At 40.1% G+C, this 72,089-nt stretch overlaps 3 protein-coding genes across 5 annotated transcripts; 2 read left to right on the top strand and 1 right to left on the bottom strand.

Annotated features, from left to right (window-relative positions):
• Window positions 1–15,593: 15,593 nt before the first annotated feature.
• On the top strand, window positions 15,594–25,101 carry LOC118798864 (nuclear receptor coactivator 7). Of its 2 annotated transcripts, XM_036558459.1 has the most exons (7): window positions 15,594–15,736; window positions 19,417–19,564; window positions 21,123–21,260; window positions 21,778–21,930; window positions 22,783–22,878; window positions 23,006–23,079; window positions 24,497–25,101. In XM_036558459.1, the coding sequence occupies exons 1-7, from the start codon at window positions 15,711–15,713 to the stop codon at window positions 24,630–24,632; spliced, it is 771 nt and encodes a 256-aa protein (XP_036414352.1). In that variant the 5' UTR covers window positions 15,594–15,710; the 3' UTR covers window positions 24,633–25,101. The 2 variants fall into 2 exon arrangements, with proteins under 2 accessions (XP_036414352.1, XP_036414353.1); XM_036558460.1 differs by lacking the exon at window positions 15,594–15,736 and having other exon boundaries at window positions 19,449–20,935.
• A 7,421-nt stretch (window positions 25,102–32,522) lies between these two features.
• azi2 (5-azacytidine induced 2) lies at window positions 32,523–49,201 on the top strand. Its single transcript, XM_036558799.1, has 8 exons — window positions 32,523–32,914; window positions 36,450–36,669; window positions 38,094–38,210; window positions 39,270–39,369; window positions 40,898–41,040; window positions 42,581–42,642; window positions 44,017–44,147; window positions 48,523–49,201. The coding sequence occupies exons 2-8, from the start codon at window positions 36,457–36,459 to the stop codon at window positions 48,876–48,878; spliced, it is 1,122 nt and encodes a 373-aa protein (XP_036414692.1). The 5' UTR covers window positions 32,523–32,914; window positions 36,450–36,456; the 3' UTR covers window positions 48,879–49,201.
• Window positions 49,202–53,699: 4,498 nt separating this feature from the next.
• cmc1 (C-x(9)-C motif containing 1) lies at window positions 53,700–67,353 on the bottom strand. 2 transcript variants are annotated; one of them, XM_036558354.1, is made up of 4 exons: window positions 67,220–67,353; window positions 63,593–63,685; window positions 55,188–55,278; window positions 53,700–54,074 (listed from the first exon to the last, which is right to left on the bottom strand). In XM_036558354.1, exons 1-4 carry the CDS (start codon window positions 67,236–67,238, stop codon window positions 53,954–53,956), a joined length of 324 nt encoding a protein of 107 aa, XP_036414247.1. In that variant the 5' UTR covers window positions 67,239–67,353; the 3' UTR covers window positions 53,700–53,953. The 2 variants fall into 2 exon arrangements, with proteins under 2 accessions (XP_036414247.1, XP_036414248.1); XM_036558355.1 differs by lacking the exon at window positions 67,220–67,353 and adding an exon at window positions 66,804–66,941.
• Between the last annotated feature and the right edge of the window lie 4,736 nt (window positions 67,354–72,089).

Genomic DNA, 72,089 nt, shown 5'->3' with positions numbered 1-72,089 from the left:
CTGTTCTAGTGCGGTTCTGCGCTCTTCCTCACAGTAACTGAGATCTTCCTCGTCTCCTCTCCTGTAGAGTCTCTGTTCTAGTGCGGTTCTGCGCTCTTCCTCACAGTAACTGAGATCTTCCTCGTCTCCTCTTCTGTAGAGTCTCTGTTCTAGTGTGGTTCTGCGCTCTTCCTCACATTAACTGAGATCTTCCTCGTCTCCTCTTCTGTAGAGTCTCTGTTCTAGTGCGGTTCTGCGCTCTTCCTCACAGTAACTGAGATCTTCCTCGTCTCCTCTTCTGTAGAGTCTCTGTTCTAGTGCGGTTCTGCGCTCTTCCTCACATTAACTGAGATCTTCCTCGTCTCCTCTCCTGTAGAGTCTCTGTTCTAGTGCGGTTCTGCGCTCTTCCTCACATTAACTGAGATCTTCCTCGTCTCCTCTTCTGTAGAGTCTCTGTTCTAGTGCGGTTCTGCGCTCTTCCTCACAGTAACTCAGATCTTCCTCGTCTCCTCTTCTGTCTTCAGTGTGAGAAATGAGGAACAGTCACTCTTCACTCCAAACTCTTGGGAAACTGGGCGAGTTTTCAGATTTACAGATCTGCTGCAGCTCATTGTAAAGCTTTTCAGAGGAATCCGGGCAGAGTTACAGTTTCTAGGCTATGAAGGACCAACTGGGTGAACCAGTCTGCTACAGCGCCACCCTGAGGCAGGGCAGAGCTGCAGCTCTAGTTAGTTAAGAACCCCAGAGACAGAAGCTGATTGTGGGGGAAGCAGATAAACAATCAGCTTCACTGAGTCTGGATTTGAGCGTCTGATTTCTCTAATGGACAGCATAACGTTATTATAATCCTGCGTACCTGGACGTAGTAAATCTGCCTCAAATGTGTTGAAATGACATGTTCCGTTGCTCTAACTCTTCAGAGAGGATGTAGAAGTTTGAGGATGTGGTCAGAAAAGCGGAATCAGACCAAAACCTCAAAAGGCGAAACTGGTGTAATGTACTGAGACGAACAACTGAAAAGGCCTCAGCTAAATGTACAGTAGAGGAGCTAAAATGACATAATAATACACCCTGTTCATTTTTCATACAGTCTAATATGCGTCTGTTAAAAGGACAATATCATTAAAAAACAAACTTTTTTTAGAATAAGAGTTTGATGTGGTCTGTGAACACTGTTAGTTTGCAGTCTGTAAAGTATATAACAGAAAATAAGCTTCGTTTTGATGTCAGTGGCTGTGTGACGTCACAAAAAGAGCACATTTACATATATCTGCATATTCAGACTACAGCAATTTAGCCCTGCATACTGATACTGAAGTTATTCAAAGTGTTTCAGCTCAGCTTTTTAATGAGGCACAATACAGAGCAATCAGAACAGAGCTCATTTACATATATCAGTCTTAAAGGCACAGTAAGAGAAACAGCCTGTTTGATTGAGTGATGAAGAGACATCATGTGAAAATTAATCATTCTTGTTTTATCAACATAATGCAACACATATAATCACAATAATCTAATCATATTATCTGATCAGATTTCTTCAGGTATCAGATTATTAAGTGTAAACACGCTGAACCAGTTACTGACACAGTCTGATTTTCTGCAGTTATCAGATTATTAAGTGTAAACATGCTGAACCAGTTACTGACACAGTCTGATTTTCTGCAGTTATCAGATTATTAAGTGTAAACACACTGGACCGGTTACTGACACAATCTGATTTTCTGCACTTATCAGATTATTAGGTGTAAACATGCTGAACCAGTTATTGACACAATCTGATTTTCTGCAGTTATCGGATTATTAAATGTAAACGAACTGAACCAGTTACTGACACAGTCTGATTTTCTGCAGTTATTGGATTATTAAGTGTAAACACGCTGAACCAGTTACTGACACAATCTGATTTTTTGCAGTTATCAGATTTTTAAGGTGTAAACACACTGAACCAGTTACTATCACAGTCAGATTTTCTGCAGTTATTAGATTATTAAGTGTAAACACACTGAACCCGTTACTGGCACAGTCTGATATTCTGCAGTTATCAGATTATTAAGTGTAAACACACTGAACCAGTTATTGACACAATCTGATTTTCTGCAGTTATCGGATTATTAAGTGTAAACACACTGAACCGGTTACTGACAGAATCTGATTTTCTGCAGTTATCGGATTATTAAGTGTAAACACACTGAACCGGTTACTGACAGAGTCTGATTTTCTGCAGTTATCAGATTATTAAGTGTAAATATAATGATAGTTGAGCCCATGTTCACATTGTAACGCTGGTCTCTTTATAGTTAAAGTGCCGGTCCTGCACAGACGCTGCTGAGGCAGCAAATCTCCTCTGAATATCAGTGGTCAGTTGAACTTTGAGTCCGAGTAGCTTCCAAACTGGCTACTTTCCATCCTCATGTGTCCATCAGTTCAATCATTCATTCATTCCTGTCTGTTTAACCTGCAGTAACTCTCTGAATCCACAGTGTGTTTCCTTTTTAATGCACTCTGCTGGTGACATTTGACAGCATGCAGGCTGTTTTGATGCTCAGTGTGCAGTCAGCGTGTCCTGCAGGTGCAGGTTAAGAAGAAATCTGTGTTTAGCGTCACTGGAAGGAAAATTCCTCTGTTTGAGTTTCTGACTGACTCATCAGCAGCTCCTCAGAAACCCAGCTCACACAAATTCATGTAGGTGAAGCCGCTGTGGTGACCTAAATATGAGTTTTCCAGTGTACGCTTTGGTGCCACACCAGCATATAGTACAAAACACATCTGTTTACATCTGTGCACATCTGCTTTAGTGCCATTAAAAAGTACTAAGAGAGAAATTTACACCAGACCGAAGTAGGCTTCTTATTCGAATTGATCTGTTCCACCTTAAATGCTGCAGCGGTTCCATTCTGGCTCCTCAGAGGAGCATCAGAGCAAGAAAGACCTGAAGAGCCTCACTGTGCATCATGTGTGGACAGAGGTGTGCTCTGTTCAGTGCTGTGTGTCTCTGGCCTAGAGCTCTACTGTATATACAGGACGACAAAATTAGCACATTCAGCTCATCACACGTATCACAAGGAGCCTAACTGACCCACTTACACTGCAGAAAATGACCTTTTGGCAAGTGAGATCATCTTAAATCCAGTCGATATATCTACTATTTCTCTTTTTGAGACTGTCGTAGCAAAATTATGTCACTTCTAGATTTGTTTACTTGTTTTAAATCATTTTATGAAGTAAATTTTTTTCACTATATTAGCTGATAACTGTGCTTGTTTTAACATAAAACGTTTTGGCTGCCTTTAAATTTGAATTTTCAATAGTAAATTAACAGAATGAGGATCTGTTTTGTGTTTTTAAGACACTTTTTAAAGTTAAAACCGAAAATGTTTTTTTCTGTGCAGATTTTGGAAATAAATGCATCAGCTTCGTGATTTATAAACATGTAATAACTGTCTAGCTGGCCAGTCTGAGGGACAGTCTCTTTACTGTGCTGTGATTGTTTGCCGTGTGTGTTCACTCCCGTTTCAGAGTTAAAAATTAGCCCAACGCTGAGGAGGCCAGCTCAGTGCTGTCCATCACGTCTCCTGCAAATCTGGCACAGAGCTGGAGCTGAATGGGCGCCAACTGAAGGTCAGTGACTCTGTGGTTTTACAGCAGCCTCATTAAAGAGCTGTTTTCACAAACGAGCATCATCCAGTAATAAAGCTCTGGAGCTGGGCACGTTTCACCCACCGTGCTGACACACCATGTCCTGCTTGGTGTGTTTGGGTGCTGCATACACAGACTGACAGGTGACAATGTGATTATGTGGGTCACTGAATGAGACTGGAACCAAATGCACATGCTAATTAGAAAAAATCACACATTTTGTCCTTCATAGTTTCAAAAACACAGATTTCTCATTTTGATCTTGAGGCCAAAATCTGCACGTTCCAAAAAAGTTGGGACGGGGGCAACAAAAGGCGGGTAAAGTTGTGTAAAGCTAAAAAAACACCTGGTTGATTGGCAACAGGTCAGTAACATGATTGGGTATAAAGGAACATCTCAGAGAGGCGGAGTCTTTCAGAAGTAAAGATGAGGAGGGGTTCACCACTCTGTGAAAGACTGCACCATCAAATAGTGCAACAATTCAAGAATAACGTTTCTCAACATAAAATAGCAAAGATCTTCTGCTTTTCATCATCTACGGTACAGAATATCATTAAAAGATTCAGAGAATCTGGAGAAATCTCTGTATGTGAGGGACAGGCCAAAAACCAGTATTTGCTGGCCGTGATCTTTGGGCCCTCAGACAGCACTGCATTAAAAACAGACATGATTCTGTAGTGGAAATCACTGCATGGGCTCAGAAACACTTCTGAAAATCACTGTCTGTGAAAACAGTTCATCACTGCATCCACAAATGAGAGTTAAAACTCTAAAACACAAAGAAGAAACAAAATATAAACAGGATCCAGAAATGCTGCCACCTTCTCTGGGCCTGAGCTCATTTAAAATGGACTGAGGCGAAGTGGAAAAGTGTCCTGTGGTCCGACGAATCAGCATTTGAAATTCTTTTTGGAAATCATGGACACTGTGTCCTCTGGGCTAAAGACCACTCAGCTTGTTATCAGTGCACAGTTCAAAAGCCAGTATTCATGATGGTGTAGGGGGCATTAGTGCACATGGCATGGGTGACGTGCACATCTGTGAAGGCCATCCGGATGACGTCTTTTTCAGGGAAGGCCTTGATTATTTCAGCAAGACAATGTCAAACCACATTCTGCATGTATTACAGCAGCATTGCTCCGTATCAAAAGAGTCCGGGCACTAAACTGACCTGCCTGCAGTCCAGACCTGTCACCGCTGAAAACATTTGGTGCATTATTAAATGAAAAACACGACAAAGGAGACCCTGAACTGATGAGCAGCTGAAATCCTGTATCAAACAAGGACAGGAAAACATTTCACTTTCTAAACTACAGCAGTGTCTCCTCAGTTCCCAAACACTTACAGAGTGCAACTTTTTTGGAACGTGTTGTTGACATAAAATTCAAAATGGGCAAATATTTTTCAAAAAACAATAAAATTTCTCAGTTTCAACATTTGATACGTTGTCTTCGTAGTATTTTCCTTTAAAAATATGGTGTATATGATTTGCACATCATTGCATACCATTTTTATTCACATTCTGCACAGCATGCCAACTTTTTTGGAAATGGGGTTGTAATTAACACAAAGTTCTTATTAGTTCATTTTGATTCTGAGGCATTCAGGGGGTCCGAGAGGTTGATTAGGGAAACCCAGACCCCCCAGGGCTCCCTGTACTTCTCATCTTGGCTGTAGGTCTGTTTGCTGGACAGCATTTCTTACTGCAGTGTCTTGATAGTTTGACATTTGTTGTAATAGTGCTTTATAATCTTTATGATCGAATGTACATGTTTGTTGATTATAATCCAGGCTATGACATGTTGAAAGTGAATTGACACGTAACACTGTAACCGTGGGAGATTTCAGAGTTTCAGAGTGAGCTCAAACAGAAACTGTAAGTGCCGCTGAGTGAGTCTCAGAGTGGAAAGATCGCTCTGTTATTGATGATCTGATCTGATTAGCTGTGATCTTTACAGCCTACATGCTCTACATGATCAATCTGCTCTGCTTTTCTCTCTGCAGTGATACGGTTCTATACAACACATTCTCCATTAGTCTGAAGAACCATTTCACAATGGAGAGGAACATTTAACCATGTAAATGGTTCTTTGAGTGTTCATGGTTCTGCACTCTACAAAGCAGACCATTATTATAACAGAGGTGTTTTAATTGATGCCGATTCATCACACAGCGAAGAGTGGTTGATTGAAGTTAATCTGACTAATTAAAGATCAATCAGAGTGTGTAAAAGCAGAGACTGCAGCTCAGTGGAGTCCATTTATACTGACTGGGCTGTTTGAATGACCGTACTCACTGCAGGAGTGAAGATCACTGACCATTAGAGAGGAACTGTAACTCAGATATGAAGTTATTTAAGCTCCAACCTGTTCACTAACTTTACTTAGGCAATAACTTTGCATGAATTTTAAGTAATTTAAGTTTACAGTGTGTGCTGGTTTTGCTGGTGATCAGCGTGTAAACTTCTGCACACCAGCATCCAAGACACTGCGTATGCTGGTCTGTGCTGGTTTTTTTAGCAGCGTTCACAAAGTTCTGACTGAGCTCTGTGAATTCTCTCTCAATGCGCTCACAATCATCAGATTCATCTGCTTGTTTGGGGCTGAAGCACAACCCGTGCTACAAAACGTTGCATGCAGTTACACATTTCCACCAGAGAGGTCTCCAAATCCCCCAAAACTCACACAGTGGAGGTTAAACTTATCAAATAGAAATTTTGCTGTAAAGTCTGTTTACAAATATGTCCTCTGAACACATATTTTCACTTATTTTCACTTATTTTTAGCTATTTTAACATTCTTTAGTCCATGTTTATAGATAACAGTGAGTCGCACCATGTCAGACACCACATAATCAAGTCTATTAAAGATGAGTGGAGAGCGGGACACAACCCACAACACATTTACATTTTTGCGAAATAATTTTACAATATTTAATATGAAATAAACATGTTTTTATTAAACAACATAAACATCTCTGATACAAATGAACACTTGAACTTTGTTTCTATCACCTTCTGTTCAGTACAATTCCACCTAAAATGAGGGAAGTGCAGTGTTCCAGTTTAGGTTCACTGTAACAGACAGAGGGTCAGTTTAACACCTGCTAGAAATGTCTGATCAATCAGAGCAAACAGAGTTAATTCAGTTTAATTCTCTGTTGTAAAAAACAGAGTATTTTCCAGCCAAACTGCATTATATATTATCATACATGTATATATATATATATTATATATATATATATTTTATACATGTTTCTGAATAACTACAGTTTTACCAACCGGTAATGTAAATTTCACTAATCTACTTATTAAAAACCGAAATACTGACATCTGAGAGCCTCTAATAAAGCAGAAAGTCTCTGTTTTCAGATGTTTCTCTGTTTCAGTTTAAAATCTGTGTAAACTGGAACAAAAAGACTGAATGTCCTTTATTAGCCTTTGTGTACTGAAGGTGTCTGAGCGGTACTGGGCTGGAAACGGTGCTGCGCTGTAGAAACAGGATGGAGATTAAAGTGATATCAGAGTTGGATTCAGAGATTTCAGAATTTAGTAAACGGAGCTCAAACAGAAACTGTCAGTGCTGCTGAATGAGTCAATAACAGATCGCTCTGTTATTAATGATCTGATCTGATTAGCTGTGATCTTTACAGCCTACACGCTCTACACGATCAATCTGCTCTGCCTTTCTCTCTGCAGTGATACGGTTCTACATACGTTTTTGAAAAGTGTTCTGAATAGCACCAAAAAAACATTTTTTGGTCTGTGACCAAAAAATGGTCACAGAAGCTTTGGTGCTATATCGAACCACATACAACACATTCTCCATCGGTCTGAAGAACCATGCAGAGAACCATTTAATCATGCAAATCCTTCTTTGAGTGTTCATGGTTCTGCAAAGAATCACTGTCTTTACTAAAGAACCCTTGAAGAACCATTTTTGTTTAAGATTGTGGTCCATATTTCTAATATTTCTCATTTCGAGAGTGCTGTACGCTTTTTATGAGATTATTTAACTTATTTCTATAATTTTTGCTTATTTTAAGTATTTTATGAAGTGAAATGATCTCACTGCACTGGCAGATAATTAGGTTTAATTAAGTTTCCTAACCCCTTATAACAATTCAATTCAGTTTGAATGTAAATTCAACAGGAGTCGAAAATGGAGGATCTGTGCAACTCATTTTGGTACGTGATGTCATATAGTTTTGATATCTGCACTGTTCACTCTCAGAAATAAAGGTACTGAACTGGGTCAGTGCCCCTCTCGTCACTGTGGTGGAACCCTAAAGGCTCCATCTCAGTTCCTTTAGTCAGGGAACATAACTGAACCATAATCCACTGAAATGATATGTTCTAAGCTGTACTGACTCCACACACCCCGTCTCGCCTCCAGGCTTTTATTTTACTGTTCTGTTTTAAAACATTCGGTTATGAAAAGGTACAAATACGAACTTTTCACCTGGAAACACTTATTTAAGGTTCACAATCAGACCTTAAAACCACTGTTGGAGCTTTGAGGGAACATTTACACTGTTTGTACCTTGATGAATGAGAAATGTTCCTGCACAGAACCTTTATTTAACAGTGTACTCATCTAGTAACAGACTATTTCTTGTTTAATGCTAAGTCACTGAGGTTAAACTGCACTTTTAAAAAAGTGGTTCTTTAGTAAAGAAAATGGCTCTATAGGGAACCATGAACATTCAAAGAACCCTTTGCATGATTAAAGAGTTCTTTGCATCATGAAACGGTTCTTCAGATTGATGGAAAATTGCATGAAAAGGGTTCTATATAGTACCCAAAGGGGCTCTCATATTGTTACAAGCTTGACATCGTAACAGTAGAAGAACCCTTTGGGTGCTACAGAACCATTTTCAAAAAGGTTCTATATAGAACCATATACAGCACATTCTGCATCAACCATTTCATCAAGGGTTCTTTGAGCGTTCATGGTTCTATATAGAACCATATTCTTTACTAAAGAACCCTCAAAGAACCTTGTTTTTAAGAGTGCAGTTCAGATCAGCTAATCTGTATCAGTTCTACACGCTGAAGAGTCTTTCACCCAAAAAGCTTCCCAGCAGTCTTAGCGGTTCCGTTGTTTTCTGTTGATTAACTCTTATTTTTCTGATTTATGGATATAATTCTGCGTGTAAATGTTGTTTTAGTGTCAGAGCGGCTCTCGTTGAATGTGAGTCTGTTGTTGGAGTTCAGTGTTCTGGCTTATCCGTTCAGTCTGGAGCCGTGACGCTGACAGACTGACAGACATGCATTAAACCAACAGAGTCTCAGAAACGACTAATTACAGTCTGATCCAAGACTTTATTCACTGTACAACACAGACACAACACAGACCATTAATATAACAGAGGTGTTTTGATTGACACAGTGAAGAGCGTCTAATTAAAGTTAATCTGATCAGAGTGTGTAAAAGCAGAGACTGCAGCTCAGTGGACTCCATTTATGCTGACCGGGCTGTTTGAGTGACCTTACTCCCTGCAGAAGTGTGGATCACTGACCGTTAGAAAGGAACTATAACTCAGATATGAAGTTATTTAAGCTCCAACCTGTTCACTAACTTTACTTAGGCAATAACTTTGCATGAATTTTAAGTAATTTAAGTTTACAGTGTGTGCTGGTTTTGCTGGTGATCAGCGTGTAAACTTCTGCACACCAGCATCCAAAACACTGCGTATGCTGGTCTGTGCTGGTTTTTCTAGCAGTGTTCACAAAGTTCTGACTGAGCTCTGTGAATTCTCTCTCAATGCGCTCACAATCATCAGATTCATCTGCTTGTTTGGGGCTGAAGCACAACCCATGCTACAAAACGGTGCATGCAGTTACACATTTCCACCAGAGAGGTCTCCAAATCCACCAAAACGCTCACAGTGGAGGTTAAACTCAGCAAATAATTAGACATTATGTTGTAAAATCTGTGTGATAATATGTTCTCTGTGCACTTATTTTCACTTGTTTTCAAAATATCATTTGACTGGGTGTTTTTAGCTATGTTAACATACTTTAGTCCATGTTTATAGATCACAGTGAGCCATACAGTGTCAGACACCACATAATCAAGTCTACTAGACATGTAGGGGAGAGGAATTATTTTATTTTTTGCAAAATAATTTAAAAAAAAATTCACTTTGAATAGCCATGTTTTTATTCAAGCAACATAAACATCTCTACTACAAACAAACACTTGAACTTTGTTTCTAGCTCCTACCGTTCAGTGCAATTCCACCCAAAATGAGGGAAGTGCAGTGTTCCAGTTTAGGTTCACTGTAACAGACAGAGGGTCAGTTTAACACCTGATAGAAAAGTCTGATCAATCAGAGCAAACAGAGTTAATTCAGTTTAATTCTCTGTTGTAAAAAACAGAGTATTTTCCAGCCAAACTGCATTATATATTATCATCTATAAGACAGACAGACTGATCAACCAATACACATATAAGATATATATGTATTAACACTGACTGAGTCGGTGTGTCAAACAGTGACAGATTTACTTTAGGACAGTAAATAAAAACATCAGTAAAATATGAACTTTATTTCTGAATAACTACAGTTTTACCAGCTGATAATGTAAATTTCACTAATCTACTTATTAAAAACCGAAATACTGACATCTGAGAGACTCTAATAAAGCAGAAAGTCTCTGTTTTCAGATGTTTCTCTGTTTCAGTTTAAAATCTGTGTAAACTGGAACAAAAAGACTGAATGTCCTTTATTAGCCTTTGTGTACTGAAGGTGTCTGAGCGGTACTGGGCTGGACTGAAGCTGGTCAGCTGCTTCTAAACGGTGCTGCGCTGTAGAAACAGGATGGAGATTAAAGTGATATCAGACTTGGATTCTCTGATTTACACAAACAGCCCAGTAACCGAAAAAATGGTGTTGAAAAAAATGACCTACATGCCCTGAAGACACTCTTTGGCCCAGATCTTTTTAAAACGCTGACCAACTGCTCTGAATTTTGGTGGGAGGCTGCGGCTAGGAGATGTGGTGATGTGGCCAGAAGCTCACACTGTTTGAGCTGTGTTAAATTGTTGGGTTGTTCCCGTGCCCCCCTACTGAACAACTCCACAGAGGTCTGTGATGATCCTGGTAAGCATTTAGCATGATGCTAATGCTAACAAGCTTCTATGACCTGTTAGCTTCCTTAGCCTTATAGCTCTACTGCTAAAATGAAATGAGAGACACCAAACCTGTCCTGGCTGTTGGACGGCATTAGGTGTCAGGAACGATTTGACTGTTTTAGTCTCTTGTCTCTGACCTCAGAGTTGTGCTGTGCATCTACATCACTCAAACTCAGTCTTGTGGAAAAGTAATTTTCCCTGAAGATACTGGTGTAGGTCAGAACTTTCTGTGGGTGATGGCAAGGAAAAAATGTGGGCAGCCATGACACAGTAAGGGGGAGAGACTACAGAGCCACCGCGCTGGAGAAAGTGGTGGTTTTGTGCAGGAGGCCACGCTGTAAGTGGGTCAGTTGCAGATTTGTAAAGCGTCACATATTAAGCCCCTGAGCTCAGCTGGATCAGAGCAGTTACTCTGCCCGTAATGAGACTTTTACACCTCTTTGCTCAGCTCATTGCATCACCGCAGACACACTGTAAGACAGTAAAGGCAGACGCGTTTGTTAAATCACTGTAATACACAACTACGCTTACAGCAGCGTCAGCTGAACGCAGTCTAATGTGCTTATGGTGCGACATGCAGCAACCCCTCCATGACCCAGTCTGCGCGTTTGACCTCAGCGTTCAGTTTACTCTGCAAATACAGAGCTCTGAGTCGCTGTCAGAGGGGAACTCCACTGATTTGTGCATAATTCTGCAGATAATCATCCAACACAGAGTGTGAAATGCTCAGTTCTAGAGAAACGTATCGAGTCACAGTGGTGGTGATAGGAACCAGACGTCTTAAAGAGTTTAAGGGCTGTTTGATTTGGCCCACCAGGACCCTAAACCCTAACCCCTAACCCTGCCCCCTCACCCAATGAGAGAACAACCATGTTTTTACACTATATAAAGCATTAAGTAATTCTTATTTTCCATCTAAAATTGTATATTTGAAGTATTGTAGTAACACAATATAGTGTAATGTTATAAAACGTAAAATATTTGTAACACTTGAGCACCTACAAACGTTATACTTTGGCCCCTCAACACAAAACGTTCTTTACTACATAAAATGATGTCAAAGACATCGTTTTACAATTTAAGATTCCATTCATGGTGGAGGGATACATGCAGTGCATTGTGAAAAGGGGATATCCACCTATTTTTCAAAATCTCTGCAAATTTAAGCGGTTCAGAATGTCGTTCAGAGTGATTTGGTGTGAAACGCTCTGTTCTAGATAAACGAGTCAGAACTGTTCACAGTGGTGGTGATAGGAACCAGACGTCCACCTCTAAAAGCCCCTCACGGAAAGTTCCTACATGAAATGGTTATGAATTCACTGCCTGATGACTGAGACACTGTTTTATGATAGTTTAGAGAACTTAAACTCCATTCATGGTGGAGGGATACATGCAGGGCGCTGTGAGGCAAAATAGTCCCCAAAGAAAACGTATTATTTCAGATTTTCCACTATTTTCCATCATCAACATTCCATATAAACTCAGAAGACTCGTGTAGGTTCACTGGTGGTTCTGGATAGTAAATAAAATGTCTATGTTTGTGAATCAGTCTGTTTACACTGAGTGTGGAGTGTCTAAAGTGCCTAAGCTTGCTTGCATTGTTGCCATTTATTTTGCAGCTGTTTTCAGGCTGAGGGTGACACAGACTCACACACACAGTTCAGACAACAGGGGACAATCTGGATCGTTTAAAGTGTTGCAGTTAGCGCCACCATCATGCTTTATCAGGTAGATTGAATCTGGGGTAAAGTGGGAAATGTGGCATTTTTCTCCGAACCGTGACTGAAATGTGAAGTGTTATGTAGAAATGATGGGAAGTGGACACTCGCAGTGGTTTGAAGGTGGACAGAAATATCTTTGTTCGGTGTCAGAGCGGCATTGTTAGGCCCCGTCTGAAACCACGCATGAGCTTCAGGAAACTGAAACAGAGCAGCCGCTGAAGCCGCAGTGTATTAGCTGTAGTCCTGCTGTGGTAGCTGAACTAAACCAAAGCCCACCACTCTCCCCTCTCGCTCTCCCCTCTCGCTCTCCCCTCTCACGCACTTTCACTGTTCCTCTCCGAGCCTGACTCAGTCTCACCACCACATTCACACACTCACCCAGCTGGTTCTCTCAGTGGCTGTTTACTCCGGCACAGGCTGCTAAATCCCCCTCAATAACAACGGCTATACCCGCCCTGCCGCTGTGGAACAGATCAGGACACTTTATTGTCATCAAATTACATTCAAGTCAAGTTTGGCACTTCACACTTAAAAAGGATGGTTCTTCAGGGGTTCTATAGTAAAGAATATGGTTCTATTTCGAATCAGGAACAGCCAAAGAACCCTTTGCATGCTTAATGGTTCTTTGCATGGTGAAATGGTTCTTCAGAACAAAGAGAATGTGCTGTATATGGTTCTTTTTGAAAAGGGTTGTATACAGCACCAAAAAGCGTTCTGCTATTGTTACGATACAAGCTTGTTACAATGGAAGAACCCTTTTTGGTGCTATATAGAACCATATACAGCACATTCTCCATCTCTCTGAAGAAGCATTTCACCATGCACAGAACTATTCAACCATGCAGAGAGTGTTCATGGTTCTACATAGATCTTTACTATAGAACTGTAAAGAACCTGAAGAACCATCTTTTTAAGACTGTAGCATGTATAACACTGTAGGTGCATTCCAGTTGCCTGCAAAGCGGACTGAACAGGGTATTTAGATTTTTAAGGGTGATTCCAAACCACAGGGAGAGAACAGCACTGTATCACTTCACAGGGAGCTGCAGGAAAGTTTACCCATCAGTCACTGATACAGTCCCCAGCATGCACTGCAACATAATGAACATAATGTAATGTAACCTATTGTAGTGTGTTAATTCAGCATATATATATATATATATATATATATATATATATATATATATATATATATATATATATATGCTGAATTGCTGAATATATATATACATACACACACCGATCAGCCATAACATTATGTCCTTGTTTCTACGCTCATTGTCCATTTTATCAGCTCCACTTACTATATAGGTGCACTTTGTAGTTCTACAGTTACAGACTGTAGTCCATCTGTTTCTCTGATACTTTGTTAGCCCCCTTTTACCCTGTTCTTCAGTGGTCAGGACCCCCATGGACCCTCACAGAGCAGGTACTATTTGGGTGGTGGATCATTCTCAGCACTGCAGTAACACTGACGTGGTGGTGGTTGTCAGTGTGTGTTGTGCTGGCACGAGTGGATCAGACACAGCAGTGCTGCTGGAGTTTTTAAACACCATTTATATATATTTTAAATATATACATATAGGCAGCACAAAGCAATACATCTAAAATTTCAGGTTAAAGCAAAATGTTATTTAACATTGAAATAAAAACACAGGCCTTCTCTGGCCCACTGATCACTGATTTGTTGAGATTTTTTAATTTGGCCCTTTTAGTGGTTGACATTGACACCCCTGACCTCAATGACGTGTTTTTTGGTTTAGATGTGGAGTGAGTGTTGCACCTTTTCTCCTCATTCAGCTAGAACACATCAGCAGCATCGCATTCACAGGAAAAATGAAGTGAGAGCAATAAAACAGGACACTTTTGCAGGTACAGGTGCAGATGCAGCTCCTTATACACTGAATATTCACTGACATGCTCTGAACACATTTTAGCGTAAACAGAACGTCCACTGTGAGCTGTAGTGAGAGGCCGAGTGTGTGTGGAAACAGACACGCACATCTGTTTGATTAGCTATCAGAACAAACACAGCAATTATTCAGCGAACAGATATGATAGTGCGGCTTTAATAACCACAGACACAAGGTAAAGGAGGACTCCACCCTTTTTTCAAAATCCCAGCATAATTAAGCGGTTAAGATGTAATCAGAGCTGTTCAGAGTGGTTTGGTGTGAAACGCTCTGTTCTAGAGAAACGTACCGAGTCAGAACTGTTCACAGTGGTGGTGATAGGAACCAGACGTCCACCTCTAAAAGCTCCCTCACAGAAAGTTCCTACATGAAATGGTTATGAATTCACTGCCTGATGACTGAGACACTGTTTTATGATAGTTTAGAGAACTTAAACTCCATCCATGGTGGAGGGATACATGCAGGGCGCTGTGAGGCAAAATAGTCCCCAAAGAAAACGTATTATTCCAGATTTTCCACTATTTTCCATCATCAACATTCCATATAAACTCAGAAGACTCGTGTAGGTTCACTGGTGGTTCTGGATGGTAAATAAAATGTCTATATTTGTGTTGTAGTCATGGCGACCCCTGGTTCCCATCACCACCACTGTACAGACATCTGAACCATTTTGCGCCAAACCACTCTGAGTCACTCTGTTTACATCTCACTCACTGAATTATGGAGGAAGTTTGTGAAAAATAAACTGAGAAATGATCTGAGATACACATCAGCACTCACATTACAGCAGGTTACCATAGAGCATAACCTTTGACCTCACACTGACCACACATTGATTTAAAGAGTGTGAGTTCAGGGCTGTTTGGTCACAGAGGCAGGATTAAAGTGTCTCTGCTCAGATTTTTCAGTTTGTATTTCATGGTTTCAGTCCTATCAGACTCTCCTCTGTTCGGGGCTGTTTTTCTCGGCTCAGGCCCTGAACAGGTACGTGTCCCTCGCTCTGCTCGCTCTGCACGTTATCGCTTTGGCAGCAGAATAATCTTGGCATGCGAGTCACTTTTTTCATGCCCACACTGCCGGGCAGCTCCGGGTTAATGTATCACCTGCAGGCCGTTTTAACCCAGTTATGAAACGGAGGCGGTGTCTGGCCGGGGCCAGCCGCTGGGCGGACTCACGGCTTATCTGAGTCCGTATAAAAGCAGGCCTGGAGCTGTGGAAGCAGAGTGGACATGCTGCTTCAGCACTGACCTTTCACAACATCCTCATCTGTCTGTGTACCTGAGCTTCTCTTCACCGTCTGACCCCTCCTTCCGGTCACCATGGGTGTTGCCTACAGCGTCGGAGAGTAAGTCATGCAGCTGCAGGAGCCTGTGGAGCTTAGTAAAACATCTTCGATTAAAAATACTTAATAAGTATTAATCTTAGGTTTAATATGTGAGTTACTGCAAAAACCTTGTAGCGTTTTGGGGGCTTTTTAATTTTATTTGCATATTGTGAAAGCTGCAGTGGCTCTTTGCACTGTGCTGAAATTTTGTGATGAATGGAAAAACAGGAACGGTGCAAATTTGCTTGGAATAACGTCTTTTTACATTGACTTCCATTATAAGTTAAGAAGGTTTTTTCCTTCTGCTGTAAAGGAAAGTTTGGGAGATAAGAGGTTTTGTTCCAACTGTGCATCGTATTATATCAGCTCCTTTCACAAACAGTTACACAGCTGTAGAGCACTTAAGTCTTAAGAAACTTTGGCATGTTCACTTAAGTCCTTTCCCACAATGATTTTAAGTGATTTTAGCAGCTCGCTAAAAGGCAAGTAAAGTACAAAGACCAAAACTCACTTAGGATGCTTTATGCAAGTGGACACTGTGCAATGAAATGATAACAGAAAAGACTGATGTATATATATATATATATATATATATGTGTGTGTGTGTGTGTGTGTGTATAAAGTTAATTTTATTTTATTTTATTACACACTGAGCCTTATTATTCAGTAACTACAGGGACTTCAGTGTAAACTGGCTGAGCTGTTCTTAGATTATAGAAGTGAACTTTGCCGGCTGTGTCTGGACATTTAATGGTTTAAGCTGCTCTCAAGTGCAGGTCCGGCGTTCATTTTGTCCAGAGTAAAAATTCAAGCTGCAAAGTGGATTTTGTAGTTTAATAGCTGATCTGTTGGTTTTTGCCTACAAGTGTGAACTTTGAGACAAGAGAAAAGTAGCTGTTCACTCACAGCAGCACAAACCAGCAGACAGTTAGCAGAGTTAGCTAACATTGTCTATTTTCTGTCTTAAAAATAGGGATACAGTAAGCAGAGTTACTTAGCATTAGCTCACTATGTTCAGTGTTGTGATTACAGATACAGTGAGCAGAATTAGCTAACGTTATCCTTCAGTCTTGAAAATACAGTTAACGGAGTCATCATGATAATATTCAGTGTTGTAATTGTAAAGTTAGCAAACCCTGCTAGAAAAACCAGCAATGACCAGCATGGTTGGTCACCGGCAAAGCCAGCATGTATTTTGGATGCTGGTGTGCTGGTCAGCGGTAATGGAAGATGATACGCTGACCACCACCAAAACCAGCACATGTTGTGTTTTGATGCTGGTATGCTGGTCAACCAGCGTGACCATCCTGGGGTGAGGAGCTAAACCAGAACCAGACCAACACAAAATAGGCCAAACCAGCCCAAATCAGCGTAGATCTGCACAGGCCGGCGTATTTGCTGTTCCTGTCAGCAGGAGAGTTAGTTACAGGGCTACTTTCAGTGTTAGAAGTAGGGAGAATATCAGCAGAATTAGGTAGCATTAGCTATTTAGCCTCAAAAGAAGGATCCATTTAACAGAGTTAGCTTAGCTAGCATCAACAATGTTAGTGCTGTAATTATAAAACAGTTATTGGAGTTAGCTAGTGTTAGCTATTAGCTATTTTCAGTGTTGGAATTATGGAGACAGTTAGCAGAATGAGCTAACATAGGCTAATTTTAGTCTAGAAAATATGGACACATTTAACAGAGTTAGCTTAGCTAGCATTAACAATTTATTTAGTGTTGTAGTTATAAAACAGTCAGCAGAGTTAGCTAGAGTTAGATATTTTCAGTGTTGAATTATAAAGATAGTGAACTATTACTATTACTATTGTTGTTATAATGAAAGTTCGCCGAGTTAGCTAGTGTTAGCTGTTTTCAGTCTTATTATAATGGTAGTTAGCAGTGTTAGCTTTGGTTAACGTAAGAACACCGTACTTCGGCACTCTTCAGCAGTTATAAGTCATACATACCCGCATAGCAACCAAGATGCATTTTGATTGGTCACATTTGGGCCAATAATTTTAAAGAAATAGGAAAAAAGCGTCATCTGTGTCCGCAGTTTGTGCCGTCAGTATTCCGTACACCAGCTTCCACAGAGGGAGCGGTTTTCCCTGCAGTTTATTTGAAGTTTTATGAAATCTAATTGCATAAAATTATACATTAACTGATTTTACTGATTATAAAAGTGAATTAATATAAACAGTATGTGCAGTGAATGAGGCTACCATGGAAAGAAGCCTAGTAAAGTGAGTCGGTGCTGTGAAGCTGCGCAGCTGAAAGGAGTCTGCTGAGGTCACTTAGCTGACGGTGTAAACTTAGATTAACTGCTCAGTACTAAACACGCTGTGTTTCATGGTGATGATCCACTGTTTAATACTCGTTTTAGTGTTAAATATGATGTTTAAACATGCTAAAATGCATTTTAACTGGCCATGAAAGTTTCCCCACTCCATTCACGTTTGCAGCATCGGTCACTATTTGCACAGATTTGATGTCCAAACCCAGCTTAGATGGTCTTGCCAACCAATTTGATGGAAAAAAGGATATATGGCAATGTCTCAGATGTATCGTTGACAAATATCAAGAAAGTAGTTTTTATTACACAAACAGGAAAAGTTGCAAGTGTACGGGATACTGAAGTGTACGGGATACTGAAGTGTACAGGATACTGAAGTGTACGGGATACTGAAGTGTACGGGATACTGAAGTGTACGGGATACTGAAGTGTACAGGATACTGAAGTGTACGGGATACTGAAGTGTACGGGATACTGAAGTGTACAGGATACTGAAGTGTACAGGATACTGTGCTCTTACGTTACGTTAGCTATTTTTAGTGTTGGAATTATAAAGACAGTTGGCAGAGTTAGCTGGTGTGTAGCTATTTTCAGTGTTATTATAATGGAGTTAGCGAGCATTAGCTACTTTCAGTGTTGTGATGAACAGTTATAGCGATGGTGAGCAGAGTTAGATGGTGTGTAGCTACTTTCAGCATTGTGATGAATAGTTATAGCGATAGTGAGCAGAGTTAGATGGTGTGTAGCTATTTTCAGCATTGTGATGAACAGTTATAGCGACGGTGAGCAGAGTTAGCTGGTGTGTAGCTATTTTCAGTGGGAGTTTCAGTGTGATTGTAATCATGGAGTGAAAATGCTGTGAGTTTGAGTAAAACTGAGATCTGTGCAGAGTGAAAATGGTTCAGCCTTTGGTTTTAATTAGGGTTTAAATACTGTTCATATGTGAATTTGAACATTATAAAAAGCTTATAATAACCAGTATTTATCAATATGCCTGGGGTGGGAAAATACAAAGTGATATTTCAAAGATAGTGGCGGTTATTTCCTCAGCCGTGTGGAATGTATGTGGGTGTAAGACTTGAATCCAGGCCAACGACTTACTGTTACATCTTGGCGCTCTGGAGCCCTCAGTCATTGTTTAGACTTCCTACATGTGAAATTAAGGGAATATGAATATTGCTCAACATTCAACTGAACTTTGAACTACTTTCATTTCTGCATATACAGATCATATATTATATTTGTATATGTGTGTCTTTGTACATGAGATTTGCAATGAAATTACAGCTACAAAATATTTTATGAATTATTGTCGGTAATGATAAATATTCTAATGCATTAAAGTAGTAATTATGTTTAGATTTATCACTGTTTCATCAGTATTACAGTTTTCAGCACTGAGACTCTTATTGCTCTTCTCCAGGGTCGACCACCTCTACACGTTCTTCGTTGAGTGGTCACCAGACCTCTACACTAAACACGGCAGAAAACAGAGCTTCCTCGTGGTGGACAAGCAGAAACTAGCGATGATTGACAGCTTGCTCAGTGAATCTGGCCCAAAAAAATGGGAGGTGAGTAAATGTCAGTGCACTTTTTCACAACTGGCATAATTTCACAGGGATCTGGGCTCCAAAGTCAGTTTTTCCAAAACAGGATTCTTTTCTATGGTTTCTGATCACAGTTGGCTGCACCTGACCAGCACTTCACTCTAATCAACACATTAACCTTCATTTTGCTCTTTTTTAGCTCTGGGTGGAATTGATCTGATACTTTATCACAGAATTATCCACATATATCACAGATTCAGATGATATTAAGTTACCATGAATACAACAAACTCATGCCTTTAAAAAAGGTAGTCAGTTAGGATTAATGAGGATATTAATTTAGCCTTAATACAGTTACACAGTTTGTATTACATTAGTAATTATTTAGGTTAATAAGTCAACTTTAATAAAGTTAACAGATTAGCATTATTAAAGCTGATAAGTCAGCATTAATAAAACTAATAAATTAGCATTAATAAAATGAATAAATTGGCATTAACACAGTTAGTATGTCAACAATAACAAGGCTGGTAAAATAGCAGTAATGAAATCAATGAACCCATGTATTAATTAATGTGATAAGTTATCATTAACGAAGTTTAAAAGTTAGCATTAATAAAGTTAATGAACTCATGTAATAAATAATGTAAGAAGTTAGCATTAATCAAGTTTATAAATCAGCATAAATTAAGTTAAAAAGGTAGAATAAATAAAGTTAATGAGGTTGGCAAAAATGAAGTTGAGAAGTCAGCATTAATAAAGCTAATAAGTTATCATTAATAAAGCTAATAAGGTGACAATAATGAATTAAAAAAATGTGGCATTAATGAAGTTAATAAATCAGCATAAGAGTCTTTAGTATTAGGAGAGTTAATACTCATGTAAAGCTATGAAATATTATTATACAAGTCTGAGCTGGTATCTAATATGACTTTCTGTAAGTGTTTCCAGTTTCCGGACGTAAATTTCTGTAAATGTGTGGTTTAAGGAGCTGCTGATTTGGTTCTAGGCGTCACTGCATGCCTGGTGCTGCTTTTACTGGGTTCTGGGCACTGCAGCCTGTGTTTAAATTAGTTTCAGCTCGCTCTCCTTCTGCAGAAACCGCTCTGTTTTACTTTTGCTGCCCATAATAGGCTCTGCTTCCTCCCAGTTTCAGTGTGTGCAGCTCTTTACGAGAAATGAAAGTGATCGAGCAGCCAATGGCTCCGCAGCACAGAGAGAGAAAACTCAGCCAGCCAATCAGGGTGTGAGAGTGTGTAGGGTAAATAGAGCAGATCTGCTCCACTGACTCACACAGCAGAGCTCAGAGCTCACAGCACCACCAACATGAGGCCCACCTTGGAGAACATTAAGATCCTCTACTTCTCCAGAGGCTGTGAGGAGCCGTACGTGGAGGTGAGGATCTGCGGGATCAGATCTGCAGGGGAGCTCAGAGGATCTGAATGAGACTCTGATGCGCATCAGACAGACAGTGTGTTTATTCAGGATCACAGATGATCAGATGTGCAGGTGTCAGAATGACACTGGTTCAGTTTGATTGTTACTGACTGTCACTTTTTCTTTTGTCTGTTTCTCTCTGCAGATCATCACTGTGCGAAAGTCAGTGCGCTCCCAGAGTGTGTGCAGCACCCCGAGTGTGTGTACGTCTGAGGATGAGGAGGAAACACTCCCAGCTTTAAACCACACCAGCTACATCCTGCAGGAGCATCACATCGAGAGTGTGAGTCACTGACAAATTTACAGTAGATGCTGAATAATTCAAAATGGATATGCAATAATTCATAGTAGATACTGAATAATTATAGTAGATAATAAATAGTTCATAGTAGATACTGAATAATTATAGTAGATACTGATTAATTCATAGTGGATACTGAATAATTCATATTAGATACTGAATAATTCAGATTGCAATCTAAATTTTATATAGTATATGTTGAATAATTCACCGTAGTTACTGAATAATTCATAGTAGTTACTGAATAATTCATTATGGATACTGCATAATTATAGTAGACACTGAATAATTTATAGTAGGTACTTAATAATTCATATTAGGTACTAAATAATTCATAGTGGATACCGAGTCTTCTGTAGCAGATACTCAGGTATTCACAGTGGATACTGAATAATTCATACTATGTACTTAGACTACTAAGTAAATAGTAATCCTGGTTAATACTGAATGAGTGATCTGTAAAGCAGATGTTAAACCGAGTGCTGGTTTGTGTTCACAGCTGGCGGCTCATCTCCCAGCGCGGGTTCAGGGCTGCGTGTGGGATCTGGTGTACAGCACAGCGGAGCACGGAACCAGCCTGAGAACACTGTACCGAAAAACAGCGCAGGTAGAACGGCCCGTCCTGCTGCTCATCAAGGACGTGCACAACCAGGTGTGGACACTGATCAGCACCTCCACTCTGCTCCGTCCAGCAGACGTCTGAGGACACCTGCTTCACTGAGACTACACAGACAATTAAATTCAATATTAGATAAAAAGCCAAGGTGTCCCCAGAGCTCTGCCGGCGGAGTGTTTAGGCTCCTGTCAGTGATGAGAGTGACCTGTACAGGTGCAGTGAGGCTGTTTTAGGTTCCTGACAGTGATGAGAGTGACCTGTACAGGTGCAGTGAGGCTGTTTTAGGTTCCTGACAGTGATGAGAGTGACCTGTACAGGTGCAGTGAGGCTGTTTTAGGTTCCTGACAGTGATGAGAGTGACCTGTACAGGTGCAGTGAGGCTGTTTTAGGTTCCTGACAGTGATGAGAGTGACCTGTACAGGTGCAGTGAGGCTGTTTTAGGTTCCTGACAGTGATGAGAGTGACCTGTACAGGTGCAGTGAGGCTGTTTTAGGCTCCTGACAGTGATGAGAGTGACCTGTACAGGTGCAGTGAGGCTGTTTTAAGTTCCTGTCAGTGATGAGAGTGCCCTGTACAGGTGCAGTGAGGCTGTTTTAAGTTCCTGACAGTGATGAGAGTGACCTGTACAGGTGCAGTGAGGCTGTTTTAAGTTCCTGACAGTGATGAGAGTGACCTGTACAGGTGCAGTGAGGCTGTTTTAAGTTCCTGACAGTGATGAGAGTGACCTGTACAGGTGCAGTGAGGCTGTTTTAAGTTCCTGACAGTGATGAGAGTGACCTGTACAGGTGCAGTGAGGCTGTTTTAAGTTCCTGTCAGTGATGAGAGTAATCCATACAGGTGCAGTGAGGCTGTGCAGTGATGTAATCAGTGCTGATGTTCTGTGTGCAGGTGTTCGGCGCCTTCTCCTCTGACACGTTCAGAGTGAGTGACAGCTGCTACGGCACCGGAGAGACTTTCCTCTTCACGTTCGGCCCTGAGTTTAAGGTACACTCACCACCATCTGCATCACCATCTTCACTGGCAGCATCATCATCCTGCCTGTCTGCTTCACTGGAACCGCCTGTTTCTCTGATCACACGTCTGATCAGGTTCTCCTCCTTTCTCTTCACAGACGTTCTGCTGGAGCGGAGAGAACTCCTACTTTGTGCGAGGATTCCTGGATTCTCTGCAGATGGGAGGCGGAGGGTAAGAGCTTTAACCCTTTCACTGCATCTGCTGCCCGTTTCCAGGAATTACACTCACTGGCCACTTTATTAGAAACACCTGTTTTCTGTACCGCTTAATTTTAAAAACTGCTTCTTAACAATTACTAAATTATTAGCAAGCAATTAATAACGCCTGAACCATTTCTGTTGTAAGCAAGCTTAGAAATGTGGCATAAATGTGTTATAATGATGCATTAATTCTATAAGGTAGGTATTAACAGTTTGTTAAATCTTAATCGTAATCTTTTAGTTGCGAGCAAACTTTAAATATCTTCAGGAATATGATCAGATCATAATGATCTGAATTGACCAAACACTGTACACTTTTAAAATGATCGTTCTTCAAAGGTTCTTCAGTAAAGACAGCGGTTCTCACTCAACGAACCATTTGCATACTTAAATTGTTCTTCAGATTGATGGAGAATGTGTTGTTTTTGATTCTATACAGCACCAAAAAGGGAACTGTTATCGTTACAAGCTTGACTTCGTAACAATATAAGAACCGTTTTTGGTCCTACATAGAACCCTTTTCAAAAAGGTTCTATATAGATCCACTTACAATAAATTCTCCATCAATCTGAAGAACAATTTCACCATGCAAAGAACTATTTAAGCATGCAAATGGTTCCATATAGATGTGTTCATTAAAGAACGCTTGAAGAACCGTCTATTTTTAAGAGTGTGGTAAATGATGTAAATGGTCCATTGTGAGCATAGAAGTGTAGAAATGGCCTAAATTCCTAAAATATATCATGCAATTGATAAAAGATCTTTATTAATTACCGAAACTAAAGTTAGACCTATTTATTCACAACAATCACTGCCTTTGTAAGTGCTAATAAACAATATCTGTAATATCTATATGTTATAAACTGTTAAAAACAGACATTAGCTCCCAGATTTTACAGCCAAATGCAGTGAAAAGTGTAATTTAAGAACACATTGTTATTAAACATTGTATTACGAGTTACAGTAAAATAACAGTGTTTATGAAACATTTACTCACATTTACTACAAGTTTGGTCTCAGATTTCTTCATTTCAGTGTGCTGACAACACAAAGATTACAATTAACTCATTAGACAACGAACAGTTAATAACTAATTTATAAATATAAATATAAATACATTTCTATCACATTTCTGAGTTTATAAATGATGTGTTTCTATTTACTGTGGCTCTGCTGAAGTTCACAGACTGTTGAGAAGCAGAGTTTAAAATAAAGTGTTTCTAGTATCTTGTAACTCCACCTTGCTTTGCAGTAACACAAGGTATAAGGTTTCCAATAAAGTGGCCAGTGAGTGTGGTTGCAGGAATTAGCAGATATTTTAAATTTTAGACAAAATACATGCAAATGCTCCACGCAAAGTGACCTGACCGCTGTTGTTCTGACCCTAGGGGACCGTTCGGGTTGTGGCTGGACGCCGATCTCTGCCGTGGCTCCACGTTTTCCTGCAACACTTTCAGGAACCAGCCTCTCTCCCCCCATCAGGACTTCACCATCCAGGCCGTGGAGGTGTGGACCTTCCTGTAAAGACACGCCCCCAAGCACAGTGGCGCTGAAAGCGTTTTCAGCCGCGCTCATTCAGAGCGTCTAACCTGCTGTTCCAGCCCTGGAACAGAGCTCAGCGGTCAGAACAGGTTGGAACAGGATTTCTGACCGTTTGGCAGTTTTAGCGGCGCACAAATCCGTTACGGGAGCCTTCTGAGGACGGAGTGGGCGCCTTCCTGCTCGGATCAAACACTACTGAGACTAAACTACTGTGTAGTACTGAATGATACACTAATGCTGTCGGCTGCACAAAGAACTGTTTACGTTTCTTAAGATCTGATACGACAAAAAGGAATGTAAAAATGTGATGTGTACAGTTTTTTTTTCACAATTATTATTTTTACACTTAAATTATTTTTGTATTGCACACTGTAGATGGGTTTGTATATCTGGCGCTGTTGATCAGTGCTGTTTATAATTTGCCTTTTTATTAAAAGAAATGTTTTCCTGATTCTGTTGTTGTTGTTGTTGCTGTTTGTCAGATCTTCAAGATGCTACTCATAAACAAACACATATCTAGAACCGGTTAGAGCACATTAGAAGAACACATAACATAACGACATGGCCTGAGGCGCCAGAATGTAACTGCTGCAGCTTTTAAGGTGGAACAGAAAAATTCGATGAGAAAATGCTGAAGCCAGCTTCACTAACACGTTCAGGCAAGTGAAGCATGCAGTTAGCACCATGCTAAGTGGTGGGTATTAGCTTCCATTACTTGTTAGCTACATTAGCCTCCGTGGTCATAATGTAACTGCTGCACTATTTAAGGTGGAACAGGAAAATCTGAATAAGAAGCTGGGGAGTAGGAATCCAACTTCACCCACATGATGAAGCAATCAATGTGTGGTGTGTGGTTAGCACCATGCTAATTGGTGGAATATAAGCTTGCATTACTTGTTAGCTACATTAGCCCGAAGCAGTAAAACTAAAGAAGCAAACATCAGATACCAAACATGTCTTGGCTGATCAATTACATATGAGGCAATCTGGACTTTCACCAAACTATCACTTTAAAAATGGTTCAAAATACCAAAACCTGTTGAAACTGAGCTGCTAAAGCTTTAAAGACCTGCATAGAATCTATGAAAGGGTCAGGCTTTTATAGGCTTTTAGGCCATTTTTGAGTGTTGCACTATCAAAGCTTTTAAAACAAGATGAAACGCGGCCTGCTGTCAGACTCATGAGGAAAGGTTTCGGTGAAAGGCTGTAAATTGGTGTTGGGATAAACCCATAAAACCCTTTTCTGGGCTTTCGCTCTTTAAAACAATGTTCTAATTCAACAGGAGCCAAACGAACCGGTGCTTTCAGGTTATCTAACCTCTGACAACTTTGATGGAGGGTTTTATGTCTTAAAAGGGTTTATTTGAAATAGTCACATTAATCTTTTACCCCCTAAGACTCAGTGTGAGCGTCCACACTGCAGTTCATCACTCATAACTACAGATCTTACACCTTAACTTTAGAGTAGATACTGAATGATTCAGAGTAGTTAATGAGAAATTCATAGTGGATACTGAAAAATTCATAGTATATACTAAATAATTCATAGTAGATACTGAATAATTCATAGTACATACTAAATAATTCATAGTAGATACTGAATAATTCATAGTAGATACTGAATAATTAATAATAGATACTAAATAATTCATAGTAGATACTGAATAAATCATAGTAGATGCTGAATAATTCATAGAAAATACTGAATAATTCAGAGTAGATACTGAATAATTCATAGTGGATACTGAATAATTCATAATAGATACTGAATAATTCATAATAGATACTGAATAATTCATAGGAAATACTGAATAATACATAGTGGATACTGAATAATTCACAGTAGATGCGGAATAATTCATAGTAGATACTGAATAATTCAAAGTAGATACTGAATAATTCAAAGTAGATTCTGAATAATTCATAGTGGATACTGAATAATTCATAGTAGATACTAAATAATTCAAAGTAGATACTGAATAATTCATAGTAGATACTGAATAATTCACAGTAGATACTGAATAATTCATAGTAGATACTGAATAATTCATAGTAAATGTTGAATAATTCACAGTAGATACTGAATGACAAGCCTTAATTGCTAAATAAAAATAAGCCTAAAAAAATTGAATAACATTTTATTTTTATTTTATTAACCCCCGAATCTTCTGATAATGATAATGGTAATATAAACTTTCTTTAGTAGTAACTGCATTATTGAAAAAACTACAATCTATTTTCCAGCAATGTGACATTATCATCATCATCATCATCATCATCATCTTCGCCATTGTGATCAGCAGAAGCAGGTGATGCTGTTGATCAGCAGGTGTAGCTGCCCCACACACTCTGACCTGTTATTAATATCCAGACTCTGTAGATTAATTTCCTGAATCGGGTGTTCTAGATTAGATCAGTTCGTCTCCTGATTCAGCTGCAGTGAAAGCTCTGATCAGAAAACCCTCAGTTCAGCGTGGAGTCAGATCAAACTCTGAATAATGGCTCCACCTAGTGGCTATTCACCGCCCACTGCATGCTGGGACAGTAATCACTCAGCTCTCTCACTGCGATCATGAAGGGTGAAACAGAGTAAACAATACTTCAACAAATAATATCTGAAATGTAGAATTTAAATTTAAACTAATTGATAAAGATGAAAAAGTACTTTATTCTCTAATCTACATATCTACATAAATTTAAAGTCAACATGCATAAATAAAATATGAAATTGCATTAAATACATGAAACAATAATTTAAAGGTGAAATATATAGAATATAAGCCTGGATTCTTAAACTCCTATTAATCAGTTTATATATTTTAGAGTAGATACTGAACAATTTATAATTCATACTGAAAACCTTATAGTAGACACTGAATAATTCATAGTAGATACTGAACAATTCATAGTAGATGCTGAATAATTCATATTTCACTGATTATGCAGTCGTGCTGTTGTAACGTGCAGAATGTTTCTTGGTGTCGTCATGTTGAAATAAACATGGACGTCCCTGAAAAAGATGACGTCTAAAAGGCAGCATATGTTGTTCAGTGTTAATGGTGCTTTCACAGATGTGCAGGTTACCCACTAAATACACACACACACACACACCATGACAGAGGCTGGATTTAGAACTTTACGCTGGTAACAGTCTGGATGGTCCTTTTCTTCTTTGACCCGGAGAACACATCCATAATTTTGTCCATAATTTCCATAAACAATATGAAAGGTAGACCACGCATTCCATTTCAGATGAGCTTGAGCCCAGAGAACACCTGAAACGTGCATCAAAGTCATTGTTTACCATGTGGTTTACTGTGTGCTGGTACTCTCTAATGGACCGTCTAGAACAGAACATCGGCTGTTATAGAATAAGAGAACAAAAGCGTTTCTATTCAGAGCAGAAGTTCAGGGCTCCACTTCCCAACACCTGAACCGCACACAGCGGAGTGCAGCCACAAACATGAGTGACCGTTACACAGAACCAAAGGGGTGCATAATGCTGCTTTTGTTTACATTTTATTAAACTGTGTTAAAGTACTGTATATACACCGCTGTGCTACAGTCACAGACCACCATTCGTTCAGTTCATTTCCAGTTAAAACAGTCATTAAGTACAAATTATTGATTTTTCTGAGAAAAGCAGCAGAAAAAACACACAGAAAATTACACAGAAGCCTCAATATTTGACTTTCTCCTTTCTTACGCAAGTGGATTATCCTCTGTCTGAACTCCACAGACATATATTAGATTTCTGTATGGACCTTTCTGCCATGTGGCCTTTACAGCTCTAAAAACAAAATGCAATGATGTGCAAATATTTAAACCCTATATTTAAATGAAAATAGTACAAAGACAGCATATCAAATGTGGAAACTGAGAAATTGTATTGTTTTTTGAAAAATATTTGCCCATTTTGAATTTGATGTCAACAGCACATCCCAAAAAAGTCGGGATGGGGGCAACAAAAGGCTGGTAAAGTTGTGTAAAGCTAAAAAAAACACCTGGTGACTGATTGGCAACAGGTCAGTAACATGACTGGGTATAAAAGAGCATCTCAGAGAGGCGGAGTCTTTCAGAAGTAAAGATGAGGAGGGAGTTCACCACTCTGTGAAAGACTGCACGATTAAATAGTGCAACAATTCAAGAAGAACGTTTCTCAACATAAAACAGCAAAGAACTTCTGCTTTTCATCATCTACGGTACAGAATAACATTAAAAGATTCAGAGAATCTGGAGAAATCTCTGTATGTAAGGGACAAGACAAAAAAACAGTATTAGCTGGCCGTGATCTTTGGGCCCTCAGACAGCACTGCATTAAAAACAGACATGATTCTGTAGAGGAAATCACTGCATGGGCTCAGAAACACTTCTGAAAACCACTGTCTGAAAACAGTTCATCACTGCATCCACAAATGCTAATTAAAACTCTTAAACTCAAAGAAGACATTATATATAAACAGGATCCAGAAACACTGCCACCTTCTCTGGGCCTGAGCTCATTTAAAATGGACTGAGGCAAAGTGGAAAAGTGTCCTGTGGTCTGACGAATCAAAATATGGAATTCTTTTTGGAAATCATGGACACTGTGTCCTCCGGGCTAAAGACCACTCAGCTTGTTATCAGCGCACAGTTCAAAAGCCAGTATTCATGATGGTATAGGGGGCATTAGTGCACATGGTATGGATGACTTGCACATTTGTCAAGGCACCATTAATGCTGAACGATATAAACATATTTTGGCAACATATGCTGCCATCCAGACAACGTCTTTTTCAGAGAGGCCTTGATTATTTCAGCAAGACAATGTAAAACCACATTCTGCATGTATTACAGCAGCATGACTCCGTATTAAAAGAGTCCGGGCGCTAAACTGACCTGCCTGCAGTCCAGATCTGTCACCACTGAAAACATTCAGCGCATTATGAAATGAAAAATATGATGAGCCCCAGAACTGTTAAGTAGCTGAAATCCTGTATCAAATAAGAACAGGAAACATGTTGTTGCCATCAAATTCAAAATGGGCATATATTTTTCAAAAAACAATAAAATTTCTCAGTTTCAACATTTCATATGTTATCTTCGTACTATTTTCAACGAAATACAGGGTTTAAATGATTTGCACATCATTGCATTTTGTTTATTTACATTTTTGCACAGCGTCCCAACTTTTTTGGAAATGGGGTTGTAGTAAACTGTAGTATACTGAAGTACTGTAAAGTAATACTGTAGTTGTACACTAGACTAAACAAAATGCAGTAAAATGTATGAATGTTGTTTGCTAAAATATTGTAAAGAAGTTATTATAGTAATGTAATAACTATATTATATATTATAGTATATGTAAACTATATAAGTGTAGTAAAGTGTATACTATAAGGTAATACTGTAGTCATACCCTGGCTAGAAAAAACAGCATAGACCAGCATGACTGGTCACCACCAAAACCAGCATATGTTGTGTTTTGATGCTGGTACGCTGGTCAACCAGCATGTATATTAAAGCATTCTATTAAAGTGTTTACTGTAGAAACCGTTTACTATAGTAAAATACAGTATTTTAAAGCATTCTATGGCAATACTATTCATACTAGATCGTTTACTGTAGAAACCGTTTACTATTGTCAAATACAGTATATTAAAGCATTCTATGGCAATACTATTTATACTAGATCGTTTACTGTAGAAACCGTTTACTATTGTCAAATACAGTGTATTAAAGCATTCTATGGCAATACTATTCATACTAGAACGTTTACTGTAGTAACCATTTACTATAGTAAAATACAGTATTTTAAAGCATTCTATGGCAATACTATGCAATACTGTAGTCGTTTACTAGATTGTTTACTATAGTCACGATTGCAAAAGGTAGTGTATCATAGTATTGAAAGGTAGTCATGTAGATTGTTTACTATAGTAACTATAGCAAAATGTAATGTATCATAGTATTGAAAGGTAGTCATGTAGATTGTTTACTATAGTAACTATAGCAAAATGTAATGTATCATAGTATTGAAAGGTAGTCATGTAGATTGTTTACTATAGTAACTATAGCAAAATGTAATGTATCACAGTATTGAAAGGTAGTCATGTAGATTGTTTACTATAGTAACTATAGCAAAAGGTAGTGTATCACAGTATTGAAAGGTAGTCATGTAGATTGTTTACTATAGTAACTATAGCAAAAGGTAGTGTATCATAGTATTGAAAGGTAGTCATGTAGATTGTTTACTATAGTAACTATAGCAAAAGGTAGTGTATCACAGTATTGAAAGGTAGTCATGTAGATTGTTTACTATAGTAACTATAGCAAAATGTAATGTATCACAGTATTGAAAGGTAGTCATGTAGATTGTTTACTATAGTAACTATAGCAAAATGTAATGTATCATAGTATTGAAAGGTAGTCATGTAGATTGTTTACTATAGTAACTATAGCAAAATGTAATGTATCATAGTACTGAAAGGTAGTCATGTAGATTGTTTACTATAGTAACTATAGCAAAAGGTAGTGTATCATAGTATTGGAAGGTAATCATGTAGATTGTTTACTATAGTAACTATAGCAAAATGTAATGTATCATAGTATTGAAAGGTAGTCATGTAGATTGTTTACTATAGTAACTATAGCAAAAGGTAGTGTATCATAGTATTGAAAGGTAGTCATGTAGATTGTTTACTATAGTAACTATAGCAAAATGTAATATATCATAGTATTGAAAGGTAGTCATGTAGATTGTTTACTATAGTAACTATAGCAAAAGGTAGTGTATCATAGTATTGAAAGGTAGTCATGTAGATTGTTTACTATAGTAACTATAGCAAAATGTAATGTATCATAGTATTGAAAGGTAGTCATGTAGATTGTTTACTATAGTAACTATAGCAAAAGGTAGTGTATCATAGTATTGAAAGGTAGTCATGTAGATTGTTTACTATAGTAACTATAGCAAAATGTAATGTATCATAGTATTGAAAGGTAGTCATGTAGATTGTTTACTATAGTAACTATAGCAAAAGGTAGTGTATCATAGTATTGAAAGGTAGTCATGTAGATTGTTTACTATAGTAACTATAGCAAAATGTAGTGTATCATAGTATTGAAAGGTAGTCATATAGATTGTTTACTATAGTAACTATAGCAAAATGTAATATATCATAGTATTGAAAGGTAGTCATGTAGATTGTTTACTATAGTAACTATAGCAAAAGGTAGTGTATCATAGTATTGAAAGGTAGTCATGTAGATTGTTTACTATAGTAACTATAGCAAAATGTAGTGTATCATAGTATTGAAAGGTAGTCATATAGATTGTTTACTACAGTAACTATAGCAAAATGTAGTCATGTAGATTGTTTACTATAGTAACTATAGCAAAATGTAGTGTATCATAGTATTGAAAGGTAGTCATGTAGATTGTTTACTATAGTAACTATAGCAAAATGTAGTGTATCATAGTATTGAAAGGTAGTCATATAGCTTGTTTACTATAGTAACTATAGCAAAATGTAGTGTATCATAGTATTGAAAGGTAATACTGTAGGTGTATCCTACAATGTTTACCACAGTAAAGTGCAGTATACCAAAGTATTGTACTGTAAATGCCAGTTGGAAAATCACACTGGTTCCACAAGTGACCAGTGAACTCCCACCTGTACAGAACTTAACTGGTTTTTACCTGGAAATTTGAGCACTTCTGCTGGCGCTTACCGCTGCACAAATGCCAGCAGAAACCAGTTAAAAACCAGATCATTCTAGTAATAAACACCAGCAACCAGTTGATTCTGAACTGGAGTTTCCCCTGGAACTTTTCATCTGTGGACTTCAGTGTTTTATCACCATCAGTGACTCATATTTCAGTGATGTGGGAAGGTAAAATGGTCACGTTTGGGCAAAACAGGGTGGTGTTGATGATGTTCACAGTTTTTAATGTTAGCCCCCTCGCAGTCTGGTACACACTGCGCATGGGAGCCGTATGCAGAGGGTAAAATTAAGCAGGTTTCGTCTTTTATTCGTCATGTTTTTCTGTGTTTATGTATTCGTTCAAACCCTTGCCATCCGCCGGATGCGGTGTCGGCGTCATCATCGCCTGGGCGGTGACGTGTTTCCTGCTGTCTGTTTATGTCCGCCGTAGCTGCTTCGGCTCTTATTTTCTTTCTTTCTGCGGCTATAAAGACAAAAGGAAAGATTTTACAGCCTCCCGTTCAGAGCTGCAGTCCTAGGATGGTCGATATTGTGTTGGTTTGGAAGTGAAGCTCTCGGTAAGTCCAACTCCCGAAGCTGAGCGTTAGCTTCTTTTTTCGCAACTGTCCGTTCCACCTTAAATGGTGCAGCAGTTACATTAGAGCGCCTGAGGCGCTCTAATGTAACTGCTGCACCATTTAAGGTGGAACGGACAATTGCGAAAAAAGAAGCTAACGCTGAGCTTTGTGAGCAGCACATTTCTTCCTAATCGTTATTTATTCTCTGTTTTCGTCTATTCGGCGCATTTACTCACCATTTCTGCTTCATTTATTCTCCATTTTCGACCTGTTTTGGCTTTAGATTTACCCTAAAGGCTCTTTAAGCACTGCGTGTTGTACGTTAAACATTGTGGCTGCTGCTCTGTGTTACTGAACACAGCAGTTCTACAATAACGAGTGAAGGTTTTTTTACATTTTATTTGGACATTTAGCCTCTGTTTAAGATTTATTTCCGTCCTGCTTTCATTTACGTGAAATAGCCCCCCAGTAGCACTTTCTCTTTCGCTTTTGACAGCACTGAAGATCAGCTTACAGGCTGTAATCAGAATAAATAAGGCTTATGTAATGATAATTATTATGATATTTATTTATGGAGTGCTTTTCATTGCTCAGAGTGGTTTACAGACAGGTGATAAAGCTTATGACCGGATTATTGAGTGCATGTAAACATACTCACTGGTTCTATATATGTAGAGAATGTGCTGTGTATGGTTATTTATAGCATCAAAAAAGGCTTTTTCTGTTGTTACGAGCTTGGTATTGCAACAATAGCGATATCAAGCTGGATAGAACCCTTTTCGAAAAGGTTCTGTGTAGAACCATGTACAACACATCCTCCGTCAATCTGAAGGACTGTTTAGTGATGCAAAGGACCGTTTAATCATGCCAAGGGTTCTTTGAGTGTTCATAGTTCTGTGTAGAACCACTGTCCAGAGTCTAAGATCACACCCAGGCTTCCTATTTCAGGTTTGGTCACAAAACAGGTTTGTCTGAGTTTTAGTACCGAAAATCAGTGTTGTAGAACATTTCTGGTAATGTGATATCAGTCCGGACTTGGTGCTTTATGAGGTAGATTAAGGTCACACTGATTTCAGAACAGCATAAATAAACAGTATATATAATCAGTGAATGTGAATGTAAAGCTGTCTGATCCGTCCCTCTCTCTCTACAGAGCGTCTCAGTCACCATCTTTCAGTGAATCCACTGTTAATGATCACAGCTACACACCGGAGAGCAGCCCGTCAGAGCAAAGTGTGAGGGGCTTATGTGGGCCACACCCGCATTCAAATGACTGGGCTTCTTTTTTCTGAAGCGTTTATAAACTGTAGTGTTGATTTTTTTGGTTCATTTTGTTATCGATGGAATCTCAGAGACATATAAACACATTTTTATACAGCAAGAATAAAAATAATTGTAGGTTTCTAACAGTAAAAATGAAAAGTCCAAAAATCCAAATTAAAAATTTTTTAGAGAATAAGAAAAAATAAATCGAACTTTGGGATGAAAGCGTATGTCGTGAAGCCCTGCAGAAGCCATTGAACTGTAGGTGTGTGTAGTGTTTTGACAGTCAGGCTTATAAACACTTATCGTGATTTGTGCGTATTCAGCGTTCCTTACTGTAAAATAATGAGTCTGGAATGCTGCAGGACAGGCTGGGGGTGATTTTCACTCTTATAAAACCGGCCTCACCTTTCACCGCCTCATGGGTTCCAAAAGTAGCACAGAATTTCACTGAGGAACCCTCTCTGAAGAGCTCATGAAGTAAGACTGAACAGTTTGGGAAAAAAATCTAATTGCGATTTTTCTGACTGATATTGCGGCTGTGATTTAAATTGCGATTTGTAAGTTCAGACTCTGCCTTCAACATGGTGGTGGTAGTATGAGGGAAGACTGACTGAGGGGGGGGACTCTGAGAACTTGGGCTGGAGTTCTGGGCAGATTCTGCCTGTAGCTAGAAGGCCGGACCCCCTCATAGCTGTAGTAGGACTGATGCAGGACTGAGGAACAGAGAGGAGATGGGGGGGCGGTGGGGATTATAATCACTTCGTCACGGGAACGGAAGGTGAGGATGTGAATTTATAGGGCGTTAGATTGGAAGAAGGAGGGGTTTCAGCCATGCCCCTCCCCTCAAACTTCAGTTATATAAGTCCAGGCCTGTTATTTTGGCCAAGAAGACCAGAACGTCCACTTTTTCTGGCTTCAGAACTCTGAACGTTAGCGGTGCTTGTGATGTCACAGCATATAGTTATTTGGTTGCTTCTGATTGGTCTAACTCATCTACAGGCGGTTTACAAGCGCTGATATTAGGCTAACGTTCCCCAGTTAAGACAACACTGCTAATCAAAAATGGCTGTAATTTAAAATTGCAGCTCTTGCGGTTTAAAAATGACACGCTTTAAATCGAGATTTCGACGTGGGGCTGAAAGATTAACTGTTTTTATCAGGAAGGTTACTGGAGCAGAGCCAGCTTTCTTATAACTGATGTAGATGCAGCTCTGTCTTTAGCTCCTCTCAATAAAACATAATAAAGCCGACCTCTGACCTCTGCGTCCATCCGTTTTCCTTTACTGATTGACAGACAGTTCCAGACCTGCTTAATACTTTCGGGAAATGCTCTCATTGAGCCGAGGACACACGCTGCAACATGTAATCAGTATCTGAGATATAGGGATGGTTAAAGGGGCGTGGCCTTGTTTTCTGTCTTTAAATGCATGTTAATGAAGGTGAAGACTAAACATGGAGAAGCAGCGTTTAGACACTCTGCTGCTCTTAAATGGACCCAGTGGACAGAGAGCATTAGAAGAGCCGACACTGGACACTTTAAACCAGCCAGAGCAGCTTTCAGCTCCGTTTAAACGCTGTTAGCTCTGCTGCTCTTCTCTCCTCTAACGCCGCTCTGTCATCATCATTTCAGCTTTAATCTGATTTTTAGTTATCCTAACTTAATTTTCAATTAGAGTTTACTTCTGTGCTACTTTCCTCTTTTAAATCTGTTCTGTTATCATTTTTAAATCGTTTTTAATTTCTAATCTCCTTTACTTTTTAAACGACTCTATATTTTCTCATCTGTAAAGCATTTTGAATGACAGCAGTGAATGAAAGGTGCTGTATAAATAAATTTGCCTTGTTATGGAAAAAGTGCAGTCCTTAATTTTAGATGCTTTGATCTTTTCAGTGATTATTCTTTGATTTAATGTGTGTTTAACTACCAAAAAGAAGCAGATACTGTTCTGCTGTTTTATACCTTGCTGAAATTACTGTTTTGTGCTTTTGAGCCACTTTGTTCCTCCACACTGCAGCACATCACTGCTTTCTGATCGTTATTTATTACTCACTTTACAGTGCACGTTTTCCAGTTAGGCTTGAGTCTTGATGTAATAAAGCTTTCTGGTTTATGAGCTGTTAAAAACGGTTAAAAGCAGGACTAGCAAGAAATTTCAAAACGTTTACATCATTGGAAGATTCAGTCAATAAATGTACCAAATATGAAGTCCAGTGATTTGAGGGGGGGTGTGTGTGTGTGTGTGTGTGTGTGTGTGTGTGTGTGTGTCAGTTCCAGAATGGAGTCGCCGCTGGTGGACGACGATATCTGCATCCTGAAGCATGAGACGGCGTACATGGCGGAGAGTCCGGTGGCCGTGTGTTCGGGGGACGAGTCCGTGGCCTCTCACTTCGCTCTGGTGACGGCGTACGAGGACATAAAGAAGCGCCTGCGGGACACGGAGAGAGAAAACACGCAGCTGCGCAAACGCGTCAAACAGCTGGAGGACAAGGTCAGTTCAGAAACGCCCCGACGCTTCAGACATGTAGTGAAATTCAGCTCCAACGGTTTCACAGATATCAGACACTTTAAACACGACAGACTGCTTTACCGTCTGTTTTTGTGTCAGTGATTGTTACTAATACAATATCTGAGAGATTTTTTGGGTTGAGTTTCTCACATTCCTTAGCTACTCTAGACTTTAGTGTTGAACTCACATTGCTTCGTTATACTTTTTTAAGCCACAACACACGACCAGTACAGCTTTATACAACAGTTCTGAAAAAAGAAAGAACAAAGGCAAGAAAAGAAGCCTGAAATATTCTATCAAACGTGCTTTAATGACACAGAATCCTTCTGCAGCATAAAGTAGCACCTGTTTTTGTTACAGACCAAATGATAAAGGCAGCTTTAAATGGAAATTCACTGGATATTCGACTTTCTGTCCTCAGTTTCTCGTAAAATAAACTCCCAAAAATGATCAAACCTGCAATTTCTCTCTCCTGATAGAACTGCAGCCCAATATTTGTAAAAAATGTTCATCATGTTCAGCTGAATATTTCAGACACGTAGATCACTGAGGCTTTAGTCATTAAGGAGCGTCTGAACAGACGCTGATTTAATGTTATTCTGCCTTCTTTTAGGTAAATACATAAGAGATAAACCTTGATGTACGAGACTTCAGCGCAATCAGTTTCAGCGCGTGAAATCAAGCGCCAGTCTACCAGCCCCCCATTCACATATCATTTACATGAAGCACACCCTAATTCACGAATGTTTTTTTAGAGAGCCGATAAAACAACAGCGTTTAGCAGCTCATGAGCCAATAGTTGAGCTCTTAGGTGGAGTTTGAGTCAGTGAAGGCACAGCTGATCAAACTTCATAGTGTTAAAATCACAATAAAATGTGAAATAGACAAAAAGTCAGTGTTTTTAAGACTCTGATTATTTTCCTAAAATAACAGATTAAACGCTGTATTACTGCAGCGTACGCGTGTGTTCACACAGTGTATGTGCTGTTCTGTATTTTTGGGCGGAGTCAATAGTATAAACCAAAGTACAGTATAATTATGTCTTAAAATCGAACATGGAATATTGACATAAGGGTGTGTGTAAAATAAGCACATTCACTTTTGTACTGCATACATTATTAGCATATTGTTATTTTCTATTAGTATTATTGTTATTGGTATTATAGATGATATTTATAATAGTTTGGGTTAGTTAACCTCAAATCAGGCTTTTTTTCCTGTTGTTAAATGTTTACGCTCTAATGTACTCACTGATCAATAACAGAACTGTGGGTGGAATGTGTTCATTTTACCCTCAGATTTGACCGACTGCAGCTTTGATGATTAGAGCTGGTGAACGTTGTGTAATCAGTAGTGAAGTGTGCTAACTGCATTGTTTGTTTGTTTGTTTGTTTGTTTGTGTTCAGCTGTTTAGACCTGAAGCCCCGCCCTCTGAGGGGCCGCAGTACATGAACAAAGCCTTCAGTGCGTATCGAGGAATCTACATGGAGAAGAAGGACCTGCAGGCAGAGCTCAATAAACTGGTACTCAGCGCCGTCACGCTCACAACTACAGCCGCACTGTTTACACAAAACATTATTATTATTATTATTATATTATTATTGCCGTGACAGGAGGGCTTGTGGTATATTAAAGGGCCCGTATCCTACATTTTTCCTGCATTTTAATTCTTCCCCCTGCAGTCCAGATATAATGTTTGTGTTGTTTATGTTCCAAAAACAGTCAGAATTCATTTCTACATAAACATTTTCGGCCTTTCTTTATCCCTCACGGTTAAACAGGCTGATTCTGTTACTGTGCCTTTAAGACTAATGTATGTAAATGAGCTCTGTTCTGATTGGCTGTCCTGTTTTGCTGTCTCATTCAGAAAGCAGTACAAGTATTGTTTTCTTAGTAAATGTTCTGTTTTATTTTATTAATCATTTTCAGATTTACAATTTTAATAATAAAATGAGTTTTAAAAATGTAATTATGTTTAAGCTTTCATTTTTATTTACTTATTTTTTTAATTATGTATTTTTATCTGTGTTTTATATTTGTTAATTTTGTTTTTATTATTCATTATTTGTTGATTCAATTTCATTTTTATTTTTCAAGCCCTGTTCTTTTCAGTATAGTCACGCATGTATGCTTGGTGACACCGGGTCACCCTCAGTGTGTTTCAGAGTAAATTTAAAGTCATTGATTGAAAATCATCAGTTTTTGCAACTTAATTTGCATATATGGACTGTCTGGACTGGAGCTTTTGAAACAACAGCGATTACATACATTTGACTAAATCAAACTATTTAATTAAAAAAAATAAAAAACTTAACCAAAGTAATCCTTTTGTTGGGTTATGTGTGTAAGATTCACCAAAACACTCGCAGAAACTCCTCTGGAGCTGTGATTGGTCAGGATGATCCCAGCACACTTTGATTGGATACAGGCTCATTTGAATACTGCAGCCTCCTGTGGTGTCAGTACTGCAGAACCCAGTATCACCATAACACACAAACAGCGCTCTCAGTCTCGTTTTCATCCTCCTTCGGACCGGACCGGTGCTGTTGGTCAGTAAGCGGTGTTTGTGTGCTGTGTTGCAGAAGAAGGAGCGAGCCGAGTCCGAGCGGATGCTGACGGAGCAGCTGCAGGCCAAAGAGCTGGAGATCCTGCAGCTCAGATCAGAGATGGAGACCAGCCAAGGTACACGGCACACCGAGTTCAGCTCAGCTCAGTCCTGTTCAGTTCAGCTCAGTCCTGTTATAAACAGCAGTGAAAGGAAATGATAAACACTAAACACTGCAGCACTGGCTGGAGATGGAACGATTCCACCGTTCTGATATCAATACTGATACTGAAACCTTGAACGTCAGCCGATACTGATGTACCATACCTGATGTCAGATCAGAGGCATCTCTAATGCTGACCAGTCAGGACAGTAGTGAGCCAGTAATGGCCAAAAATATATATATCACAGTATAATTAAAATGTCGTACCGTTTCAGTATATATTATGGTATATATTTCTAAATGAAACCCTTTTAGATGCTGAACTAACAGATTAAGAGTAGCTTATTATTCTCCCTTCACTCCATTTTTAACATTCAAAATCAGCCTGATATTCTGACAAAAACGCTGCTCAATGTTAAGACACATCTAAATTTCTGTAAATCTGATGCTTTTTGTGTGAATTTCTAAAATGTGAATAAGAGGCCGACTTTAGCTTCATCATGTTTTTCAAGTCATTTATCTGATGCAATCTCAGTGTAAAAGATCTTCTTTAAGGTTCTCCTTATAAATGCAGGGTGATGTGTTTAGCTCTGCTTCAGTGCTGCAGCAGGCTGGGAGTGCTGGACTGAGGGCTGTCAGTTACTGCTCATTACAATAGTAGGCCACGCCCACACCGTTCTCAGTCGGATAAGTGATTTTTAAGCCGTGTTTTATGTTCCTGTCTGTTTTCTTTTTTTATTCAGACTTTGCTGGATGTTTAGTGAAACACTCATGTTAGTGTCATATAAAGCAGTTTAATATGTTACTCTGTGTGTCCTGAGACCTGCACACAGGTGTGACACTCATCCGCAGTGGGTAAAACAGTGTGTGTGCAGGTTTTAGAGCCCACGCGTCAAACACAAGACAACTCAAGGTCAGATCAGGCCCACCACACAGACCCTATCCGGCCCACTAAAGTACTTTCATTTTCTGTTCATATTAGCCTGTTTCACAATGCGCTGCGCTGCAGTCCCCAGCATGCACTGAAACTGCTGACTCTCCTCCCCCAACAACAGTCTATGGGACAGCGGTTACACCTGAATTCTACACAATTCTACACAGTTCCACACCAGTCGTATCACCAAAATGCATTTCAGCTGCAGTTCAACCAACGTAAACACTGAACGGCGGCTCAGCAGGTCAGAAACGGAGCACAAGACTTAATGAACTGAAGCAGAGAAAGGATGGCAGGGGTTTAGTTTAAGCAGATAGGTGGGTTTAACAGAAGGACCACCTGGGCACATTTACATTTTACTATTGTAGTTTTTGTGTATTTCGAATAAACAGTCGCCAGTTTGGGTTTTAGCACAACATTAATAAAAATGAAATAAAACATTTTTTCTCTGGCCACAAATTTGATGAGATTTTTTAATATGGCCCTTTTAGGGGTCGAGTTCGACACGCCTGTTTTAGAGGAACTCAGACTCTGATGAGTGTCTTCATGTCTGCTGTGTTCCTCTCAGTGATGAAGAGCCTGACTGAAACGCAGGATTACTGGCAGGTGGAGCGCAGCAGCAGTGAGGTGCAGATCCACACACTGCAGGAGGAGCTGGACCGACTGAGACTGGAGAACAGCCGCCTGCAGAAACTCTGCTCCGCCCCACCGGTGAGAGTCCGCGCTCTTCGTCAGTGACCGCAGCTTCTGTAGGAACCACCATCGTCATCGACATCAACATCAGCGTCTGATTGGCTAATCTTTCAGCCCTGGTTAACACATCAGTTTTCATCCTCATCATACATACATTTTTATATTTTATTGTTTATCCTGAAGTCCACTCATAGCATTTGTGTACTTCTGTGTACACTCTTAACAAAGAGGGTTCTTCAAGGGTTCTTGAGTAAAGGGAGTGGTTCTATATAGAACCATGAGCATTCAAAGAACCCTTTGTATGATTAAGGGGTTCTTTACATGGAGAAATGGTTCTTTAGATTGATGGAGAATGTGTTGTATATGGTTCTATGTAGAACATTTTCGAAAAGGGTTCTGTAGAGCACCAAAAAGGGTTCCCCTCTTTTTTGGTGCTATATGGATCTCTTTTTGCTAAGATTGTACCAAGAACAGTGATAATTCAGGTTTATATGAACATTTTTAAACCTCTCTCTATCTCTCTTTATCTGCTGCGTTTACATTTATGAATCAAAGCGGATCAGCAAACAATATTCAATCCTTTTTTTTTTTTTATTCTGCCACCGCCAGTAGCAGCGTCTGCAGAACACGCTAATTATTCCCAACTCCTGCAGAGGTGGAATAAAACGGATGTCGATTTCTTTTAGTGTTGAACACTCGTACTTTGAGGCTCAGTCCCATTTCACCCCTCGCCCCTACCACTGAGCCCTCAGCCCTCAGTTTTGTGTGTTCTCGTCTGAGGGTAGGGTCCTGATTCTTGTTGAGATAGAGGGGTAGGGCAAAGTCTTGGGGCTACATGAGCCTCCAAACAAGGTTTTTCAGAAAGAGAATCTGGTGAATATCCAACTTCAGCTTCATATCACTGAAGAATTAGGGGTGGGTGATAATAAATAATTGCCCCCCTCTTTGAAGTCATATGATGCCCTAAATGTAACTAAAGCCCAGCAGTGAGGAGCTGAACTTTACCCTCCTCTGCTGTCACTGCAGACTGGCAGGGTCGCCTACAGAGCAGCGCTGGTAGCTGTTAATGAAGTGATGCTCTTTTTATTTGAGGGTCCCATTTCAGAGGGAAGATTTCAACCACAACCCTGTAACTCAGTTCCAAGGGGCAACACTCGAAAACAAGGGGTAGGGGTAAAAATAAGAAATGGGATAAGTCCAGGCTCACTCGGTCATCAACAAACCTAAACTTCAGCAAAAACAGTTTGAAACATGTTCAAAGCACTTTTTAGAATAATTGAGCCTCAAAAGCTGCTGGTCTTCCAGTAGTGCTGTCACCATGGCAACGTTTACACTGCTGCATGGTGCCGTCAGTCGCACACCGTCACTAATTACACCCTGATTGTTATGAGACGTCTTTCTTTTAACCAAACTCTTTTCTTTAGAACATTTGGGTTTCCAGTGCCACAGGCTCATTCAGAATGAGGGCATGTGACTGTTTTAGCACCATTAGCTCACGGTTTAAAGGTGCAGTCACTTAATCACAGTTATTGATGAATTTTATTTATTTCCGTTGCAGGATGTTTCAGAGAGTTCATCTGTTAAAAATGATGAGGGCCAGGAGGTGGCGCCGGAATCCAGGTACTGGGTCTGACTGGAGAGTGAGTGTTGGAGTGTGTATGCTGTTTGGTGTTTTGTGTGTTTTCAGTCCAGTCACTAGATGGCGCTGTTTGACTGTTACAGCTTCTCTCATGTCTTTTGACTGGAATCAGTTGAGACTGTAGTTTCTCACATCTGTTTGTTATTGATGTGTGTGTTTGTGTAATGATGGATCATTAATATATTTGTTTAGAGTGTTCCTTTATATTTTGTAAAACAAGATAATAATTCAGTGGCTGAGGTAAACAAAGTCATTCAGAGTGAAATATTAATGGTGGAAAATCTGAAAAATGGTTTTCTTCACCTCACAACACCATTTATGTTCCCTGGATTTAATACATTTTAGGATCAAAAGCTTCTCTAAAGCACTTTGAGCTGCCACCAGTATAAAAAGTGCTCTAGAAATAAAGATGTCATTTCTGTCTTATTGTGATTATCTCAGTCATCAGGCAGTGAATTCATAACCATTTCATGTAGTAACTTTCTGTGAGGGAGCTTTTAGAGGTGGACGTCTGGTTCCTATCACCACCACTGTGAACAGTTCTGACTCGGTAAGTTTCTCTAGAACAGAGCGTTTCACACCAAACCACTCTGAAAGGCTCTGTTTACATCTTAACCACTTAATTATGCAGGGATTTTGAAAAACGGGTAGAGTCCTCCTTTACCTTGTGTCTGTGGTTATTAAAGCCGCACTATCATATCTGTTCGCTGAATAATTGCTGTGTTTGTTCTGATAGCTAATCAAACAGATGTGCGTGTCTGTTTCCACACACACTCGGCCTCTCACTACAGCTCACAGTGGACGTTCTGTTTACACTAAAATGTGTTCAGAGCATGTCAGTGAATATTCAGTGTATAAGGAGCTGCATCTGCACCTGTACCTGCAAAAGTGTCCTGTTTTATTGCTCTCACTTCATTTCTCCTGTGAATGTGATGTGTTCTAGCTGAATGAGGAGAACAGAGCGTTTCCCACCAAACCACTCTGAACCACTCTGAACCAGTCTGATTACATCTTAACCACTTAATTTGGAAAATCTATAGAATTCCCCTTTAAATCTGAAACACACTATACTGATGTGTGTGCATGAACTCTCCAACACAGGGAGCTCGAGTTCTGCATAACAGTACAGATTAAATGGCTTAGAAGCGAATATATGAGGTTACGTTGCAGGCTTGAACCTAAATAAGATGAAAAATATTAGATTTTTTCAGCAGTTTGTCCAGGACAGGGCTGTTTTCCTATTAATGTAAATGTTTAAATGTGCAGTTAGTGTTGATGATGGTTGTGAGCTGCAGTGTTTTGTGAGCTGCCGTGTTTTGTGAGCTGCAGTGTTGTTTCCTGTGTTGTTCCCGCAGGGCGGTGGCTGTGATGAGGTCGTATGAAGACGTTTGCAGTGAAATGTCCCATTTGCGTGTGATAGTGAAAACTCAGTCTGATCTGATGAAGAAGCTCAGAGACAGGCCGCTGCCCCCAGTGCTCCGGAGAGGTCAGTACAGCACTCACTGTGCACGCTGTGCACGCTGCACACACTGCACACAGGGTTCATCACATCAACTCTCACCTTATAGAGTGATCAAAACCAGCTACACTCTTAAAAAGATGTTCTTTATTAGAGAAAATGATTCTATATAGAACCATGAACACTCAAAGAGCCCTTAGCATGATTTAAAGGGTTCTTTGCGTCATGAAAGGGTTTTTCAGATTGATGGAGAATGTGCTGTATGTGGTTCTGTATAGAACCTTTTTAAAAAGGGTTTTATTGTTGCAGTGACCAGCTTGTATACAAAGGAAAAACACTTTTGGTGCTATATAGAACCCTTGTCAAAAAGGAATATCTTGAAGAATATCTTTTTGAAGAGTGTAGAACGTCTGATCCGACTGATAAGCCTCTGTCTGCAGTACAGAGAGATATTGAGTTTGAATGTGGAACAGGAACATTTTAATCTGAGAGCTCTTCTGATTCGGTTCTGAATCTTGAGGAAATGATTCAGTGCACAGTGAAGTCTCTGATGTCCTCACAGTTCAGTTTGTTATTTTGATTTGATTCAGGATTAATGTTAAAAACGCGCTGTAACTGGAGGAGCTGTTTACAGTCTTATGATTGGTTGGTTTTCTGAGTGAACAACGTAAATAAGTTCTGTTTATTTCAAATTGGTTTAACAAATTGGAAGAAAATAATCTCTCACACAGGCCACGCTTTGTGTGTGTGTGTGTGTGTGTGAATATATATATATATATATACGTATGTATATATATATATATGTATATGTATATGTATATATATATATATATATATATATATGTATATATATATATATATATATATATATTATTCTAATGTTTTATTCAGTAAATAAACAGTAGCTGCATTAAAACATCAGGAAGTGTGTCTCTATAGAGGATGTGTTTACTTATTCACACTCAGAAAATCAACAACATGGAATTTAACCAGGGCGCACAAACTTTTGCACACGACTGTATACAGTAGTGGAGAACAGACAATGACAACAATACTGGATATTTGGAAATTAAATGAATGTACACTTTATAGAATATTATTATCATTGATTTATAACTATAATTGACCTTTTAATTGGAATTGGAAATTTGGAAATTTGTTTGTATTTTGTGTTACAGTTATTATACATAACAACAACAACAACAACAACAACAACAACAATAATAATAATAGCAGCGGTGGCTTGTTTTTTCCCGTTAGCTAATCAGAGTTCAGATTGTATTGATATGTAGTTGTTTTAGATGCTGAAATGTAAATAACACTATTAGTAATACTATTAATAATAATAACTTTATTTACAGACTGCTGTTGGCTCAGAGAGTAAGGTTTACAGACAGATGATTAATTTCTTATTACAGTTCAATTTGACTGATCTTCTTTTCTTTTACAAATATTATTCACTAACAGCGAAATAATGTGGGAACATTCAACAAATGCTGAGTATCAGTTTAATAACGAGAAGCAATGACAAATCAAATGAAATAAATAATCACAAAATCGGAGTTGAGCTGTAATTAAAAGCTAAATTATAGAGATTTTTAGATGTTTATTAAAAGTGAGCTCTGAGCTCGACTGTCTAATAAAAGCTGAACTGAGCTCCACAGTTTAGAAGCAGAACAACTGAAAGAGTCTCTCCACGTTTTCTGTGTTTTACTGAAGGAGTTCAGAAGGTCAGAATCTGCAGATCTGAGATCATAAACAGACATTCAGGAGCTTTAAGGCCATTTAGAGCTTTAAAGACCAGCAGCAGAGCTTTAAACTCTCTCTAACAGATCTTCAACACTGCAGTATTTGGTTCGCGATCATCCTGATATTTAAGGGATGTTATTGTAGCATATATTAAAAATGTCTGTTTTAGTATTTAAATATTAAAAAAAGAAGGAACAGGCCTCTGTCTTTGCTGTAGGCTAACTTAGTTAAACTCTGTCTCAAATACTACAGCACTAGCTATTAGTGCAGCGTCTGAGGGAAATTCCACCCATTTTTCAGAATTTCCCCCATAATTCAGTGTGTTTGAGGTGTGAGTGATTCAGAGTGGTTTGGTGTGAAATGGTTCAGATGTCTTTACAGTGGTGGTGATAGGAACCAGGGGTCGCCATGACTACAACACAAATATAGACATTTTATTTACTATCCAGAACCACCAGTGAACCTACACGAGTCTTCTGAGTTTATATGGAATGTTGATGATGGAAAATAGTGGAAAATCTGAAATAATAAGTTTTCTTTGGGGACTATTTTGCCTCACAGCGCCCTGCATGTATCCCTCCACCTTGAATGGAGTTTAAGTTCTCTAAACTATCATAAAACAGTGTCTCAGTCATCAGGCAGTGAATTCATAACCATTTCATGTAGGAACTTTCTGTGAGGAGCTTTTAGAGGTGGACGTCTGGTTCCTATCACCACCACTGTGAACAGTTCTGACTCAGAACAGTTCTGACTCAGTTCTAACTACTTAACTGTGCAGGAATGTTTGAAAATGAGTTCCCCTTTGTTGACTTTAACAGAAGGTTTTGTCTCGGCCGTGTTTCAGTTTTTCAGCTTCAGTTACACTAAAATTGCTCTGACTGCTGTTTAATCTCAGTGGGGAAGGTATAAATACTCGCGTGGTGTGGGCTAATTATAAGAGCCGTGATCCTGCAGGGAAACTGTGCTTCCTTTTTCATCTGCTGTCTTCCTCTTTCTCTCTCTACCTCTCCTCTGTTCTGTGCAGCTCATGAATGTTTAGATGAGGCGAATGCGGCGTCTGTCCGACCGAGCGTGTTTATAACGCTATAAGAGCGACGGCTGGATTTGATCAGCGCTGCTTCTGTATCTAAATTCAAACTCAGACGTGCCGCATATACATCAGACAGTATGAAGTTAGCGGATGAGGAGCACGTCAGTGGGTTTATATTCCTCCTCTCCAATCAGATCCAGTGGAGTGAGAGTAATCACCCGGCCGTAGCGTGTTTATGAGCGCGGCGGCCGGCCCGTGCGCTCGGAGCAGGAACGGCAGGTGTGAATTGGAATAAAGGGCAGCTGCGTGTTTATTTCAGACACTTTCAGAGTTCTTTCGCTTTTCCTTCATATGTTTCCTTTTCTGTCTCTTCTGAGAGATACTGCACTACCGCGGGAGGGAAGCTGCAGCAGTATAACTGTCTGAAGATTATTCAGTAGTTCTAATTATATACAATATTCAATAACTTCAATAAACTGTGTGCTCATTTTTTGGCCTGATTAAAATTATAAAGTTGTTGTCACTAATCCAGTGTTATTTTTATACTCCTCTGCTGTCTAAATAGCTCCTCCAAGTACATTTTAACATGATTCCTGATTCATATGACAGTAATCGAGCTTGATATTTAATGATTAACTGAATCATTTCTTTTAGAATCGTAATTGAATCATTGTGAGATATTATTTTTAAGTTTGCTGTGGTTTTAAACAATGTTAAAGTATAAAAAGAAGCGTTTACTCCTCACTTCATACAGACCATACATGGAAACTAAACTGCAAAAACAGCCTATTTTGATTTATTTATTTTTTTTGTGATTAGTTAAGCTGAAACAGATATGAAAGAATCAGCAGCTCCGCATTTTAAAATACTCAGTCTGTACAGTGATATTTATACACTGCACTGAAATCCAGTTAAACTGGACTAATGATGCTCTAATGAAACATGCAGCTGGTCAGGGTTATTTAAGTACTGACCGTTTTTACTGTACACTCAGAAAAGTCACGTAATTGATTGTAATAGTGGTGGAGCTAAACTGCTGTAGACTGAATGGTGGAGCTAAACTGCTGTAGCTGAATGGTGGAGCTAAACTGCTGTAGACTGAATGGTGGAGCTAAACTGCTGTAGACTGAATGGTGGAGCTAAACTGCTGTAGCTGAATGGTGGGGCTAAACTGCTGTAGCTGAATGGGTGGAGCTAAACTGCTGTAGACTGAATGGGTGGGGCCAAACTGCTGTAGCTGAATGGGTGGGGCTAAACTGCTGTAGCTGAATGGTGGAGCTAAACTGCTGTAGGCTGAGTGGGTGGGGCTAAACTGCTGTAGGCTGAGTGGGTGGGGCTAAACTGCTGTAGGCTGAGTGGGTGGGGCTAAACTGCTGTAGGCTGAGTGGGCGAAGGATACTCTAGACTGAGTAGTTGGTCATTTGTATATGTGTCATATGTGACATCACAGACTGCTTTTGCAGGGAAGCAAACAGATCCTTTCAGCCTCTCAAAAGATCCAGATCCATGAAATGAGCAGCTGAAGTTTTTTCCCGTGTCCAGGAGATTTTTGGTAATAATTTCTGATATGTAAATCATGACATTGAATTCATAAATTTGATTGATTTGTTTGTGCGTTTGCAGCTGCCTCCGTTCTCCCCGTGCAGTGTCTGGACGATGTGCAGACCAACTCTTCACCGATCAGAGTGACTGTTCCTCGCCCCCCCAGCGCACCACCACTCCCCTCCAGCGGGGGACGCCCCGGATCGTCACCAGTGGCTGAGGGTCTGCAGGAGAGTTTATGGAAGCCTCAGTGGCCACTGCAACGTCCGGCCCCGCTGGGCAGCCCCGGCGGCCCCCCCACCTTGCAGAACCACGGCACCCCCTCTCTGGACGACGGGTCCTGGTCCATCCCCAGCCACCCCCGGCCCTGCGACGCCCTCTTCTGGGAGGGGCCAAAGTCTAGCGGCTCCAGCTCTGAATGGGCAAAGCCGTACTGACCGAGAACCCTCACGTCTGACCGCAAAGACACCTTACCTGCCTTAAAGAGCGCCGGCCTCTCTGACGGGGCTGCAAGATTGCTTTAACAATTGTTTCCCTGCACAGTCCAACCAAAAGAAGACCAGCTATCCTCTCCAGGCTCCACCCTCAAAGGTCTTTCTTCATAGCTACTGTTGTGAGGTTAGAGAAGCTTCACAGAACACAGATAAAAATCCCATCAAACTGTAGAACAGTGTGTTTATACCACAATACCTACATTTAGAGTCGGTTATTCATTCAGCCTAATGAGAAACTGTAGAACAGCCTCAGTTTATATCACAATACCTACATTTAGAGTCGGTTATTCATTCAGCCTAATGAGAAACTGTAGAACAGACTCAGTTTATATCACAATACCTACATTTAGAGTCAGTTATTCATTCAGCCTAATGAGAAACTGTAGAACAGACTCAGTTTATATCACAATACCTACATTTAGAGTCGGTCATTCATTCAGCCTAATGAGAAACTGTAGAACAGACTCAGTTTATATCACAATACCTACATTTAGAGTCGGTTATTCATTCAGCCTAATGAGAAACTGTAGAACAGACTCAGTTTATATCACAATACCTACATTTAGAGTCGGTTATTCATTCAGCCTAATGAGAAACTGTAGAACAGACTCAGTTTATATCACAATACCTACATTTAGAGTCAGTTATTCATTCAGCCTAATGAGAAACTGTAGAACAGACTGATGAATGTAGGTATTGTGGTATAAACTGAGTCTGTTCTACAGTTTGATTTTTATCTGTGTTCTGTGAAGCTTCTCTAATTTCACAACAGTAGCTATGAAGTAAGACGTCTGTGGGCGGAGCCTGGGGGGGTCAGTTTGGTGGGAAAGTGCAGAATGTGGTGACGCTGCTGTCTGAAGTCCAGGCTGAGGTACCTCAGAACACCTGCACTGTGTCTGCTGCTGAGGGCAGGTGTGTCGCTCTCACCTGGGGGTGTAAATAGCTTTTCAGAGAGGGGTGTGTGTGGGTGTGTGTGTGTGTGAGTGTGTGTGTGTGTGTGTGAGTGTGTGTGTGTGAGTGTGTGTGTGTGTGTGTGTGTGTGTGTGTGTGTGTGTGTGTGTGTGTGAGTGTGTGTGTGTGTTTTAAACGCGCTCCATATAGAATCTGTCTGAATCCTGTAGTTGTGGTCCGAGTGCCGCTGCTGTAGGGGCTCCTGTTCGTGTTGTTTTATCCTCATTACTGTGAAAGACGCTGAGTGATTACGGCTGTAGTTAGATGATAATATCGTTGGTGCCTCTCTGTGTTTCTTCATTATTTCCCAAACACTCGGCTCCTTCAGGCTGACTTTAAACGCGCCATTTCTGGATTTATGAAAATGTAAAAGAATCCTGACGCTTTTTCTTAAAGCCATCCCTGATCAAAGGAACAGTTTGGCGAAAAAAACTGATTTTCAATGCTCCGCTTAGCCCAGGTGTAGTTGATCAGACAGGACATGTTTGGTTTGCAAATTTTAGCGCTGGAGCTATGTTGTGAAACAATAGAAGTCAATAGTCACCCAAATCTTTTCTGTAAATACATCCTCGAACTGCTTCCAGGTCTTCATTAAGTAGCATCTATATGTGTGGGCACACAGAGGGGAGTCTGATTCTGCAGTGGAGTCAGAATTCAGCACAACACCTGCTGTCTGAAGCGTCTACTTACAGCGTTCAGCTACAGTTCAGTTTGGTTCATGTTTATATTTTTAAATCTACGAGCTTTCGCCACCGTGATGAAGAGCTGGACGCGGTTTGAGCAAAGTTCTGCATTTTTACAGAAAGATTTGGGTGACTATTGACTTCCAGTGTTTTAGCTAGGTTACCCTCGCAGCTCCAGTGCTGAAGTAAAGAAGCTAAATTTGGACACCAAACATGATCAGCTACACTGGAGGTGAGTGAAACACTGCACACTAGATTTTTAGCCCACTGTTCCTTTAAACTGAAGGTTTAGAGCTCTTTTATTGGTTTGGATAGGAACCCATGTGACTGTTTAATGTGATAAATTAATTCAGTATGATGTTGTTTGTGCTGAAGTGTTCTGCTGCTGGTCCATCTCTGATCACCGTAGACCCGGATGTGGTCAGGTTAGTGGGAATAACGTGACCTCTAAACCAGGGACGTCTAGTTTGAGTTCTAGAGAACTTCAGTCGAACACAGTTTGGCCATTTCCGGACTCTGACACGCTACTGAACAGTTATTTCCATAACTAGTGACTTTATTTGAGTAAGCTAACCACTCAGTTTCTCTCTCCTTAAGCGCTTTTTAAATGAAACAGTAGAAGCCATATCGCCCCCTACACTTCCTGTAGTGTATTACAGTCTGTCAGAGTGACTGTGTGGATCATATGAACATTATAGAGCTTTTTAAATGAAACAGTAGAAGCCATATCGCCCCCTACACTTCCTGTAGTGTATTACAGTCTGTCAGTGACTGTGTGGATCATATGAACATTATAGAGCTTTTTAAATGAAACAGTAGAAGCCATATCGCCCCCTACACTTACTGTAGTGTATTACAGTCTTGTCAGAGTGACTGTGTGGATCATATGAACATTATAGAGCTTTTTAAATGAAACAGTAGAAGCCATATCGCCCCCTACACTTCCTGTAGTGTATTACAGTCTGTCAGAATGACCATATGAACGTTATAGCATGTTATTTAAAACATTAAATGTTATCCATAATCAACTTTCTTGACTGATCCTTGCGGCCGTATTAATCTCCAAACTGTGCTGGACTAAAGGCCCTCCAGGACTGTAACTGGACACCCCCAGCCTGGACTGACCAGTAGAGGCTTGTTGGTCCTGTAAGCTACACCTTTAAAACAGGGGCCGTTTTGTTGTGTTGTTTCTCCCTCAGCAGGACCTTTTATAAGAACGCTCTTCCATGTGTGTAAACCTGTACAAACCGCCTTAAACCAGTTTAGCCGCAGCGCTGCCCCTACGGAACCACCGGAGAGACGTTCTCGCACATATCTGGGCGCTGTCTGTGTTGTAAATGTGAGATTAGTTCAGTGTGGTGTTGGACGGGGACTGAAAACTGTCACTATCACTCCTCCTGCGACGGAACGCCGCCCCCTGCTGGAACCGCTCTGTCTTCACCCGACTGCCCTACTGAACGGTCATTCATGAAGGTCTCAGTTTTCCGTTTTCCATTCTTTTGATTTTATGGGCAGTGGAGTTCGTGTGGTGGTCCAGCTGCACCTGCTGTGGGAACCAAAATGCAATGTACAGTTAGTGTAGATTATTTTATAGGATGACCACTCTGCAGACTGTTTGTAAATATTAAATTAAATAAATTAATGTAAACATTTGTATTTATTGATGAATCAAACATTGATTGGGTTGAAAACACGCAGCTTTCAGTGTGTCGTGTTTATGTTTTGATAGAAATGGTCAAGTATTGCGTCATCAGGGCGCCCGCTGTGTCGTTTGTTGGGATGTTTCGGTTTTTAAATGTCTAAAAAGTTGACTAAAAACCTAAATTATAGGTCAGAATTTGATAAAATGTCCACTGAGTTGACCTTTGTTTGGTCAGACATTGTTAACATCTAGCTGAGTTTCTAACAGCTTTTGTTCAGATCTCATTATTTGAAGATTAAAGGATGAGTGTTCAGAAAGGAGGCTGTGAAGCTCTGAGATCTGCTTTTCCTTTCTTCACCCGGTTGGACCTCCGTGTCCTCAAGTCCAGCTGCGATCCAAACCCAGACTGTGCAGCTGTTTAGATATCAGGCCAATGATCAGCCAGTGCAATCAGACTGAACTGCGTAAATGCAGCCTTCACATCACTTTATTTGATAGATGAACCATCAATCATACAATTATAAACACCACAAACATCATCTAATTACACCTGCAGAAGATCAGATGATGCAAAATTACCTGGAGTTAAATATCAATGTTCATATGATAAAACATGTCTTTGAAAAGACGATGTTATTATGACTGAACATACACAGCACTGTGCAAAAGTTCATTTTTCAGTGTCAGAAAACATATTTACTAGAAAACTGAAGCCTCAGCAACTAAATAAAACATGGAGCTCAAAACTGATTAAAAGCTCCAGAGAAAATGTGTCTCCTAACAACCACCTGGAAGAGCTGGTCAACCCCAAAACTGCCCCCATCAGATAAACAGCACTTAAAGCTTTCATCTCTGAGAGAGAGGAGAAAATCAAGCTGATCAGATCTGAAAACATCCACAGGTGTTTCTGTCCATCCTTCCACTGTGAGAAGACGACTCAGCGCTGTGGGTCTGAAAGGATGTGTAGCTGATCAAGAAGAACCTCACTGAGAAAAGGAGACGGACACATCAAACAAAGAAGCTGAACGATGGACTGACCACCCCAGAGTCCAGACCTCAACACCACTGAATGTGTTTGATTACTTCAGAAAATGATCAACCAGCTTCTAAGACTGAACTTTGGAGGTGTGTCTGCAGATTCTTTGAGGAACTGAAAGTGAGTCTCCTGAACAGAATGGAAGCTGGAATAAAGAGTGACTCACTGACTCACACAGCCGAGAGTAGAGTGAGCTTTTTTTGCTGAAACATTAATAACAGTAGTTTTGACTGGAAATGAATAAATGACAGGTCTGACTTTTGCACAGTGCTGTGTATGATTATAAATTATAATCTGAAATAGCTGAGTTTGTTGTGAGTGAATGAGTGAAGTGAGTGAAGCGAGTGAATGAGTGAGTGAAGCGAGTGCTGCCTGAGAAAGAAACTCACAGATTCATAACTCTGATACGCTCACACTGCAAAAACAGAGACCAGAGTAAAACTATACATTCTTAAAAAAAGGAAAAAGAGGGAGTGCAATTCCCTCGAGGAGAGAAATACACCATCAGCCTCTGCTGTGATTCAAAAACAAAAAAAGAAAAATCCTCTATGAATTTTGATCAGGCTTTAGGTGCTAGTGAAGATTTATATGAGGCCATCATGAATATCAACGTGGTGGCAGCGCAGAGTCTGTATTATAATGCAGCTCCGCTCTGAGCGGCCAGGCGTGCGTCTGCGCTCGGCTTTAATCAGGAGCCTCCGGCTCTTTACATGCTGGTGGGCAATTTCTCCTTCCTTTTTTTGGAGGGAGTTCCAGTCCTCTCGTATTCCAGCTTCTCCCTGATATACTCCTGTTTACACTCCTCAAAGAACTCCGGGTCCTTATAGCTGGAAAAGAAGAACATCACCTGTTTACACACACATACAGCCTGAACACTAAAGGGGAATTCCAATAATATTTATATTTATATAATAATTTCCCCATAACTGAGAGGTTTGGTGTGAAATGGTTCAGATGTCTTTACAGTGGTGGTGATAGGAACCAGGGGTCACCATGACTACAACACAGATATAGACATTTTATTTACTATCCAGAACCACCAGTGAACCTACACGAGTCTTCTGAGTCTATATGGAATGTTGATGATGGAAAATAGTGGAAAATCTGAAATAATAAGTTTTCTTTGGGGACTATTTTGCCTCACAGCGCCCTGCATGTATCCCTCCACCATGAATGGAGTTTAGGTTCTCTAAACTATCATAAAACAGTGTCTCAGTCATCAGGCAGTGAATTCATAACCATTTCATGTAGGAACTTTCTGTGAGGAGCTTTTAGAGGTGGACGACTGGTTCCTATCACCACCACTGTGAACAGTTCTGACTCAGTAAGTTTATCTAGAACAGAGAGTTTCACACCAAAACATTTAATTACGGTTACATTTTGGTAAAATGATAAACTCATGAAAAATGATGAAGACTTTCCCTTTAATACATTTACAATAGAAGTCAATGGGCAGTTGCTGAATTATGTGAATAAACGCTGAAAGTGAATCTCCAGCTGTTCCACTCTAACAGTACAGATGTGAGGACTTGACAGACTAAAGGAACATGTAAACACAAATTTGGGCTGGATTGTCATTATTCTGGTGGGCTTTTAAAAATATATCCAAATAATACTCAATAATGAGGCTGAGATCTGAACAGGCCCACACATCCAATCAGATATCAGAACTTTGATATATTATTACTATTTGTCTTTGTATGAGATCACCATATACAACACATTAAAACTGTCAATATTTTGAGAACATATTTTATGTACATTTATAAAATGCTGTTGTATCAGTTGGTCCTGTTCTACTGAGTGTAGGTTCGGTGCGTTCTTGTGAGGGAAACGTGCTGAACTGAGCTATCGGACTGTAAACCACAGAATCAGCATTTAGAGGATCAGAAACGCTGTAGTTTTCCTCTAAAACGGGCCGAGCGGTCGGACCGACTCACTGTTTGGTCAGACAGTCCTTCAGCGCGGCGTTCTCCTCTCTGCACTTCAGCACCATCAGGAAGCCGCTCTCCTTACAGCACGTGCTGAACGCTGGAGATGGAAAAGAGAGAGTCAGATCTAAAAACTTCACTTCAGGACTGAATTTGTTCTCGAGGTGTGAAACTGCCACGGCCCGAATTAGCAGGCTAACCACAAACTGCCCACGTGGCCCGCGGCTCTTCTCAGAAGGTGGCCCTGGCTTCCTTTCCCAGGCCAAAATAAAGGAGGCTACCACTGTTAGCGGCGTGCTAACGGTAACAGTACTGATATAAATACCCTGCCGGTCAGGAAAGGGCCAGTGAGTCCACTTACACACAAATAAACACCCGCTCTGTTTCAGACAGGACAAATTATACTTACTCGGCCTGAACGACACGGCCAGCACAGGCACTAACTAAACATATATATTTATAAACATATATATGTAATTTTTTGTTTGAATGAATTGACTTACATTAAAAGTAATGCTTGTTTTTTCCTTCTCTGTAAAATTTTTCTTTCTTCTGTAAAATTAGCATTTTTGGAAAAATGAGGTTTGGTTTCAACAGCAGGGATGTTTTTGTTTTTTACTTATCCAAAAAAAGCTTTATCTTCTCAACAGTGGCTTTATAAAAGAAGGAGGTTCTGACAGGATAATGACATAAATGTAAAATATACTATATTTAATATTGTTCAGGTAGAATGGCAGCAGGAGCTGGTTTATACAGTCACACTGTTATTGAGATAAACTGAACTTGGAACAAAGTCTTTTTAACAGTGGATTTCCTTCATCTTTAAGCGCAGCTGAACTGAAAAACAAATCAAATTAATGCAAAATAATAAATTAATAACATAATAAATAAATATATATGCATTTAAATAATATAAAACAATAAATAAAAATAAATAAGATCAGCTGTGTTGTAATGCACTTCTACAACCCACTGAAAATGACTTAACATATATAAAAATAATAAATAAAAATAAATTAGACCAAAACAAATGAGCTGAGCGTGGGGGTTTAGGGAGGGGTGCTGTAAAGGAAGGGGGTGCTGGATTTAAAACGCCAGACAAACTGAGAACTTTTATTTTATCTCGATTATCTCGTTTTTATAATCGTTTGAAGCCGAAATCGTAACTGAGAACGAAGCTGGACTCGTCGGCCGGCCCTGCCGATGGTGTCAGTGTGTGAAAAAGCTGCTGAAGAGTTTCACACCAGGCGCGGTTAGCAGGGTCCTGAGTTACGCTTTAATTAGGCTCCGCCCCCTCCGTCCCACCGCTCCAGAAAATAATTCTAATTACTCATATATGACTGATCACCGCCGGATCCTTTCATCTGCATGCAGAGCAGATTCAGCAAAACCAATTCCAGCAGGCGCGACTCCGAGACTAATCTAATACATATAAACCCCTCCACTCCATCCAGCACGCCCACAACACAAAACTAAGACCCCCCTAAAGCCCCCAAACCCCCCCCGCAGTACAGTCAACAATCAGCTCCCACTGCAGCGGCAGCGGCAGCGCACTCCCCAACCTCCAACACACAAACACCGAGTTACACAGTCAGGACTGAGACTAACAGCCTGGACAAAACACAGGAAACATCACTCAGGACGAATGAAGCCATAATGAACAATAATCATAACAATGACGAGCTGCATCAGTCAAAATACTCTAACAGCCCGATAATAAGGCCATATTACAGCACAAAATCAGATTCCCCCAGTTTGGATCATATAAACGTTATAGAGCTTTTTAAACGAAACAGTAGAAGCCATATCGCCCCCTACGCTTCCTGTAGTGTATTACAGTCTGTCAGAGTGACTGTGTGGATCATATGAACATTATAGAGGCCTTTTAAATGAAACAGTAGAAGCCATATCGCCCCCTACACTTCCTGTAGTGTATTACAGTCTGTCAGAGTGACTGTGTGGATCATATGAACATTATAGAGCTTTTTAAATGAAACAGTAGAAGCCATATCGCCCCCTACGCTTCCTGTAGTGTATTACAGTCTGTCAGAGTGACTGTGTGGATCATATGAACATTATAGAGGCTTTTTAAATGAAACAGAAGAAGCCATATCGCCCCCTACACTTCCTGTAGTGTATTACAGTCTGTCACTCACTAAAAAGCACATATCCTTCATTTTTCTTGCTTTATTCTTTCCCTGAGATTCACTGTGACGTTTGTATGGTTTTCTGTACCAAAAACAACCATAATTCATTTTCCAGCCTCTCTTAATCTCTTAGAATTAAACAGGCTGTGTCTTTAAGATTGATATATGTAAATGAGCTCTGTGCTGAATGGCTGTCCTGCATTGTGCCTATTTTAGCCTACAGCTGTTTAGCCCCGCCCATTCAGCCTACAGCAGTTTAGGCCCACCCATCCAGCCCTGACCAGCCCAGACTGCTTTTTAAATGAGGCACAATGCAGGGCAGCCAATCAGAACAGAGCTCATTTACATATATCAATCTATATCAAAACATATATCAAAGGACACAGTTTGTTTAATACTAACAGATAAAGAGAGGCTGGAAAATGAATTATGGTTGTTTTTACTACATAAAACCATACAAACGTCACAGTGAATCTCAGGGAAAGAATAAAGTAAGAAAAATGAAGGATATGTGCTCTTTAATAACTGTAGGTGTAGAATTGTTGCATTCGGCCTACCCAGAATCCTCTGCGGCGCTATTTTCCCGTTTCAATCTCTTTCTTCTGGTTGGCCGAGCAGCGGGAGCTGAGGGATTTTACTCCAAAGTCAATTAATTCTCACATGATTAGGAACAAACAGATATTGGGAGTTAATGAGTCTCCAGCAGAGGAGAAATCAGCAGCGCTGATACGATTTCCAGATTAAACAGGCCTGACGCGTCTTCACACGCCGCCGTAATCGCCGACAAAGCCTGAGACGCCGTCCCCCGAGAAACACTCGCACACCCAGATCAGGGGCGCATCAGAGGAGCCGCGGGGTAATCGCTCTGTACGGGACGACGGCCGGACGAACAGCAGGAACACACCGACGGGAGGAACCTTATCAGCTCATTCAGAACCAGCTTTAACAGACAGACTTACACTGTCCACACCGAACACTGCTCACCTGTAAACACACAAGCAGTGGACGCTAATACCCACCAACCACCATCAGTGCTGAAATCATCACCCCGGACCAGGAGTCGCAACCCAAATGTTCAGAAGAGCCATTCTGTCAAGTTTTAACAAAAGTCAAACCACCTTGGGAGCCACAGCATTATATACCCATTTTACCATCTTGGCTGTAAACATGTCTCAGTATGTGCTGATGTCCTAGTATAGACTAAAAAATATAAACAAAAACTCAGACTCACTCTGCTCTGCTTTAATCTTCAGCTCAGCTACAGCTGCTTTTCTCGCATCTCCAGCAGGAAACTTTTCCTCAAAACTAGAACAGTTTCTTGTAAAATGACTCTCAACATTCATCTCTTTACGAGGCTGAAGTCGCTTCTCATTCTCCAGCTTCTTGTTCGAATTTTCCTGTTCCACCTTAAATGGTGCAGCAGTTTCATTCTGGCACCTCAGGCACCATTTAAGGTGGAACGGGACAATTCGTATGAGAAACTGATTTCAGCTTTGTGAGTTTTTAGTGTTTCAGTTTCTCGTTGCAGATTAAACGTATCAGGAAACCAGCTGGAGTGATTATAAACACTAATAAGTCCATTCATCTCCAAATTATCGATGTTCATCTTAAATCTCTCTCTTTGCCGTTTCGTTAGCTACTAGCTAGGCGAGACTGTTGTCTGTGTTGCTATGGTGACCAGCAGTCTGCGCTGATCTTCAGGGTTAAAGGGTGAATCAGCAGTTCTACATTAACTCCAGAGTTTAAGACCATTTATTGTTAAACTGTGTTGAACGATCAGCAGAGCTTTATTTTACTGTAAAGGAGGATTATTTTATTATTACCTACTAATCTGATTCAGCTGTGGAGCCACAGGGCAGTAAAGGAGACGCATGTTGGTGACCCCTGACCCAGATCATGTGGGACTGTTCAGTAATCTTGTGTGTGTGTGTATATATATATTCATACACACTGAGAGATGGAACATCTGGAGAACTCCACAACAAAAAATACAGTTTTTCTCCAGATACGTTTAGGTTGCCACAAGATCTTCCTGGTTTCATTTCTGTTGGTCTAGTCATCAAATAATTTTACAAATTATGTAGAAAAAAAAGTGACAGAAGTTTAGATGCAACACTCTTAAAGCTGCATTCTTTGGGAATAACATTGGGCCTCATTCACCAACTGTTCTTAAGAAGACATTTCTTCTTAATCCCTCTTACGCAGTTCTGACGAAGACTCACCAGTGTCCTCTTATTCGGGGTTTGTTCTTTGGGGTTTGTTTTTGTTTGTGCTGCCTGACGTTTATGGAAGTGAGAACTTGCGGACACGAGTTTTTCAGTGAGTTGAGCTCTTTTAAAGTTGACTTATTTTGCAACAGAAGCTTTCAAGCATAAAGTCAAGCCAAACTATTTTCTGTACAATTTTACGACCAACTTACCCTTTTTGTTAGTTTACCTAATCAGCATATATGGTTTGAACGGCTGCACCACCTGACATTGAAGCAAAAAGAAACTAAAATGAACTGTATATGGGTGCGCTGAAAATTGTTTCACATAAAAGACGTACTGATGAATAATCTGATATATGTCATGTATTTATTAAATCGTTTTTTGGGAAAATAACAGGCTTAAAAAAGCATGTCATGTCAATGTGACTACTGTTGGAACACAACCTGTCAAAATCTCCAAAATGGTGACCTTACAGTAGAAAGTAAAAACGTACTTTACTTCTGATGTAGGTCAACGGAACCAGACTTTTTCCAAGTGACTTTGAGGCCGTTTCTTTTGGTCCATTCATCATGAAATTAACACACTATTTAAATTGAAACAGGCATTTTTTAATTAGGTCAAGAAGTGAAAAACAACATAAATGGAAACAGAAGGTTTTTTTCCAACAGCAGCGATATGAGGGGAATGTATATTTTGGGATATTATATATTGTTCTGATTGTTTACTGTGGGGACCTCAGCTGTAACAGTGTGTTAGACTAACCTCCCCTATGTGGAGGCTGTACTGTAGCCTGTCTGTCTCTCACTGTGAGCTGTCTATCTGCTTCTGAACGCTGATATATTACAGACACCAAGAGGCGACTGAACTAATATAGGACTGAATTCTGTATAGCTTACTGATCACAAACACTCAGGATGGAGGAAGATACTGTACTGGTGAGAATCTGGAGGAACGTCTGACTGACTGCTGTGAACATCCACAGATGACGTTGCTATGACGATATGAGACTGAAAGCACGTTCTACTGGAACCTGTTTGACTACATTAAACATCAACGTTACATTTTAGCCTCAAAGCGTCACTTTCACTCCTCACATCTTCACTCAGACCCGCTCTGTCGGGTGAAGCGCTGCAGTCTGTGTTTATCACGTCAGTCAGAGTGAAATCGATTAAAATGAATCAATTTGACCAAAAGTAGGTCACATTTTAGAGCCCGTTGCAGAAAGACTCGGGCGTCTGGCCGAGAGCTGCAGCTGCAGCGCGCGAGGCTCGTGGCCGGGGAGGAGGTGTGAAAGCCAGCGCTGAAGGTTAGGAGGGGGTTTCCACGCCTGCGTGGGCTGCAGGTGTGGATACGCGAGAAAAAAGAACGAAGAAACTTCGCGAAAGGCTGCACGCTCAGCACCTCGGGGTGTTAATCCTGCAGAACAAACCAAAGCGAGTGAGAAAAGAAGAGGTGAAAAAAGAACAAAAAGGAGAAAAACAAACAAATCACAGCGACAACAAACGGCACGTGAACCTCAAACGATCACAGGATACTATTCACTCCCACGCAGACGCTCTCTGACATTTACGCTCGCCTTTAAAAACGGACGAAAACATCAACAGAACTGCGTCTGCGCTTTTACAGATAACAGAGCACCACGTAACCAAGTGCATGGTTCTAATTCTCCATTCCACCTTAAATACTGCAGGTAACTGCTGCACCATTTAAGGTGGAACGGAGAATTAAATTGATACACTGATTAATGATTAAATATGAAGGTGCTGAATAAGAAGCCAGCTTAACTTACACCATGATTATTTGGGCATTGATGCTAATTGGTGGGTATAAGCTTCCACTGCCTGTTAGCTACATTAGCCTCGTAGCTCCGGGGCTAAAATTAAAGAAGCAGACACCAGGCGTGGCTGGGCTGGGGTTGGCTGGGCTGGGGTGGGCTGGGCTGGGGTGAGCAGGGTGGGGGGTGTTTTATAATCTGATTTGTCACCAAACTGTCCCTTTAATGAGGCACAAACTCACCTACAAAACTTCTAACAGCACAATCCTCACCGCTCACACGCGACTGAGCTAAAGGTCACTCTCCCTCTCGCGGCCGGAAAAGACAGCCAGTCTAGAGATGAGTCCATGAAAAAGACACGCGCTGAAACGGCCTGTTTATAGGAAACGCTGAACGCCGCAGTGATTTTCAGCCGCGCCTTCGGCCGGAATATCCGCTTCAGTCTTTAAATGTCACTGTGCTTTTTCACAGTCAGACCGACTCGTTTACTCATGCAGAGAGAAAAAAAGAAAAGTGCGTAAAATTACTGACGGAGCAGAAACACCAAATGAAAAACACAGTTCTTTCGTTTATTTAAGGGAAAAAATGTGTCAAAAAAAAAAAAAAAACATTTCCTCTAGTTAGAGATCGTTCACATCGCTGCAGAGGTCGAACACCAAAACACTGGTTGGTATTATTTGGCCTGGCCTGCTGGTGCACTGTGACATCACCAAATATCAGAAGATGCTTTAGAGGCGGGGCTTAAAGGATTAATAACAGCAAATAAAACTGAATGTACATCGATTAATCCACCTTATTTTTGACCCGAAAGCTGTGTTTTGAGGTTGTTATATAATGTTACATTAGAAACAGAAGTGTCACTCATTACATTATATTATTAGTAATAAAGTTCATAACATCAGTTACTGCAACTTAATAACAGATATACATCTCTGAATTACACAATTATGAGGTTTTCTTAACCTCTTTAACTCCTTAAAACGCACTGTCATATTCTTTACTTCATAACTTTCATATTTCATAAGCTACATTCTAAAGGTGGGGGTTGTATGAGAGCTGTAACTGTCTTCTTTCCAGTCAAATAGATGGGTGATGTAATTTTAAACCCTTATAATAAAAGAAGCTGGCGTCTCTTCAGTGATCTGCTCTGTAAACATTATTTTAATAAAATAATACAAAGAGCATCTAAGATTTTTGGCTTTCAGCAGTAAATTGTAAGCATATAGCAATATGTGTATCATGAAACACGTTCTGTTAATTTGAGGGGAGCTTTTACAAAAAAAAACAAAAAAAAAAATTACAATTATTTTTTTGCAGTTACTGATTAATTTGCCTTAAGATTTGGGCATGAAATTCAGATGGAAAAACCAAAATATACCCACAAGCATAAGAGGTTTAAGTGACCGCAATAAAATCTGCAATATTTCTTTACAGTCTATGGCTCCGTCCCATTTCACCCCTCGCCCCCACCACTCAGCCCCACCCCTCCGTTTTGTGTGTTCTCGTCTAGGTGTAGGGTCCCAATTCTTGTTGAGATAGAGGGGGAGGGTGAAGTGTTGGGGCTACATGACCCTCCAAACGGAGGATTTTCAGAGACTCCAAACAGAGAGTTATGAGAAAAAAAGAAAAACCGGCGAGACGGAGAACAAAAGACCAAAGAAACCCACAAACGTGAGAATTTTCTCCATTAAAAAATTACGAAAACCACTGTTTTATCTTTTAATGTTGTTTCATTGTATTATGGTCGTTTTCTTCATAACAAGCACAAAAAATCACTAGTAGTGCTGATGTTTCACCGCCTTAAATGGTGCAGCAGTTACATTCTGGCTCCTCAGGCCTCAGAACTGCTGCTCCATTTAAGGTGGAACGGGAAAATTCAAACAAGAAGCTGGTGAATATCTGACTTCAGCTTCATATCACTGAAGAATCAGTGGTGGGTGATAATAAATAATTGCCCCCCTCTTTGAAGATCATATGATGCCCTAAATGTAACTAAAGCCCAGCAGTGAGGAGCTGAACTTTACCCTCCTCTGCTGTCACTGCAGACTGGCAGGGTCGCCTACAGAGCAGCGCTGGTAGCTGTTAATGAAGTGATGCTCTTTTTATTTGAGGGTCCCATTTCAGAGGGAAGATTTCAACCACTACCCTGTAACTCAGTTCTGAAGGGTTAGGGTGACACTCGAAAACAAGGGGTAGGGGTAAAAATAAGAAATGGGACTGGGCCCTACCCTTCCCTCTGCTGGACGAGTGCCACAGACACGTGTGTGTTAAAAGTGTGCTTACCTTGTACCTGCTGAGAACAGAGCTCCCGAGCTTTTTCCCTCATCTTCTTCGGGATCAGCACATCCAGCTCCACGTGCCTCAGATGAGGCTCCTCTGCACACAGAACCATCAACACACAATTAACACCATTAAAGAGAACATTAAAGCCAACTCTACCAAAGAATGAGCTAAGTTCACCAGCATCTCCTCATGAGAGCAGTAAGATTTCAGAGCGGCACCATTCAGGTGTTTCTATCTCACAGCTGCAGGAAAAGTTTGGCCAACAATCTTCTATGATGTCTGCAGTCTGACACTCACAGCCCCGAACACTAATGCTAATCCATCGCAGTGAGCAGATTATTATTTGGGGGAAACACTGAACTTCCCCTTTAAGCATGATTACAGTGTCTGCAGTGAGGCCTGTCACGATGGAACTTTATCTGACCATTAACTGCATTTAAGTAACTGCGATTAAAGATTTGATTGTCTTTCTTGTTCATTTTATTCTTCTTCAAAAATACAGGAAAAGAACAGCTGAACTGGCTGATTAGCTGTTGTGTGTCCCAGCTAACTGTACACCGTGGCTAACGCTGCAGTGACGCTGAAATTAAGCAATTAAGCAATTCGTAATATTCAATAAAGGACAGCTGAGATCTAAATGATTTCTCACTGTGTTACGTCTGCTACATCCCAAACCACACACTGGCTCACTAACTAGTGAGTAAAAATAGTGAATATCCCATTAGCAGTGAATATCGCACTAGTGCAGTAGGTGAAGTACAGAAGTGTGCAGTTTGGGACGCGGCGTTAGATCAGCCAGTGAGACGCCATCAACAGCTGTGCTGCTCGTTAAACACCTCCAAGAATAAGTTTGAGGGGTTTGATAATTAAGGAGCTTTTATTGAGGTAAATTAATACATTTATTGCAGTAAATTAGTGCAGTTTATTAAGGTAAATTAATACATTTATTGAGGTAAATTAGTGCAGTTTATTAAGGTAAATTAATGCATTTATTGAGGTAAATTAATGCAGTTTATTACGGTAAATTAATGCATTTATTGAGGTATATTAATTAATTTATTGAGGTAATCTGATGTTGCCTTCATATTTCACTTGTTTGAAATCCCTTCTACGTTTAAGGCAGCTCAGTGTAACTGCAGCATCATTTAAGGTGACTCCAGAATGTTGGTTCTGATCGGGAACGCTGTGCAACTGCCTTTTTGATCGGACGTATGGTTTTTGTACACCAACATTTTATTCCCCCACATGAATGAATGGGGGGCAACAGTTTGCACACTCAGCTTATATTATGATCATGCAATCATTTGCAATATCCTATTAGCCACATGAGAAATCATAGCAATTACACACAACCACCTAGCAACACCCTAGCAACCACCTGAGATACCATAGCAACTGCCTAGCAACACCCTAGCAACCACCTGGAACAAAACAGCAACAACCCCCAAAGAAACCACCTGGAATAGCATGGGAACCAGCTAGCAACACTCCAGCAACCACCTACTGAAACCACCTGGGATGTCACTGAAACCACCTAGCAACACCCTAGCAACCAACTGGGAATTGCCATTCAGTTCTATCCTTGTGAATATTATTTTCTAAAGTTTTCTTGCGCTCCTTCAGGAAATACAAATCTGGTTCACTTCTTTATTCGCGTTCATTACTGGTGCACATATTTGACACTGATTTACTTGAGTCACAGTCTAAGTTCTTCTAAGAACCACAGCCTATTAGAACATTCTGACCTATCGCTGAGAATTATAAGGCATCAGGCTGAATATGAACAACTGCCTCCTACTGTTAATGAAGCACTTATTTGATTCGTGTTATTTAAATAAATGATGATGTTATTTAAATGCAGTAAAATTTAATTGGAAACTAAACTTTCAGTTCAGAATGTAAAATATCTCCACGCGACGCCACAGAAGAACAATTAGAAACCAGCTGCAGGTCTGATTGTTTTCAAATGTCCTGTCCAGAAAGGCTGAGGAGCATTTCTGGGGTCTCGGTTCATATAAAATAAATCAGTGTTAATAAGTGTAATAAATAATAAAGGTACAATAAACACAAGGAGTTATGGTGAAAACCTGGAGACAGAAAAACTCAGAGTGGAGAAACAGTTATAAAAAAGTGGAAAACAAACAAGCAAATCGTTTGTAGATTGCAATTTTCCGTTCCACCTTAAATGGTACAGCAATTACATGCAGTGGTGGACAGTAACATAGTAAATATAATTCGTTACTGTACTTAAGTAGTTTTTTCATGTATCTGTACTTTACTGAAGTTTTTCCACTTTGGGTGACTTTTCACTTTCTCTCCACTACATTTCAAAGTCTAATATCTCACTTTTTACTCCACTACATGATGAGAAATCTGTCGCTCCTTTTGGTTTATGTGTGTATAAAAACATAACATGTCAAAATGAAAGAAGCGTGAAGCACCAATCAGGGCACAGCGGTCACTTTGTTTTGAGCTTGTTTTGACCTGTTGGTCATACCGACCCAGTGCAGCACACGGCTCAACATCAGTGCAGCAGCGGAAAATTCTGGGAGAGTCTATTCAACATAAATGATGAACTAACCTAACTTTGTGTAAACAGACCACAATATAGAAATATGTACTCATATGCAGTTGTGACTGACGGGTCTTTATTCTGAATTTATACAAACACATTTCATTTTATAGTAAATTAGTTTAGGCTAGTTTATGTTTATGAACAGAGACCTACAGATGCAGTTTAGTAAAGGAAACTCATTTGTGAACCTGAGTTTAAAGTTTTTATTAAACTTAAACTTGGAACTAAGTTCAAATAAATCTTAAACTGAAACTTTGCTTGTTTGTAAAGTGATTTCAGAGCCACTCAGTTCTACCTGATGGAAACTGTTTGCCTTCAGTGTTTTGTGCTTATGATAATTTTAATAGACATCAGCGTCACTAATTAATGACTCTATTAAAAGACTGGTTTACCAAGAGAGACACTGGAGTATTTTCACCTAAAATGAGTTAATGAAGCGAGTCTTGTTACAAAAAATGATAATAGGACATTAAAGTCATAATTAATCTTTAATACTTTTACTTTTGATACTTAAGTACATTTGAAGGTGAATACTTTAGTACTTTTACTCCAGTGGAGGTCTAAAGGGAGGAACTTCTACTTTTACTGGAGTAAAATTTTACCTTGGGTGTCTCTACTTTAACTCAGGTAGGTTACCTGGTTTGTGTGCTTCGTCCAGCACTGATTACTTGTAACTGCTGGACCATTTAAGGTGGAACGGATAATTCGGATAAGAAGTCAAACTTAGAGTGTTTTAAAGAAGAGGAGCCGAGCCGAGCCGAGCCCAGCCCAGCCCAGCCCAGCCCAGCGCAGTCCAGTCCAGTCCAGCCCAGCCCAGCCCAGCCCAGTCCAGTCCAGCCCAGCCCAGCCCAGCGCAGCGCAGCGCAGCGCAGCGCAGCGCAGCGCAGCGCAGTTCAGTTCAGTTCAGTCCAGTTCAGTCCAGTCCAGTCCAGTCCAGTCCGACTAACAGAGCTGCGGTGAAATGTCGGAGTTTCCTCGGTTTCCGCTCTAATTCTGCCCTAATCCCGGTTCGGGACAGCGTGCTGGGGTGTGGAGGTCCAGGTGAGCAGTACCTCTGTCCGGAGTGTCCATGTGCAGATCAGTGACCCGATATCTGTCAATATTTCAGCATTATGGTCAGAACTGCGACCCCGCGCCTTAGCTTTAGCGGCTAATGTCACCCCGCTCTTCACTTCCGCGGCGTCACTTCCGCTGACGGACCGGTCTGGCTGTACGCTCCGCGCCTCCGATGAAAAACAATAAAAATATTCTTTATTAGTTTTACTGTGTTATAACCCAAATTCCACATTCATACAGGCACGTATTCAGAACTCATGATCGAACGTTTCCTTATAATGAAATTAAATAATATTTATACATCTACCTGCGCGAAATATAAGACCGCTGCAAAAATCGAGACTCTTAGCATTTTTCTGTAATGTGATAATTAAAAAAACACAGTTCTGAGCTTAAATGACCGATTTAATAATAATAATTAATCAGAAATGGTCATTTACATAAAAACCTATTGATATAATATAAATATAATAGTGATTTACAGTAAAAATACTGAGTTAATTAGAAAAACTACTGGTTTTTGATCAGAACACACTGATGTAGTGATTCAGATCAGAAAACAAAAATGTAAATAAAATTATATTTTACAATTAAACACATGAGAAACTGAATCAGCGACCAAACAGTTTTCTCACAAAGGCCCATCTGATCTACAGACGAATTTCCAGTCACACTTTCTCTCAATACAATGTCTCTAAGAAACTATGAACATTTATAACATGTTATAGTGCATTAGGCATAATAAACACTGTCTGACATATACAGGCAGGTTATAATACACTATGCAGTATTTCACTAAATATCGTTGTGTGTCCTGCTGCAGTTTAATGTAAGGTTCCTTTCTAAGCGTTCTAGCTCAGTGAACCACATTTTACAACATGTGGTGCCCTCCATAAGTATTGTGAGAAATAAAATAAAACAGAATAACTGAAACATGCTCATTAAAACCAACATAGTAAAGTAGTTTTGCAAGATTTATTACTTTTGTGTCATATTTTTGTCCAGAAAGCTGGTGTTTGTGTTAAAGGTGTATTGGTTTCACTGCTCTGATACTCTATACTGCCATCGTACAGCTGTACGGAGTGCGGTAATTCATTTCTTCAGCATTTTCATCATTAAAGGGCATTTCAGTGGTCGAGTGCCGCCCGCCGCTGTGTTCATACTGACCTGTAAGTGCTGTATTAATGATAGATTTAGTATTGGTAGTGTTATTGATCTGTGTTGTGGAATAAGGCCTACATAATCTGATTATGAAGTAATAAAACACCTATAATCAGAGTAGAATACCTTTGAAAACAGGTGTAATCAGATTACTGTTTTATGGATTCATGTTTAAGGATTACATTTTTCATTAGGCAGCTTCAATAAATCAGTTTATTAACTCTTAATTTACCCTCAAACCGCTTAATATCTGTGTCACTATCACTGATAAGGTGGTTCTGGCAGAGAGAGTGAAGGGGAGGGGCTTAATTAGAGGCTGTGAGTTTTATTTAATTAATCTAATTATGAAAGCATGTAAAGCACATGGCAAGTTTAATAAAAAGCACATTAAAATAGAACAAAAAACATCAAAAAAAGGACAAACGTGTTATTAAAATGAGCTGATTAAGGTAAGAATAGAGCACATATCATACACACTTAAAAGAAGATGGTTCTTCAAGGGTTCTTTAGTAAAGATAATGGTTCTGTATAGAATTTTTTTTTGAAAAGGGTTCTATGTTGCACCCAAAGGGTTCTGGTATATGATATCAGGCTTGTAATAATAAAGGGAGCCTTTTAAAAAAAATTCAATGTAGAACCATTTACAACACGTTCTCCATCAGTATGAAGAACCATTTCACCATGCAGAGAGCCATGCAGTTCTATACAGAACCAATTTCTTTACTAAAGAACCCTCGAGGAACCGTCTGTTTTAAGTGTGTAGGCACAAAAAGAGAGAAATGTTTTTAAGTTGGATTTTAAATCTCTGTGTTTGGAGCTCGTCTAAGATCTGATGCTCACTGAAACACCACAGATCTCTCCTTTTATCTTGATTTGAAAAGATCTACAGACGTAGCTGAACTCGGGCTGATCCGGTACAGACTCAGCTTAATGATCACTGCTGACCCTGATGAACTGATTTAGGCTCTCAGAATATCCTCGATATTATTTTAATGCTGGGAACATTTTTCTCAGGACATTCGCCAGCTTTTGTTCGACATTTACCTTAAACGGTGCCGCAGTCACGTTCCGAACTGCTGCCCCATTTAACGGGGAAATTCGAACAAGCAGCCGGAGAAAAAGAAGCTGAGTTCAGCTTCATGGAGGGTTGAAAGGCCTGATATGAGGAGGTTTCTCTATTTCTGCTGAACAGCTGAGTGACATTAACTAATTTTTGCTGTTTCTCAAAACCGACAGGTCAGTGTTTTGTCTCGTTTGCTGATGTTTGTGATAGCTAATCACAGCTGCTGCACCATTTAAGGTGGAACGGGAACATTCAAACAAGAAGCTGCGATAAAAGAAGCTAAACTCAGCCTCGTAGTTTTAATGCTGGTAGTATTTTTGATAAGGAGGTTTAGCCTCAAAATATCCCACCCAGAGGTTTTATTTATGGGTATACCTGTAATTCTGCGCTAGAGTAGAACATTTTGATAAGGTAGCACAGCTCAGAGCTCCGCCACAGCCCGCCTTAGTTTAGTGTAGCTTAGAGACATCAAACTGATGCGCAGTAGCTTTAGCTCACATGTAGCAATATTAGTATTATAGCTCTTTATTGACCTCGTAATTCGGAGGATCCAGTGGTATTCGGGAGAAAAATGTTCACAGGACAAAACGTGTCGGGTTCTGAACATTTTTATTGAACACAGGGGGCGCTAGAGGCGACCTTTTTTCGAAAACCCTATTCATTCTGGCCCTAAAGAAATGGAGCTCAGACCCGGAGTTCCTAACAGGGGCATAAGGAGGACCACAGAATGACGCACGACTACAGTGACCTATTCTGGGCTGTAACTGTTCAGTGATTTACAGATGCAGCAGCTCTTTAACCCCTTAAAATCCCAGGCTTATTACACACTGAGGATTCAGTAACTACAGGGACTTCAGTGTTAACTGGCTGAGCTGTTCTGGATTATAGAAGTGTGTAATAGAACTGTGGGCCTGCTGGGGAACCCTGGTCCTGACCTCTGTTCAGAAACTGACTGGAGGTCAGTGTAGATCCTGTGGAGCTGCAGTGATGAGCTCAGTTCTGTCCTGGTTAAAACTCCAGCAGCAGCTCTCTGAATAAAAGCATCACCTGTCTGAAAACATGCAGTCAGTGTCCCGAAAAGAGCCTGACACAGTGTTACAGTGGGTCACAACTGAGTGTCTGATTATTTAACACATCACTTTTAGAGTGTAAATATATACATATAGGTCTGTGTTACTGAAGACGGTGCTGAATCAACGGTGCTGTTAGTGTGTGTTGTGCTGGTGTGAGTGGATCAGACACAGCAGGGCTGCTGGAGTTTTTAAACACTGTGTCCACTCACCGTCCACTCTATTAGACACTCCTATCTTGTCAGTCCACCTTGTAGATGTAAAGTCAGAGACGATAGCTCATCTGCTGCTGTACAGTTTGTGTTGGTCATCCTCTAGTCCTTCATCAGTGGTCACAGGACGCTGCCCACAGGACGCTGTTGGCTGGATATTTTTGGTTGGTGGACTATTCTCAGTCCAGCAGTGACACTGAGGTGTTTAAAAACTCCAGCAGCACTTCTGTGTCTGATCCACTCAGACCAGCGCAACACACACTAACACACCACCACCACGTCAGTGTTACTGCAGTGCTGAGAATGATCCACCACCCAAATAGTACCTGCTCTGTGAGGGTCCATGGGGGTCCTGACCACTGAAGAACAGGGTAAAAGGGGGCTAACAAAGTATCAGAGAAACAGATGGACTACAGTCTGTAACTGTAGAACTACAAAGTGCACCTATATAGTAAGTGGAGCTGATAAAATGGACAATGAGTGTAGAAACAAGGAGGTGGTCAGAATGTTAGGCCTGATTGGTGTATATATATATATTCAGATGAAACTGAAAAGCTTTAACACAGCAAAGGATTTACAACATTTCCTGTTCTGCTGCAGCACTAAATGCAGTAATGTGGATGTGTTATTACACAGATGTGTGTGTACAGGTCATTTGCGAAGGCATTTTTCTGCAAAATTTCAGCAATTTTTATGATCAAGACCAAAAAGCGTTCTGCTATTGTACACAACCCTGACATCGTAATAGCAGAAGAAGCCTTTTTGGGAGAGGCACCTAACGAAGATGAAGAAAACGTCAGGAACAGACTAACAAACCCAGACTGTCTACCGTGCTAGGCTAAAGCGTACTGCCACAGCAGGCGAGGACATTGTGTTTTGTTTATTTATATCTCACCTTTGACCCTGACAGTTCATCACTGACACTTTCATACTCTGTCGTAGTTTCAGGCCTCGCTTTCACAGATCCACCACCACGTCTTCTACATTCACAGGAACTCCAGCTGGATTTTAACCCCTGTAAACGCGACTGCAGTAATGTTGAGAGCTGAGCAGCTGCCAAGCAGTGACTGGAGGAGAAAGTGAACCAGACGATTGGAGATGATTTGGAGAGTATCAGGATTATGATTGAAATCAGTTCATTTTTCTGCTGTTCTGCTAGTAAAGTTTCCAAACAGCTGTTTAAATTTTATTGTAATTGGCTGCGGGGCCCCCTAGTGGCTCAGACCCCACACAAAAAAAACCCATGGGATGGTTTTAGCAACACAGTTAGCCCCTCAGTCTGTTACAGTTAAGCCCTCCTGTGGGGAACGCTGTCACATTCACACTCACTCCACTTTCAGCTGAATTGTTCATAAACAGC

The sequence above is a fragment of the Colossoma macropomum genome, unplaced genomic scaffold (assembly GCF_904425465.1).
Source record: "Colossoma macropomum unplaced genomic scaffold, Colossoma_macropomum, whole genome shotgun sequence".
Lineage (NCBI taxonomy): Eukaryota > Metazoa > Chordata > Actinopteri > Characiformes > Serrasalmidae > Colossoma > Colossoma macropomum.
This window is presented reverse-complemented; position numbering and strand designations above follow the sequence as displayed.

Coding starts and splice junctions, on each gene's coding strand:
- LOC118798864 (XM_036558459.1), top strand. CDS start 15,711: ATGGGTGTTGCCTACAGCGTCGGAGA. Junction 21,261..21,777: donor AGGAGCATCACATCGAGAGT/GTGAGTCACTGA, acceptor TTGTGTTCACAG/CTGGCGGCTCATCTCCCAGC. Junction 22,879..23,005: donor CGTTCGGCCCTGAGTTTAAG/GTACACTCACCA, acceptor TTCTCTTCACAG/ACGTTCTGCTGGAGCGGAGA.
- azi2 (XM_036558799.1), top strand. CDS start 36,457: ATGGAGTCGCCGCTGGTGGACGACGATATCTGCATCCTGAAGCATGAG. Junction 39,370..40,897: donor AGAGATGGAGACCAGCCAAG/GTACACGGCACA, acceptor TGTTCCTCTCAG/TGATGAAGAGCCTGACTGAA. Junction 42,643..44,016: donor GAGGTGGCGCCGGAATCCAG/GTACTGGGTCTG, acceptor TTGTTCCCGCAG/GGCGGTGGCTGTGATGAGGT.
- cmc1 (XM_036558354.1), bottom strand. Junction 55,279..63,592: donor CTGTTCTCAGCAGGTACAAG/GTAAGCACACTT, acceptor TTCCATCTCCAG/CGTTCAGCACGTGCTGTAAG. Junction 54,075..55,187: donor AAGGACTGTCTGACCAAACA/GTGAGTCGGTCC, acceptor CTTCTTTTCCAG/CTATAAGGACCCGGAGTTCT.